The 72,089-nt window shown below is 46.7% G+C and overlaps 2 protein-coding genes across 3 annotated transcripts in view; one reads left to right on the forward strand and one right to left on the reverse strand.

Annotated features, from left to right (window-relative positions):
* Window positions 1-1,597: 1,597 nt before the first annotated feature.
* Window positions 1,598-40,366, forward strand: LOC144104181 (uncharacterized). 2 transcript variants are annotated; one of them, XM_077637043.1, is made up of 5 exons: window positions 1,598-2,011; window positions 11,363-11,527; window positions 13,201-13,303; window positions 23,268-23,394; window positions 40,238-40,366. In XM_077637043.1, exons 1-5 carry the CDS (start codon window positions 1,876-1,878, stop codon window positions 40,328-40,330), a joined length of 624 nt encoding a protein of 207 aa, XP_077493169.1. In that variant the 5' UTR covers window positions 1,598-1,875; the 3' UTR covers window positions 40,331-40,366. The 2 variants fall into 2 exon arrangements, with proteins under 2 accessions (XP_077493169.1, XP_077493171.1); XM_077637045.1 differs by having other exon boundaries at window positions 1,606-2,011; window positions 40,241-40,365.
* Window positions 40,367-52,053: 11,687 nt separating this feature from the next.
* The window catches only part of LOC144103803 (uncharacterized), a 75,921-nt gene continuing 55,885 nt past the window's right edge, over window positions 52,054-72,089 (reverse strand). Inside the window, exons 4-5 of the mRNA XM_077636505.1 lie at window positions 53,915-54,022; window positions 52,054-52,359 (exon numbers count right to left, since the gene is read on the reverse strand). Coding sequence (XP_077492631.1) covers window positions 52,195-52,359; window positions 53,915-54,022 — 273 coding nt within the window. The 3' untranslated portion in view covers window positions 52,054-52,194. The remainder of the gene's footprint in view (window positions 52,360-53,914; window positions 54,023-72,089) is intronic.

Genomic DNA, 72,089 nt, shown 5'->3' on the forward strand with positions numbered 1-72,089 from the left:
TGCTCTGGTGAGAGAGTGCGTTGTCGGTTCTTGTTACCGAGATCAGGCCGCACTCCAGGCCTGGTTATGCAATTCCATCGACACGCGTTTTTTTTTTGAAACCCGGTGGAGAATTGCGCGGCACCAGGATTCGAACCCCGGTCCGCTTACACGCGAGACGGATGCTCCACCTCTACGCCATCGCTGCATCAGGTGTACGCTGAATAAAAAGAGGGTATTGTAGAACCAACCACTATGGGTGTAGCCCGTGCGTTCAAACGATTTGAAAAGGAATGCGAACAAATGCTGTAGTATGTGCGATTTCAATTTACTCTGAAGGCCAATTTTCTAGTAAAATGGAACAAAGAGCTCTGAAAATCTTTGGCAGCGTAGGTAACGTTACAACAGCGCGAGCACTACATCGTCGTAGTCAGCTATGCGGCTCCTGGCAATACTAGGTGGCAATATGATAGTCCTTCTCTCCTTAAGTCAAGTGCAAGTGAAATGCTTGCAGGAATTCCAGTAACAGCGGTAGTTACAACACAGCCGTTTTCCAAAGTTTTCGCTGTGATATCCGGTGGTATCTGTAAAAAGAAAGCATGGACTGCAAAATTTTTTACCGAAAATGTTTTAAATGAAGCCACGAACAATCAGTATACGCATCACGACGTCGCGCCATCAAATGATAACACACAGACTAGTGACGCGAAACCAGTGGGCATATAGGAAAGAAAAAGGCAAACGTTCAATCAGGAAAAAGTCCGTATCTACCGCACTCTAAGTGTACACTCGGACTATGCCGGTTGGAAATCGATGAGAGAGGGAGTGAAAGCAGAAGAAAGGAAAAGGTGCCATAGCGAAGGTTCCTCAATTAATTTCGTCCACGCGGAGTTCGTTGACGTGCGCTGTCATTGTACAGCCCAAAGTCTAGCATTTTGCCTCCATCTAAATTTAGCCGCCAAGCAGGGATTCGGTCCCATGTCCTCGTAATTGCCAACCGAAAGGCATTACCACCGATGCACAGCAGTGGGCCGGACAGGAGCGTTTACAGCACAGCTAAATTACGGGCTGTCTTTTTTTTCTGCATAAAATAAGATTGAACCCCGCTCTAAAATTCTGTAACTATACGTCAGCAAAATTCAGCCAGTTTAGTAAAAATATGTAGCTGAAAATTTGATAAATGTTGGGGCAAGGCTGGCGATCCTTCCTCATAAAAATACCTTGGTTCTAATGTCATGGCGGCTGCATTCGTTTATAATCGTAGAAATCAACGACAGCGGTCCCGACCCCCTGTTCGCGAGAACGCTGGCATGTCCCTTTGCTTAGCTATATGCTGCTTTAAACACGGCGTCTATTTGTTCACAAGAAGTAGTGTATCTTGTTATTATCTTTCACGCTTGGTAAGACCCGCGCCGAGCAACGGCAACCTCGTAGACGACGTAGGCCCTCGTCGGGGCGCGCGAGGGCCCAACTGCAGGCACAAATAAAGTTTGCTCCAATCCAATCCAATCCGAATAAAGGCTTCCCAGTGATCCCTCACTGCCACTTTCTATCGAGACCCGCGATCGTCTTACCTCAGCAAACCTGCTGTTCAACTCGTTTCACCTGACCCGTTCCCATTCTCGATTGCGTTTCTCGGTTTCAGTGCCACGAATTGTCAGCGTTTCCGAACGAACGAAACGACAAAATCGCGAGGGCGGAGAACTCTGAGCGAGGAGCTCTACCTGTTTGGCACGCACCGACGTTGACGTCCTCTTTGTAATCAAGATTAACGGGCATTGTGCTCCTCGCGCTATCGGCGGACAGCGGCCGGGATAAGAAAGACAGCAGGGCCAACACACTTCAGCAGACAACGCCCGCCGTGTACACTGCCGCCTCCAGCGAGCGTTTCCCTACATGCCGCTCACGTGCGAAGCCAGGTGCCTCGTCTTCATCTTGCCGGCGGTGCTCGCAGCCACCACTTGTGCCACTCCGGTGCCGCAAGCAGCGCAGAACATCACCCCCCTTCCGCCGACTTCGTATCCCGACAAAGGCAAGATGCATAGCGTGCTTTTTTACAGCGCCGCTTGTCCATATGCAAGAAATGCATAGAGCCCTACTCGAAACTCCCTTTCCGCCTTCAATATTCTTTGCAATTTAAAACATGATTATGGAGAAAATATAATTACAAATCGTAATAGCTTTTTTCTGAGCACCAGCATATTTCCAATGCAAATGCAGGCAGAGATTTGCATGCCAAATATAGAAAGACATTGCAGTGACTATAGAGTTTTTCATTCATTATATGCGCATGGGAAAACCCCTGCGTTAGGTTCTACTGACAGGTACTGTGCTTGCTCCAGGTAGACACATCAGTCCAGTTAACAATGTCAGGGCTCCCAGCGAACGTTCCTCCTATTGAGGTTGCATTGATCGCTCCGCTTCAACGCACGGAGGCACTATGTCCAACGACACAAGACAGACGTTGGAGTAATGGACCTTCGATACACCGATTCCTTAAAGACAATTGACCAACGGCTATACCACCATATCACTTGCTATACGTTATAAAGCTAAAAATGACCGCAGCGGTGGCCAAGTGGTTTAGCATCTGCCTCGAATGGTGAAGATGCGGGGCTCGATCCCCAGTGCCGACGGGTACCCACCGGTGATACAATGGGTACAATATTTCCGGTGGTCTGGCGCTTGGCTTATTTAGGGTGAAATGCTTGGGAAATGAGTCTCTGACCCCACCTTGAGAAGTTTAAAATGACCCCGTGCCATGGCGCTCTATGGCCATAGCTGCCCTTGCACCATAAAAATCCAAAATCGTCATCATCATAAAGCTCAAAATGGTCTTAGCCAGTATATGGTGTCGGTGCGCTCAACACACAAATCAGGTGCCATGTCCACTGCTTTCAATAAACGAAACATTCTTTTCAGGTCGCCATTCTACTTGAAGAGTGTGCGGTTTCAAACGCACTGTAATTTTCGTTGTGTTCGAAGTAGTGACACTGAGACTATGTTCATTGTTTCATTTCGAGGAAACTAGTTCTAATATTAATTGATGCATTTCATTTCACGAGCCAATTCCACCGTCATTCCCGAAATTCGAGGTCAATTCGTTTGGTTTTAGTTTTATGGGGTTTAACGTCCCTAAGCGACTCAGGCCATGAAGGATGCAGTAGTCAAGGGCTCAGAGAATTTCGACCACTTGTAGTTCATTAACGTGCACTGACACCACACAGTACACGGGCTTCTAGAATTTCGCCTCCGTCGAAATGCCAGCGCCACTGAACATTGCGGCCTGTCACTTTAGTAAGAACCGCCGCGAATTTTGCAATAACTAGTCGTGCAGCTAACTAAACCACTTGACTTGTTCACACATATGTTTTCTAGGTGATCTCCCGTACACAACAAACGCATCGGTGTTTCGATGCCTTACCTCTTCAGATGCAACAAATTGCGCGCATATAGCACCATCATAACTATTAATGAGAGAATTATCGTCATGATCGCTGGCCACTTTACTCGTTTCATCTTTGTGTATCCGACTTCCTTCAGTGGCTACGTGTTTGAGGCTCCAACAACTTAACGGAACAGATTGAATTGAAGTGACAAGTTTTGAAGATCACGGGCAGAAAGGCGCAAATACTAAAGACGGCATTTTGAAAACAGGATAGAAGTTTACATCAAATATTCGCGCTAAAGTTAGCAATAAAGTTTACCTCATTTAATTTTGGTATGTAAAAATCAGGCACATTAAGAAAATCTGTCACGTGGCCTTGACAACAGCCTAAATTCCAAGAATAGTGGAACCGCTGTAGACCCCGCTGTTTTATTTTTGACAGCGTCATTTCATTAAGCAAAAGCTCCCTCAAACATGAAAAGAACATCAATAATAATCGAGGTAACATCGTTGAGATGATCATCAAAGCTATCAAAGGTAATCAATTAGCACCAAATTGTGTGACGTAAGATAGTTTAATATCGATAAAATCGAGCATGCTCTAATGAACGGAGGTAGCTTCAAAGTAGTGACGACGAAACTAGGCATAGTCAAAAATAAGGTGTATGCATTTTGAGACAAATAGAGCAATGTCATTAGCAACATGTATAAGATAGGTAAACTAGCAGAAGAGTTGTAGACAAATCTATACAGTAGCCAATGTATTCAGGACATTAATGGTAGAGGCAGTATCACACAGCATTAGGATATCCTGCTAGTAACGAAAGAGAAAGTAAAGAAAGTTTTAGGCGCAATGAAAACGGGAAAGCAGGTGGTAAAGATCTGGTGAAAGCAGATCTGTTGAAAGACAAAGGGGAGATTTTGCTAGAAAGACTAACCACCCTGTATGCACTGTGCCTTATCACCTCGAGCGAACCTGAAGCTTGGAAGAATGCTTACATAATCTTAATCTATAATAAAGAGCCGTCAAGGGCTTGAAAAATTGCATGCCGATCAGTTTACTGTCCGCTTCCTATAATGTGTTCAATAAGATAACTGCTAATATTGTCAGGAGAACTTCACTCAACCAAACAATCAGGCAGGCTTTCGTAAAGGATACTCGGCAATAGACCATATTCACACTATCAATAAGGTAATAGAGGAGTGCGCAAAATAAAAGCAAACCCTATATATAGCCTTCACAGAGTACGAGAAAGCATTTCACTCAGTCAAAAGCTCTGCAGTCATGCAGGCATTGTTGAATCAGGATGAAAAAGAGCCTTATCTAAAAATACTAGAAGAATACCCTAATAACATCCGATTATTTGATGACATTTCCTTGCGAAGTCAATCAGGATATGACCCGCAAAGCATGATCAGTGAGTTAGGCGGGCAGAGCAGAACGGTGGGTCTAGAAATTGATATGCAAAAAAAACAAATTAATCTTCAACTCTCTAGCAAGGGGACAGTAGTTCAGAATTGGTAGGTAGGTGCAGGAAGGGGTTAGGCAATACGTCTACTTAGGGCAGGTGGTGACCGCTGATCCGGATCATCAGAGGGAAATAACTATAGAAGAATAAGAATGGCGGCGGAGCGCATATGGCAGCTTCTCTGAGATCATGAATGGCAGTTTACGAATATCTCTCAACAGAAAATTGTACAAAAGCTGTATTTTACCGGTACACACGTACGGGTCAGAAACGTGGAGGATAACGAAAAGGGAGACTAACGAAAACACTTCACAATTGCTAGCGAAGTGTTGAGGGCTGGTGGAAGTGGTAAGGGAACTCGCCTACTTAGGACAGGTTTTGACCGTACACGAACGTGTTGTTGCGGGCTAGTTGGTTTAACATTGCTTAAAAGGACACAGCTCAAACACAGGATGAAGAGAGGAACGTACAACGCAGGCGCTGACTTACAATTGATGTTTATTTGAAAAGCGCACACGCATATTAAGTAGTCTCGAGGCAAGCTGTCAGCTAGGACAACGTCACGGGAGGGGTAAAGGGCCGGGAAAAAGAAAGGGATTAACTCTTTTGCGTAGGCCTCCTAGTTTGTTGGGCACCGAAAATCCACGGAGAAATGAATTCGCGTGGCTTTTTCGGCACCCAACAAACTAAGAGGCATATGCAAAATAGTCAATCAAAAAGATCTGCCAAAAACCGCGTGCAAGATTAAGCACAGGACGCCATAGTTAAACCCATGTGTGACCTCGGCTGTATATGAGATACCGTTATCTTGCGGTGCGTCCTACTTGGGACTAAAAGAAGATGTATCAACTAGCGTCTGATGGAACACTCCAATTCACTCAACACCGGCACAGGCAGCAGTTTGCCCATCCACTGCAAAAAATACGCTTGCGTGCCGCCCTGGACAAGACAAATATATTGAAAAGATACTACGGAAAGCGCACACGTGAGGTACATGAAGCTTATCTAATTATAAACCAGGGCGACACGTGTGTAAGCAGTTCATCCATCAACCTATTGTCAAAGGAGACTGCCTTTCTAGACAAGTGATCTTATCTCACTATTTAACTCCTTAGCTATTTTACAGAAAATGTAAGCCACGTTCCTTTTTTTACACAAACGCATGTCCATTATCCATCCTTTTCCTGCATCTTGTTGTTTTCATTCACTCATGTCACATTTCCCACAAGCATCGTTTCTTGTTAAAACTTTAATAGCTTTTAAGCATTTATCGCTTTTTTGCGGCCCTTTACACCGCCCCTGACCTTGACCCAGCTGACACCTTGCCTCGAGACCACTTAGTATGTGTGTGCCCCTTTCGAATGAATAAACTTCGATTGTAAGTCAGCACCTGTGTTGTACGTTCCTCTTTTTGTCCTGTGCTTGCGCTGTTCCCTTTGAGGTAAGTAGTGACCGTAGATCTGAATCACGAGAGCCAACTATCTAGAAGAATAAGAATGGGGCGGACCGAATTTGGCAGCTTCTCTGAGATCATGAATGGCAGTTTAACAACATCCCTCAAGAGGAAAGCATATACCAGCTGTATCTTCCGAATACTCACCTATGGGGCAAAAACGCGGAGGATAACGAGAAGGGTTCAAATTAATCTCGGGACCATGCAGCGAGCCATGGAAAGGAAAATGATAGGAGCAAAGTCTAGAGACTTGAGAGTGAGTGAGGGAACAAACGCAGGTTAATGACATGCGAGTCAAATTCAATTGGAGGAATGAGCGTGGTGAGGGCATGTAATTTGAAGGCAAGATAACCGATGGTCCTTAAGGTAATGGAGTGGATTCCAAGAAAACGCAAGCGTAGCGGCGGGCAGCAGAACGATACGTGTGCACGGATGCGAGTAAAACGTTTCCAGGAAAATGGTGGATGCAGCTAGCACAGCACAGTGTAAATTGAGACATATGGGAGAGGCCTTTGCCCTGCAGTGGGATTAGTCGTGCTGATGGTGATGATGATGGTGACATGACAGAGAGCAAACGCTTTCTAAACTGCCGTAAATATTCTTTTTTATTTCTGGCCACCGCGGAAGACTGGAAGGAGGTTTTAAACATATAATCCCTCCGAAATGGGCTTATTAATTATTTCTGCTTTTGAACTAGTGGAATCCTGCGGTGTTGTCACATTATTGCGAGTTTTGTTTTATACAAATGTGCATTGCGTTTGTCTAGTAGCTGTCGTGAACATAATAGGCGTTTTTTCAGGGCGTTTTATTGACTATACAGCTTTATCTTTTTGTTGTACTTAAATTTTATACGCCAAGCGGTGGCTCAGCGGTTATGCCGCTCGGCTGCTGACCCGAATGAGGCGAGTTCAACTCGCTTTTCGACGGAGGCGAAATGCTAGAGGGCCGTGTACTGTGGGACCTCAGTACACGTTAAAGAACCCCAGGTGGACGCAATTTCCGGAGGTCTCCCCTACGTTGTCCTTCATAGCCTGAGATGCTTTGGGACTTTAAACCCCATAGGTAAACTAAACTAAGTTAAGCTAAACAAAGCCAAACTAAACAAATCTAAATTCAACTACACTAAACTAAGCTAAACAGAACTACAAAAACTACACTCACTAAACCACTCTAAACTATACAACGCTAAACTAAACTACACTATACTAACTTAAATTTCATTGCTCACAGCGCTCCTATACTAGTCCTGAAAAGACCAACAGTTTGTGAAATGAATGCATCATTACTTCAACTTTAAACTAAACTTAAATTACATTCCTCACAGAACTCCCACCCTTCCTGACACATAGTTTGCGAAATAAATGCATCATGACTTCAAATGCTCAAATGAAAGAAAACATTTTGAACGCAGGCTCATAAACCCTTTATATTAAATCCGGTAGGATGTCGAAATGAACGGGCCTCCAGAGGACTTCATTGTGTCACTTTTGATATTGCACTACCGCCATTAACTCATTTCTGCGCAGCTGAGGTTCTTCCGTCCCCAGCAGCGCGATATCTGTGTGGACTTATGGAAGATTTCGGCTCTGAAATACCGGAATTTCGCCGTCACAAATGCCGCTACAGTCGATGTAAGATGATCGCAACCTGTATGGCCCTGCAGCACACTGCATTTCGCAATATGACATTAAGAGAATAGTAAACACTACCTTGCGAGGTGCCAACCATTGTGGTATACCGCCTCACGAGCTCAAAAGTATCACCAACTAATATTAATGTCATAAGTCGTTCAGTATTTCATCTTTCGTACTATCTGCGCTTTCGTTATTTGCTAAACGCGACATAAGACATCTGCCAGACTGCACAACTTCCACACAACGTGAGTGCTGGAAAACACGTGTCATGTGCACACCACATTGTCTAGTTGCACCAGACTATCTGCTTGAATCGTGCCACGCCACTTGCTATACTTCTTACGCCGTCAGCCATACATGTGCCACCGTGACAGCCGAGAAAACCATGCCACGGCAGCCCCTATCTTCCGCGAGGCATCGAGACACTACTATGCGTTGCATTCACTGCAGTCGGTGGCGTCTACACCATCCCTCACAGCCGATTGCAACCATGCCGTCCCTCACTCCTGTTTCGCCTCCACTGAATGCACTGTGGTTGGCACAGCATTCGCTCTCATCACTACGGCTGGCATTTAAAAGTCGCGTACCCTGGCTCTGTCTCCGCGCATTGCGATAGCTTAGTGCATCACAGCCAGTCGGAGTAGCGGCAAGGAGCAGGTCCAGCGACATGCGACGTTGTTTTTGCTTCGCCGGCACCGCAGCCAGCTCGTACAAACGTTCCTACCCCGCTGCCGGCCGCGTCGCACTCTACCTCGCCGCCGTATACAAAGCACGTCCCGCCGCTGGCTTACAGCCTCCTCCACCTATGCGGGACTACATCGAACCAATCGCCCGCCCATTCCGTATCCGCGATATCAGGCAGTGACCAGCCAACCGGCTTCCTTGGGCGACATTACCTACTTAGTTACTCCGTCTGCACCTACATTTCGCTATAACCCTCGTCCCCTGCGAAGTAGCCAGGCTCAGCCCCCGGAACTTGCTTCGCCAGCCCGATGTCCCTAACGGACTCTGTCACCTGAACTTGAGCGGTGTGTAGAGACTTGTACATACCGTTTCTTATCATTCCTCTGTTCACCTAAACCATACTTTAACGCATGCGCGGCGTTCGCGCTGGTAGGGAGCCCCTGCAGGGTCACCGCCTCTGCGCGCGCGATTAAGAAGCTAAGTGAGCGCGAGAACAAGAGAACAGGTCAGATACCCAGCTGGAACATTGGGCGGCTCCTTGGTGCACGGTTCGCCGCCTTCGTCCATGGCTTGGCATAAGCAACAATAAATGATGCGGCGCCACATTTCGTACCATTGCCGCTTACGCTGACGTATTGCCGCTGACGCTTTCAGACCGTGCCAGCGGGTGTTGTGAGAACTCCGTCAATCACCCTGTGACACGCCGCACACTCTCGCCACTCTACCCCACCCACTACCCGTCGCCTCCCATCCTTTCCTGATTTCCCCTCTCCCTCTCACTCTGTTCTCAGTGTGGAGAACGACATATTTCTCTCCGCTTTGCCACCTCGCAAATCAGGCTAATGTTCACGCATCAATAAATGACTCGTCGTGTAATGACGGTATCACTTCTTGCCAAAAACCGTTATCTCATGGGTGGCATGCCATTTGGTTTCCGAAAGCGTGAAAAAAAAAAGCAGCAATTCATCATCATCAGCCTGACTGCACCCACTGCAGAGCAAAAGATTCTCCAGCTGCGGCCCCACCGTATCTGCGCAAACTTCTTAATATCATACGCTCACCTAACTTTCTGCGGCCTCCTGATGCACTTGCCTTCTCTTAGAATCCACTCCGTTACCCTTATGGACAAGCGGTTACCTTGCCTTCGCATTAGGCTACATGCCCTCCCCGTGACAATTTCTTCCCCCCTATAGTGGTATCCTTTCCTTGATACCACTAAGCCGAGTTTGCTCCCTCACCCATCTGCGCGCTTCCGGTCTCTTAACGTTACACCTGTCATTTTTCTTTCCATAGCTCGCTGCGTTGCGCTAAACTTAAGCTTAACCCTTTTTTTAGCCTCCCTCTTTCTGCCCCGTAGGTGAGTACCGGCAAGATACAGCTGTTATATACTTATCTCTTGAGTGATATTGGTAAACTGCCATTCATGATCAGAGAAAACCTACTATATGCGCTCCATCCCATTATTATTCTTCTAGTTATTTGTCTCATTATCCGGAGAAGGGGCCACTACCTGCTTTAAGTAGACGTATTCCCTAACCCCTTTCAGCACATACCTACCAATTCTGAACTACTTTTCTCTTGCTAGACTGTTGAACATTACTTTGGTTTTCTACATGTTAATTTTTAACCCATCATTTTGTCTAACTCATTGATCTGATTCGCAGTTCACCTCCTGAGTGATTCAGCAAGGCAACGTCATCAGTGAATCGCAGATTATTTAGGTGTTCGCCATTTACTCTTATCCGCGACTGTTGGCAATTCAGGCCTCGGAATATCTCCTGTAAACAGGCGGGGAATAGCACTGGCGAGATCTTGTGTCCTTGCCTGACGTCCTTCCTTATTGAAATTTTATTGCTGACTTTATGGAAGACTATGGTAGCTGTGCAGTTGCTATATATATCTCCCAGTATTTTTACATAAAGCTCTTCTACATCCTGATTCCGCAATGTCTGTATGTCTGCTGAGGTTTCCACTCAGCCAAATGCTTTCTCGTAATCAATGAACGCAATATATAGAGGTAGGTTATCTTCTGCGCACTTCTTATCACCTGATTGATATCATGAATATGATATGTTGTGGAATATCCTTTAAGAAAGCCTGCCTGATCATTTTGTTGATTGAACTCTAAGGTCGTCCACAGTCTATAAGTGATTACCTCAGTAAAAACGTTGTAGGAAACAGACAGTAATCCTGTCGCTCTAAAGTTTTTCAAGTCATTGGCGTCTCCTTTCTTGTGAATTAAGAGAATGTTAGCATTCTTCCAAGCTTCTGGTACGCTCGAGGTTCGAAATACCTGAGAGCGAATATCAAACAGCCATGATGTTGCAGAGGATGAGCACGAGGAACATTCGCGCTTTGTCTTCCTATTTCAAATGTCCCGCCTGACATCGTTAATTTAGAAAAGTCTTAAAGCGCATGTACAAACCAACAGACAGACAAATAAGAGCATAACAAAGCTCTAACTCCCACCTACCGGTATGAGTTCTCATCAATTGCAGAAGGCGGTGTTTCTAGCATGGCTGTTCATGCATGCCCTCGTCGGTCTTCCATCTCTGTCTTGCTCTTGACAACGCATTTTGCGACTTTTTTAAATTACGAACCATCTGGAACATCCTCAAGTTCTGTTGGGCCTCCTTTATGCCCCATAGCTCCACCCCGTGCGCTTTTGAATCAAGAGCGTGATTCTCTAGGGTATTTCAGAAGCACCTGTGCCGGGAACACGGCTAACCTGTATTCCTCTCCTGAACAAAAGCAGAGTGCTGCTCCCCGCGCGGAGGGAGGCACGGAAAGCCGGTGGGGTTCGGCGGAGCCTGCAAATGGAGCGCCCAGTGTCCACCACACAGCGCCTGCATCCGGAACATCTGCAGGCGTTGCCGAATCGACGACGACCGCGCCAGAGGCGCATGTGCCTACTGGAAAGGTGAGTGAACACGGTGACCTGTTTCAGTGCGCTAGCACTCGAACTCCCAATCTCAGATTTCGCCGAGGTTTGTCTGCGTGAAGGCTCTCTTCGTAACCTTGACGTTGCTCAGGAAGATGAACATGGGATTCACAAGCCCCACCGATACCAGCACCTGCCATCGCACGGCAGTGGCAGAACTCTTAACCGCTGCACCACTGCGCCAGGAGTGGTACGAGAACTCCCAAGGGTCCACGAATGAAAAAGTAGAGAACGACCAATTCCGCATATATGGTCATTTACCCATTGAGGCTATCGCGTCATACCCTTAAACGCAGAGCTTAAGTCTGGTTTCGCCGATCTCAATCTGAAGCGTACTTGACCTTTAAATCGAATTACGAACCGAAACCGAAGTGCTAGCGCAACCGATTCACATTTGGCCTAACCACGATAAATAGCGCGCTATTTCTAATTGACCCTCTTGCTTTGTAGACACCACTAAACCTTTTCTGAGGAGCGACTCTAGGTCGCACAGCTGGAGAGTTGATATCATCATCATAAATATCATATCATCATCATAATGAAATGCGCAACGTCCGGGCATTATGTACACCGCGGAGCCGACTGTTAAAGGCCGGAGGTAAAGTTCCGTCTGAAATGCGTTCTCCGACACGAAGCTGTCCTCCGTGATTTGTATTCGTATTTCCACAAGCAATGAAACTGACAGAATGACGGATAAGTCATTCAGCTTTATATAACTGCAACAAAACTAAAGCATAGCGTTTAGGAAAGGTAAAGAAAGTATCAGAAAGATTGCAGCGTACCCTTAGGGTACGTCCTTCCGACACGAGGTCCTCGTTGTCTGGTCCCGACAGGCCTGTGGCCGACAGTGGCTTGGGAAGGACGTCCGCCACCCTGCACAATCAATCAGGCGGTGGTTGTGCAGCGAGGGTTGCCTTGCATTCTCTGGGACCCGCGCCGTTTGTCTCTGCGCCAAAGAGAGCGGGCCAGCCAGTGCCGTTCACCTGAACAAGTCTTCCGGTGTGGCGGGTAGGAACGGAGTTCCTCCTCACGCCAACCTTCCAGCGTGCACCGATGTCTTAACCATTAGACCACAGCGCTGGTGATTACACACGGAGTATATGAGCTATATGTATCTATGAGGTAACAATGTTTTAGCCCAGGTTGGCCGCAGATGAAGATTGCCATACTCCCACACCTCTCATGACCCCATGCACAGAAGTGACTGATGCAGGTGTATCAATTTCCCATCCACCCCAAGGACGTCACATACACGACAGGCCGGCCCATTAGAGGCCTGTCCAGAATATGTGACCATTGTTTTCCGTCCTCACAAGCGCCCAATTCCCCAAACTACATGCTCGCTGTAGCTCACGCCTGCTCGGATAGCGTCCTCTGAGTCCAGTGGGAGAACGCGGGTCTTCAGTGTTAAAACGTAGTACACAAAAAAATTACAGACACAGTGACGTCATTTTGGATGCGCGGGTAATCAAGAGCTCGCCAATATTTTATTCCACCTGCAGAAGTGATTCGCTGACTTATCAACGCCAGGCCACACAACATTAAAAACTGTCCTCTAAGAATGTCAAGAGGACAATTTTGTATCGCTCTCTCTCAAACTGTGGCAGCACTGAATAGTATCATGCTTCTCTCTCTCTCTCCATATCTTTCAGATAAGAAACAGCACTCTATCCAGATGTACAGGATGGCAATGATAATCGCTGCAAGTGTCATCGCCGCGCTACTGGGATGTTTCCTGGCATGCGTCATCGCCAAGTGAGTGCATCATTTTCTAGGTTGATCCACTTCCATGGCCGAACCATGAAGCAAGTTATGGTATTAAAAAACTGCTTGGCAAGGTTTCCACATCATTTTGCGCGTGAAAGAGCCCAAGAACATGGCAGCTCCTTTCGCTGCCTGAACTTGCTCGTCAGTTTGCAAGGGTCCGTATAGCAGAAGCCAACCACTGATTTAAAAATAAAATGCATGCAGACGGCTTCTGATGAACAATAATGCCACCGTCGGCACACATCACAAGACCGGTGAATAAGGTTAACTAGTTAAACAGTAACCTAGTATCTCATAAATAATTTTCAACTATCACAGTTCGGCAACTGGTTGCAATAAGAGATTTGCACCCGGTTGTTAGCCGGTAATAGCCATATCAGTTTTTTGTAATTTGGGAAGCTTGATTACCCTCGGCGATACAAAACAAAATTTTGGTGACGGCATGCCAAAATATATGCCCCTTCGAAAAGCAACCCATCCGGTGCACGTGACTAGGTCAAATAGCCAAATATTATCGGGCCACAGCGCCGAGAGTAATAGCGTTTTTAAAATTTTAAAACCTTCTATGTCTATCGCTAATGAATGCCTCCAAATATCTCATTGCAACCAAGTCAGAACCCTTTGAGAAACCATGTAGAAGCAAATGATGCCCCTGTGACGCGCAACACAAAAGCACCGCTGTCAAAAAGTGACCTCCTGAAGGCTCACCCCTCTTCCAGTCCAAGCTGTCATGCGTCTTCCTTCGCACTCATGTAGAAAGATGCCCCCCATCCAGGCTCACAAGACAAAGACATGGATTGTGTGACCAGAGTCCTGCATCATGCGATCAAACATGGCAGATTCTCATTGGACAGTAAGTGGCCACGTGATTGCAGAGTGGTGACGACACCAAGTTCTCTGTTACGAGGACATAGTGCCACTCCTGCAACTAGTCCGACCAAGAAATAAAATTCCAACATTACCTTTAGAGCTATCACTCTGAAAGCACTTTAAAGTGAGGAGAAATTCGCAGAATAACGGTAGCTGAATATAAGTGTTACGGTGTGCAGGTATCCTTATTAGCAAGATGGAAAATGTATGCAGCGTCTCCCAGGTACGTTTTGCAGCGTAGCTTTTGTGTGACGTTGACAAAACCCGACATCTATAGTGTGCCGCGAAAATAAAAGAAAAACTAGCAAATTTCTTTGTCTAAACTAACATTCTCAGCAACTGTTTCTTTTGCTCAATTTTATCAGTCTTTACTGCTGGCCTAACTGGTTGGTCTATGGAATGTTCAGCACTGGCAGACGACGGACATAGATTAGAAGGACACATAACTGCGCAGTTGTGTGTCCTCATAAGTGTCCATCGGCTGCCAGCGTTAAACGTTCCACTGTTCAGTTTTGTACTTCAAATGTTGAGGTAACTAAGTCCCATCGCTTGCTTTGATTTGACCGCAATTTCTATGAGATAATGTACGAAGTAACTACATATTTATACACTTAAAAATTTATTCAAAAGCTCAGTTTTGACGCCAATCTATCATGCATACTGTGCTCGCACCAACTGCATCAGTGAGTCTAGACAGATTAATACACGACTGAGCATCAGGTAAGATCGCTTGATAAAGTGAATAAAACCGAGGCGAGACAGGAGGCAGAGGCTTCAAACGGAACGTTCACTGCCTTCAGAAAAAGCATTCTACTTCCAGAAAAAACTTTGAACGCTTCGTCTCAGAATGCAGTGTTCCGAAAGAAAGCTTCTGGACTGATTTGATTGTCCCCTTCACTTCTGCTAACTTGTGATTGCAACATGTGAACATCAGTTTTCTATGCAGGAAAGAAGGTCGACCACGGGCATAATGAAACTGGCTTTTGCAGTTTAAATTGTCGAGTCGCAGCGAAATCGGAAAAATTATCGGCAATCCGTCTTTTTATGTCCGCAGAGATGTGAGACATATACTGCGCCATTTCCTTTCCCCAACAACCAATCAATTGTTAAGAAGTCATGGTATGAGCGTGGATAGAGGTGAAGTGTGTGTCGCCTGTCTTAGGTCGCAGAAATTACCGGCGATGGATGCGTGGTCCATGCTTAGCACGTGGAGGGTAGTCCCCGGGACGGCAAACGATTGATATTAGTTAAGAATAAAGACAGTATGCTGCTTGGGTGCTGAAATTGGCTGAAACCAATATAGAATGCCATAGCAGGGCATCTCACCTCACCTTGAAGTCGAGATCGGCGAAATTGAACGCACACACCCTATAGGAAAACGACGCGCGGACGCTCACCGGCCAATCGTCATCAAATTTTTAAATTTTAAGGCAAAAATGAAGTCCTCCGCAACGCCCATAAGTTGAAAGATGTGTCACTCAAGGTATGGCTAGAATAATATTATCCCCACAAGTTCAATTAGAACGTAAAAAGCTGCGGGACTTCGCCAAAATCAGCAAAACTGAAAATGAGCGCTATGCGGTCCACATTAATAAACTCAAATTTCGTGATAATTTGTACGATTACGACGCTGCAACTGACCAAATTATACAGGTTTCTACGCTGGTACCTACGCATGATGACAGCCCGTCGGCGTGAGAAGCTGGCCGAAATGAAGTCAAACAAAACTCCGCATACTATGTATCCATCCTCATGGCCAACTTCGGCAGCTTACTTTCTAAACTTGATGTGACGAAAGCAATTATGCACACATATGAAGCTGATATTGTTCTTGGCACTGAAACCTGGCTGACCGGAGACGTACCAAATACTGAACTATTGTTCCCAAGCCTTTTATAAATATTCCGTAAAGTTCGACTAAATTCGAGAGGAGGAAGCATCATGACCGCGGTAAAAAGCGACCATCAGCCGTCTCTGTTTCCTGTTGACACAACACTTGAACTACTGTTTGTGGCGGTACGGTTGAGTGGTATCACTCACGTAAATGGTGTTTGTTATCGGCCACCTGACTGTTGGTCAAATTTTGTTGATTCTTTTCCCTGGGCCATTGAGTGCATCTTTAACAAATTCCCGTATTTCATCCTTATTTTAGGAGGAGATTTTAATCGCCCTGCTATTGACTGGCGTGCATCATTTGGAGGTTCCCAGGATAGCCTGTCTCACTGCCCCAACTTTCGCAGTACTCTTGACTTGTTCAATCTAACTCAGCTGGTGCATGCGCCAGCACGTGGGAAACATATCTTGGATTTGATCTTCACTAATCAGCCTCACAACACAGAAGTGCACGTGTTAGAATGTGTAAGTGACCTTAGCTTTGTACACTGTTTACACCCAATACAGGCTCACAAAAAAACAGCCCCTAAAAATATATCTTTACCTACGCCAGAGCGGACCACGACAAAATGAGCCGAATGCTGGCTGACTTCGAAACAGCATTCTATCATAACTTCGAGGAACGCAACACAAATTAAAACAGGACAACGTTTCGCGACAGGTTGAAAGAAATTGAAGAAGTTTGCAAGCAAAAACTTCAGATTAAGACAAGAACTGATGCTCCCTGGTTCACGAAGGAAGTTAGGAAGCATCTGAGCAGAAAAAAGAGGGCATACAGAAAAGCTACTGAGGCTAATGCACACTGTGATTGGCAAAGGTATAAGGAACTATCATCTGCTGCAGAAAAAAGCATAACAGAAGCGAAAGATTGCTTTTTTAATCATACGCTTCCGAACCTGTTAAAAACAAACCCCAAAAAATTCTGGCGTGTTGTCAATCCCTAAGATTCAAGCGAGTTAATAACACTAAAGGATGTAAATAGAATTTCGGTCCCCATAGAAGCAAGTGCGGAAAATCTAAATAGTCATTTCAGCAAAGTATTTACAGACGAAGCACCTATATCCGAGCACATTCAGCTTCCAGTACCATTCATTGCTTATCATTCTAATCCTATCACTATCACAACAGATGGCGTTCTTCGTGCGATTGATAGGCTTTCATTTCTAGCCCTGTTCCTGATGGCATAAGTACAAAACTTCTAAAGCTAACTTCTCACGTGTCGGCATTATTGTTATCACTTTTATTCCAGCAGTCTCTGAACAGTATGGTGTAGGAACAGCGCTAAGAACAGGAAAGAAGTCAAACATGGAAGCACAGGGACGGGCGCTGACTATCAACTGAATCTTTATTTTGGGAGCACAAACATATATAAGGTGGCAGCAAGGGAGCACAATCAGGTATGCGCGGTCACGTGGAAACAGTGAATAGTCACGTCAAATAATGAATTTAGACATCTGAGGCTGAGAAGGACGGAAGGGAAGAGGCGATATAACAGACTAAAACCGATAAAAAACTGCACAGTGTAGAGGGCCGTCGCGCGAACTAAGAAAAAATAGATGAAGGATTAAACAGGATGCGAAAGTATGGCGGAAAAAAAATGGGTTTATAAAAGTTTAAAACTCGTGGAAACGATAGTGAAAGAATAAAAACATTAAGAACAATAAAAATTGCTGTGTGCGGCTAAAAACATGTAAAGAGGGCGTTCAACATTTCTCAAGTTTAACAGGGGCCAAAAGTTAAAAAGACTAAAAAGTTTTTTGAAGGCAGTCAACAAAAACGCCAAAAACCAAAGCACCATGAACCCCAAAGAACAAGAGAGAGGGGAAAAAAGTCTGCTAGAACACAAATACCCTGAGTTAAGTCACGTACCTCTCAAAAGCTATGCCCAGCGGCCTTTAAGAACATCAATTATTTATCAGAAAGGCAGATGGACGGAGTGCTCACACAGCAGCCCTTGGCACGCCGGATTTCGATGGCTTCGATTATTTCTCTAGATAAGCGATCCCGTCCTTTGCCAATGATCGCGCACCCGTCGTATACAGGGGTGCAGGTGTCGTTATTACACTTTTTGCAATGTTTTGCAAGGTTCCCGGTGATAGCTACCCTGCTCATATTATTGTGGTGTTCTTGTAGCCTGGTGTTTATACATCTCCCCGTTTGGCCTATGTATTTCTTTCCGCAGGACAGGGGAACTGAATATACACCTGTGGCGCATGAAACGTGCGGATTGCCATGCGTCTGCCCACAGCCACGAGGAACTCTACTACTGTTAACTCTCTTGCAGAGTGAGGAGAGCTTATGGGGTGCCGAAAACACCATAGCTTTTGAGAGGTGACTTAACTCAGGGTATTTGTGTTCTAGCAGACTTTTTTCCCCTCTCTCTTGTTCTTTGGGGTTCATGGTGCTTTGGTTTTTGGCGTTTTTGTTGACTGCCTTCAAAAAACTTTTTAGTCTTTTTAACTTTTGGCCCCTGTTAAACTTGAGAAATGTTGAACGCCCTCTTTACATGTTTTTAGCCGCACACATCAATTTTTATTGTTCTTAATGTTTTTATTCTTTCACTATTGTTTCCACGAGTTTTAAACTTTTATAAACCCATTTTTTTTCGCCATACTTTCGCATCCTGTTTAATCCTTCATCTATTTTTTCTTAGTTCGCGTGACGGCCCTCTACACTATGCAGTTTTTTATCGCTTTTAGTCTGTTATATCGCCTCTTCCCTTCCATCCTTCTCAGCCTCAGATGTCTAAATTCATTATTTGACGTGACTATTCACTGTTTCCATGTGACCGCGCATACCTGATTGTACCCCCTTGCTGCCACCTTATATATGTTTGTGCTCCGAAATAAAGATTCAGATGATAGTCAGTGCCCGTCCCTGTGCTTCCATGTTTGACTTCTGTCCTGTTCTTAGCGCTGTTCCTACACCATGCAATACCAACTAGCCCGTCAACTCGCTCTTCTGGACAGTAGCTGTGTTCCAGACGATTGGCGAACTGCACTCATTATACCAATATTTAAGTCTGGAGATATTACAAATCCCAACAACTACCGACCAATTTCTCTTACTTCAATGCGCTGCAAGCTACTGGAACACATAATATTTACCCACATCATGAAACACCTTAATGCAAATGACCTACTACTTGAAAATCAGCATGGTTTTCGGTACCGGCATTCATGTCAAACCCAATTGTTTGTATTGGTAACAGATCTCCATTGCACAATTCACAGCGCTTTGTACACTGACGCAATTTTTATCGATTTCTCAAAAGCCTTCGATCGGATAGCCCACAGGCGCCACAACGTGTATAACTTGCAGCTTGATCATGGTACTACAAAGTGTATTGAAGAATTTTTAGCTAACAGGCAGCAATCCGCATCTGCTAATAACTCATTTCTGAAACTAAACATGTTAAATCAGGTGTACCTCAAGGATCCATCTTAGGCTCACTTCGCTTTTTAATTTATATTAACGACATCGCTTCAGACATTAGCTCCTGCATACTTCTTTTCGCCGACGATTGTATCATTTATACAGAAATAGCTAATCCTAACGACGCTGTTGCCTTTCAAACAGATCTTGATAGGTTAAGTACTGGGTGCAGTGTTTGGCAGATGGAAATAAACACCAATAAAACCAAACAGATGACTTTCTCTTCCCTCTCTAAAACTCCAGTAAACAACTACATTATAAATAATAGTGTCATTTAGTGCTCATCAACTTTCAAATATTTAGGCGTTGTTCTTTCCTATACCTAAGTTGGCAAAGCCACATAGAGTATATCACTAGCAAATCTTTGAAAAAATTAGGCCTTCCTAAACGTCGTCTATCTCTAGCTAACCTTGACACCAAACTGCTGGCCTACACTACTCTAGTTCGGGCATCATTGGAATATAGTTTGGTAGTATGGCATCCCCACCAAGAGAACTTATCCACCTCAAAAGAATCAGTACGAAATAAGGCAACACGCTTTATTCTACGGTCATACTCTCCATATCAGACCGCTACTGCAATAAAACAATCTCTAAAACTTCTGGACCTCAACATACGACGGAAATTCTTTCGCCTATCATTGTTCCACTCCCTCTACTACAACCAGTCATCTTTCGCACGCAGGCACATCACAGCAGCACATCACATATCATCTTGTACCGACCATGCGCATACAATTCAAACAACTTTCGCTCGCACGAAGAAGTATCAGAATTCCCCGTTAGTCTTGCCTATAAGGGCGTGGAATGCTTTACCTGCTAGTATTGGGGCTATTAACGAATCATCGTCTTTCCGTTCATCGTTACTAACAATTTTTTTAATCAGGCGCCGCATTGTCTCCTGTTTGAACTTGCTACCGTGTACCTTTGCTTTGCCTTGTACGTGCACATATTATTTTTGTTTATTGCACACTGCACCATGCCCACGATGTACAAGACCGACCCAATTTCATAATTAACACTTTGTTCTTTAATTCTTTTTATTGCGTATGAAGTGAACCCTTGAGTATTTTTGTTATTTGCTGTCCCCCTATGCAATGCCCAGCCGGGCTCTTAGGGTACATAAATAAATAAATAAATCTGCTTTCTGCCTATCGCTACAGGCTGACTGCGCACAGTTGGAAGCCATGAAAAGTCTCCTGTTTCATACAGAGGCGATTCAACAGAACATTATATTGCTGCCGATCTCCTACCAACCACATTCGCTCACAGACGTCGCACGCAAAGCCAAAGCGATTGTTCATGAGCCCCTCTGCAAGCTCTCAGTCAGCAGCCGCTCAAGATGGCGGTATACCTTCGTACTTAGCTCTCGGATCGATGCTTTGCAGCATGCTTGGTCTCACTTCGTCGCCTTTCGGCATTCTGGCAGTTCAGCAGCTACGTTAGTTGTTCGCGTCGAGGCCCCTAACGCCGCGCAGATATTGAAGCTAGGCGACGAAAGAATGCGCACTTATAGTGGGCTGTAACAGCACTTATTTTCCTCAAATCACTATTACACAATGTTCAGCAGCAGTCATCCGTACGAAAGAAACGCTCAACAAGCTGACAAAGCGAAGCCTCGTCGCACAACATCGCAGGCAAAAAATTGCGGAGGTCACTTATGACTATGCTTACGTGCTGTGAACGCGAAAGCCTTGTTACTTTATATATTCTCTTTTAGTTGTATTCTTATTTTTCTACCTTTCTAATAGCACACCTGCTCATTAGCATACAGTCGTAAAGCAATGATTATTCAAGGTTCATTCTTGTTCGACAAAACGTAACGCGGTTTTGTGGCCGGTGGGTTGCGTGCTTGCCTCGCGAGCTGAGAACCCTGGGTTACATACCCTGCATCTGCGGAAGAAATTTTTTTTTTATTTGCCGGCTCGTCGGGTTTCGGGACACCACTTTTTCCGGACATCGCGTTTCGTTGCCGATAGCGCATAGAATCCTTTCGCACTAATAAGATGCCTGCGCTCAGCTCACGAAGCTTGAAGTCTTTCGCTCACCTTTACTGTCCGAACAATAAGTGGCATTGTTGTTTTTTAAGTGATAGCCTCAGTCCGATAGGTAAAGCCGATTTTGCCGTTCGTTGCCTGTTGACTTTCGAGTGAGCCAGAAATCAAGTGTGGCTATAGGCCTTATCATATGTGGTCCACCATGGTGTCGCACCACTTGAGCTTTGACCTTTCGATTCGCCGGTATAGGGTGGTAGAACAGGCCGCAGAGTTCATTGAGTGGCCTGTCTCGCGATCAACCATTAATTTACATGTCACTGCCAGGGTGGCAGGGTGGGCGCGCTGCCTATCCAGTGTGCGGAATTCTCTCACCGTTACAGACACCCAGCCGTTTCTAGTCGCTCGACACACCACAACTTTCCCTTTATAACCAGATTCGAGAGTAGCTGAACCGCAGTGATTTCTTCTTCTTTCTTTTCGTAGCGTTGTGCAACTGACTATATGTGTTTGCTGCTTGCTCGCGCAGCGCTTTCTTGTGGTTAAGGTTTCGTAGGTTTAACAGAGTCTTTCAATAGCTTTCTGGCTAAGCGGAAGCTTCATAACAAATAAACAGATATCGAAAGACTCATGGTGTATCTTCAGTTCCTGCTCGCGCCGAATAGTTTCGCAGTTCTTTTGCGCAGGTCTAAGGTTGTCGTGACGTGCAGAACAGTCCGGGGAAATAAAGCCTATAGAACACATTCTGAGTTAAAATAGCTGCCGTGTTATCTATAACTTTTGCACCTCACGCGCAAAACATTCAGTGCAGCAACCACCTAATGGAATTGTTGCGCCCTGCCGCGCTCATACAAAGAACAAATTTCTACAGCTCCATAGTTTTAGTTATTTTTTATTTGAAAATACTGTCAGCTCTAGGCGGGTTTTTTACAGGCAGGACTGAAAGCATACAAAATTCACACACTGTTTGAAAGAATGTTTACCAGCAAGAATAGTAATTCGTAAACGAAAGAAAAATGTTGCAAACATAAACGAAAAACGGAAATGTTCACTGTACATCATTAACTATAATGAAGCGCTGTTAGATAGGAAAATTTCTTAATAAGGACTCAAAAAAAAAAACTCCTGATAGATATCAATAACAGGTTACAGCGAAAACATAGCTGAATAAGAATACATAAATTGTGCATAACAGAGAAAGAAGGATTTAGTACAATTTCTATGTCATTATTGTATGCTGATGACGCCACGCTTGGCGACAGCCATCTCTTGCCTAGATTTCCTGTCCGTGTCGGAATCAGCAGAGTAGCGCAAAGAACGCAGATGGCGGAAATACTGAATCTCCTTACATACTGCGGTATTTTTTTCTCTCACATGCTTATGAAACGCCGTCAGAGATGCGGTAACTGTAAGATTCTTAATTAAAAATAACAGAAAAGAAATTTACGGTTGCTAGTGATCAAAAAGGGGATTTATCTCTAGCACTCACGTTAAACTGCATTGTTTTATTTCACGAGTTAGGACGCCCCCGTTAACCTAGCAGTCCTTTCATTCAGCATGTTTGTTTATTTATTATCTTTACCAAATTTATATCCTGTTAAAGAAAATGCTAAAAACCGAAATAATCATTCGTAACAGTGGCACATCAATGAAGTGATGCAAGCGCGTAATTTGTTACTTAAGAAAAAGAGCCCGTTAAGAGATTATAACTGATATAGAAGCAGAAAACGCTCACCCCGACACTGCTGACCACACTCGCAGGACATTCCTGAGCCGTGCCGAGCCGGAGGACACGGCCTCATTAGTCTCCACGTCGTCCACGGTCGAGCGGACCCCAGGGATCCAGGCGGAAAGGCCGCCCGCCTACAGTGAAGTACTCAGCCAGCAGGTGCTGTGTCTCTCCGCCCAAGTGACTCCCACATCAAGCATGTAATGCCTCTCTGAAGAAATAGTTCAGTGCTGAGAAGAATGTGCCTGCGTCTGTAAAGAACAACGCGCTTTTGCATTCAAGGGGTTAATGTAAGAGGGAAAGCGTTAAATGTTTTGAAGCGAAAAGCTTCACTACGCTAGTCAACACCGCGCTTTGCGCGAGTCGGCGTATATCGGAGCACGAGTGACGTCACGCACGGCGCAGTTTCTCTCTCTCTCTCGCTCCCTAGTCACTACTGCGCATGCGCCACTAGTAGCACCGGGCCACAAGTGCTCCGCCGCTGCGCAGCGCCGCGCCTTTCCTCAAAATCCAACTTTCGATTTTCAGTTTTCTCTTTCCGCTTTCTCTCCCTCCTTTATCCCTTCCTTTACGGCGCGGTTCGGTTGCCCACCGAGATATGTGAGACGGTTACTGTTTCATTTCCTTTCCTCAAAAACCAAACAAAACAAGTGAGCCAACGGCGTACAGAGAGTTCATTAGCGTTGACAACTTTGCAAAGACCGTTCATTTTCAGGAAAGAAAAGGCGCACAACCGGCTCCGTGAGCCACTGGAGACCTCAATCTCGCTGCTTTCGCTTGGTATATAAAGGATTAGCTGGGCTAATCCAAATTAATTTTTTTACAAGGAGAGATGCGACAGCACAATTTATACAATATACATGTATATGCATACAGCAACAAATGAGGAAATTTCAGCAAGTCTGTGCGCTTTCACACTGGCGATTAAGCGCTAGTCCGGTCCCGCGTCTTTCCTGTCACATTGTACTATTAGCCTGATATAAGTGTTCGCACGGGCAGCACACAGACATAGACTAACCCTTGTATGTGCTTGTACGAAAAGTGCACAGCCGCTTCAGGGTATGCTGTATCAACTGGTCCAGGGGAAGTTTAAATGCATTTAAAGTACCTTGTGACAGTTTCTTCTTTTGTTTTGCGCATGAATACCCACTGGTGGCACAAAAAAAATCTAGGACCACGTTTCATATCTCCTTCGGGTTGTGACCGTAATGTTCATGAATTATTCGAAGGGCAACAGCGAAACACCATGTTCTAAAAAAAACATGAAATTTTTTTTTATCTAGTGATTCCACTGGCAGTCAGCGATGCACTCATTGTTATAGATTAAATATCGACCTCTACGCCTGTATTTGGCCCAAATTTTGCGCTCAGTATTGAAGCCGGTTTGTAGAATATTCTGTAACTCCTTTTTCCGCACCTATTTCAGCCTTGTTTTCTGCGCCTCGTGTATAAGGCGCCCTGCCCCTTAGTTTCCAACACAACTTGGCTAGAAAATTTCATCTACTCAGAGTGCGAAATAGCAGCCCATTATCACTAAAGCAGAGGTTCACATATAATGGCGATGCGCGTTCCCGCCGAACATTTAGGTGAGTCTTTTCCACTGCGCCCTGTCGCCGAGCAACAACTGAGAGAAGAAGGCTCGTCATAAAGTGTGAGCCTCTTTTTCCGTACTGCCGAAAAGTACGCAGCATTGATCTTAGCTGCTGCAATGAATTGGTCTTTAACATTGGTTCCTTTCCCGGCACATTGAGGCAAGTACCACGCACCAAACGCTTTCTTTGCTTGTCTTAAAGGCGTTCGCATCACGTTCGAAAAAAGTTTAGAATCGGTTTCTATGCCCGCTTACAAAGCTTCCATCCCTATATAATAACTGCACATTTCTTATCGATTTTTTCTTTATTTTTTTGCTCTGGTTCCCGTGCCGACTTTAATTGTTTTAGCCCCTCCTACTTGCGACGGTGTCTCAGCTGCGCTCTACTCATGTCCAACATTTCCGGAAAAAAAATTTTGAAAATTGTAGCAAACTTTGAAGAAAATTGTAGCTTTTCATGTGTAGCAAAATCTTTTAAAATGTTTCCATCGATCGCATCTAACAGTTAATAATGCCACAGAAAATGAATGGGGTATGCTTCTGACGACAGCAAAAACGTTAATAGAAAAAAATGAGACCTATTGTTATAGCGAAATTTTATACTACATGAAAAACTTGCGTTCATAAAGGCCTCAAAATTGCTTTTATCCAGAATTGTGGTATATGGCTGAGCATTCGGGTTCGAATACGGTTTCGAGAGCCTCGTTATTCACCTCTTTTCTTTCACTTCTTCAAACTGCCTGCTATCCTATATTTCCGCTACCCCAGCTCAGGTGCCGCCGTTTAGTGATGGCAGATGCCGGGGTGAGCAAACATCTTTTACCTTCCTTTTTGTTATTTTAAATAAATAATCACTATATATATATAGCCTCGTTACAGTGGAGGCTAAACGGAAAGGCACCCTCGTGCTGTGCGATTCAGTGCCAGTTAAAAAAACACCATATGGTCGAAATTATTCCGCAGCCCTTCACTACGGCACCTCTTTCTCTTTTACTTCTTTCACTCTGCTCTTCTTCCCTTCCTTCACGGCACGGCTAATGTAACACTGAGAAGCGGGGCTGTTACTGCGCCTTCCATTTCCTCAAAACCGATTTCTTTAGCTCCTTCTGTAAGCACAAAAACTTGTCAACAGGCGTTAGCGCACTGGAAATAATAATAATAATTGGTTTTTGGGGAAACGAAATGGCGCAGTATCTGTCTCATATATCGTTGGACACCTGAATCGCGCCGTAAGGAAAGGGATAAAGGAGGGAGTGAAAGAAGAAAGGAAGAAGAGGTGCCGTAGTGGAGGGCTCCGGAATAATTTCGACCACCTGGGGATCGCACCTCTTCTTCCTTTCTTCTTTCACTCTCTCCTTTATCCCTTTCCTTACGGCGCGGTTCAGGTGTCCAACGATATATGAGACAAGAAAAAATTATTTCCTTTTGCATAAATCAGTTTACCTGTTCCACGCTCTGTTCTCCTTTAGCGAAAATAAATTGTGCGCAGCAGTATTTCGGCTTCAATAAATCTACAACAACAGTTCCTTAACATTGTAGTTTAGGGATATTGGTAATATGCAGATTCTAGAACGAAAGCGACAGCCGGGCTGCACTACTTTTGCTTATCACGTTGGCAGCCATTATCGTATGGCTCTTGTAGAAAATACTAATATCCAATATCACAGTAACTGATGCACTCTAAGCTAACCTCGTTTATCTTAACACTTTATCCTTGTGTGCAGTAAGCCACCTTCCTTGTACCGTCATGTTTGATCTCACCACGAAAAGTTCGGAAACCAACAGGCATCGTCCCAGTGCCCTTTTGAGGTCAATGCGCTCCAAAGAAAAATTTTCCTTTTAACTTTTTCACGCTTTCCCAACTGTGTACATTGCGATTTGACAGCTTTCAGCTGTCAGTATGCTACAACCCGCCGTGGCTTCTTATACTCTGACGACTTTATCACTCTTCGTATGACACCTGCGGTCCTTTTTAAAGGTTACTAGCGAACGCAGTAAAATATGTTTCTCAAATCAAAGGTAGTGGCAGCACGTCAATATAATTTGCATACACATCTAGACAATTTTTTGTTCGTAACACATTAAAGGGACACTGAGAACAACGCTCTCAAGTTTGTTTGTTTTAGTAACATCCGATAGTTCGGCACTTTGTGGCTTTGCTGCCGCTTGCCCGGCAGCGAAAGGTGCATTTATTGCTAAGAGATTAGGATTCAAATTTTAAAAGATTTTCCCGCCGCTACGATTCAAACTCTGGACTGTCTACAGATGAAATAGGACAACAGTGACGTAAAGCGTCGAGAACGGAAACGAGGACTCCGCGATTGCTGGCTGCTAGCCTAGCAGCAGCCGAAATGAAAACTACTGCCCGCCGGACGTTGGAGGCCTCTATCAGCCGTCGTCGCTTCGCTTATGTTTTCACCAACGTTACGGCGGATCCCGTTCCCGGTTCTGACAACGAAGTTCTCGCAATGAACTGCGGCCTGCATTCAGAGACCTCAACACCACACAGCGTGCGAGGTCTGGCAAGAAAGTCCTGAGGCGGCGGGTCAGGCAAGGAAGTCCTGAGGCGGCGGGTTTGGAGAGGAAGTCCTAGCGCCGAGCAGTCGGCAGCGTCGCCGTCAACGCCTGACCGCCATCACGACTGATGCGTGGTGATTGTTACATGTGGGCATATTTAAGTTCTGTAATAATAGTCCTCGAAGGGCTCGTTGTGAAACCCAGCGTCTTGGTACGTTGACGATGCGAATACGCCGAGCGGTGAGTTTGCTAACGCGGAGGTGCGTTCAACTTCGGCTATACACAGCTCTTTCTCATTGTCACTGCTGCGTGTCGTTGCACGAACTTCGCCCCAGGAGCACTTAGAGAGGCAATTGGAGGCCCTCCGTTGCTCCGTCCTTGCAAATCGAGGCGCATAACGAAGCGATGCGGGCACGCAGAACGCATAGCCGTGAATCACCCCAAAACATACCAAAACTCAGCTGTTCTGACTTCCAACATTCAGGTTGTCTTTTTCCCCCTTCCTTGTGTTATAAAAGTGCACTAGTTGTTTCAAAACAAAACTTATATACTTCAATATCGATCAAACACTTAACATTCATGTACTTTTGTCATCCTGAGAAATCTGTGGTGTCTTTTCTTCATCATCACGCTTGTAGTTGTGAGATTGGCCTGTGGCGGCCATACCTGTAGTTTAGTTCTTGCTCTTTTCTACCTTACAAGAGCTTTTTTTTTTCAGAAATATGGTTTTGTAGTGATAGCTACATTACAGTAGCATTTCGGGCCTTCAGCGTGGCGGCGCTGGCACGCTGTCACGTAATTGGTCACGTGGTGCGGAGCAGCTACCGTTGGCGCGGCACCGGGGCTCATCACGCGGTTCATCACGTGGTTGGTCATGTGACCAAGTTCTACTCGGCCAGCTGTAGTTATCGCTTCACTCCAGGTTTAACCAGAGCTAAACCACCGCCATTTTTTTGTGTTTAGGAGCTGGTATTCTATCGATACACGCCAACTTCAATTTCTCCTCAATGTCCCTCTGAAGACCAAAGTGATCATATGGTCAGCACAATTTGTATGTTTTGAAAAAAACATCACATGCCCAGATTTCTCGAGTGCTCACCTCACGCAGCCTTCTGATTAGATATTACAATCTGAAAATGATTTGGCACTTTGCACTGATATTTGTAACCGCTTGCATAAAAAATAACCGATGACATTCTGCGTTCTTGCGTCCACTGTTAAGACCTACAATGAATGTTCCGACAGAGACACACCGCGGCAATCAATCAGCGAGACTGGCTAGGGCGGAGACGGTTTCCCCCTCTAGACCACTAGTCGCGGAAGAGGCCGCCATCACTACTCTACTACCATAGTAGGCGACTCGTAGTTGGCGATCAGCAACTTCGCTAGAGGTAGGGTCTCCGGTCCCGCCACGCAAATGCTCACAGAAATAAGAGACTCTCATCTCTTGAGAGATATTGAACTCATATGGACACCAGCTCACGTGGGGAATCCGAGAAATGAGGCTGCCCCCCCCCCCCAACACGCTCGTTAATTAGCCGGTAGAGCGGTGGCGCGAATTCAGGAACCGGAATCTTTCGGTGAGCCACTGATATCATACTACGCACTCACTGCACATTACAAAGCATTAAGAAGAACACTCCCACGACCACACAAAACACTGACCAGACAACAACCGGTCATGCGGAGACAACTCCAGACGGGGACCCTCCCCCAAGCCAAACAACATATCTAAATTCATAAATAAGGATACCAATCCCTCCTGCCGCTTTTGTGGGGAGAAAGATAACTTCGACCATATGATCTGGGCGTGCCAAGTCCGTAAGCCTCCCCCAAAACTCTTGCCTGATCGCTCCAGGGAAGCATGGGATAAGCTAATGTCCAGCGATGACACGGACATTCAGCCCAAGGCCGTCGAATGGGCCAGCGTCGCCAAAGGTCTCCACGGCCAGCGGCACACTAGCTAACTTGCCTTAATGCCCTACGCTTATGCGCAATAAAGTTTTGCCAGCCTCAGCCAATTAACCCTATCCTTTGCCAGCTGCTCTCTCCGTATACCTTGTGAGAGGGCTTATATAGCCAGGCGAGAATCGGCTGTCACATGGGGCCGACTTCGGCGTGCCCAGAGAAAGCGGAAAGAGAGTGGATTCAAGAGCACCCGGTTTGCTGAAGTAGGTTGCATGACATAACGCTACCTGCTTAGTTTCTTGTGTCTTCCTCCAAACCTTCTGGTTAGGAAGTGTTAGGAACAATTCTGAGCTAAGTATAGCTCTCGGTAATACCCTAAAAAGGGAAAAAAGAGGGGTAAAAATTCAAAACTTATTTATGAATTTTTTTCTAATTAGATCAAGAAGGACACTTTCGCACCAAATGCATTTCTGAGGACGTGACATGTAAAGTGCTTGGGCAGGCTAGTTTGTCTTACCTTTTGTCCTGTCTAATCGCGTGTTGCGTTTGTGTCTGACAATCTGCTAGTAATAATAAATTTACGGTGTGACCCAGGAGACCCGCAGCCAAGGACTCCGGAAGAGAAGGGGCAGTGGGTGCCCACCCAGAAGTCCCCCAGAGAGGGCAGCGCACGCCCAACCTCGAACCTTCGAAATGTTCGCAATATTATCAGATTTGTGAACGAGGCACTCCTAATGTACGACGCCAACAAAAGAAAAATGGCTGATCTTACTTTCTATTTAAAATATAACTTAAATCTTCTGCATGGAACAATCCTTTAGTGATTGCTTCAAACAATATGTATGTATGTATGTATGTATGTATGTATGTATATATATATATATATATATATATATATATATATATATATATATATATATATATATATATATATATATATATATATATATATATATATATATTCATAGATGCCATTGAATTCGCAAATGAAATGAGCAAAACTGAAGCGAACAATGAGATTTTTTCTTTATTCGTTAAATATACAATAGCCACAGCCTCACTAGGGCACAGCAGAAGGGGGCTCAAAACGCCATAAAACAAATCGAACACGGGCCCGACGGACCCGTTAAATGGAGGCGAAACGCAGAAGGCGCCCGTGTGCTGTGCGATGTCAGTGCACGTTAAAGATCCCCAGGTGGTAGAAATTATTCCGAAGTCCTCCACTGCGGCACCTCTTTCTTCCTATCTTTTTTCACTACCCCCTTTAACTATCCCCTATCCCTACCCCCTATCCTTTACGGTACGGTTCAGGTGTCCGCCGAGATGTCAGACCCTTACCGCGCCATTTCCTGTCCTCAAAAACAAAGTTTTATTTATTTCACTTGGCAGTGTTCCAAAACCGCGTGTCGTACCCGAAGGGCAAAGAGGTCGGCAGCAGGAGCGAAGCACAACTGATGGCGGCAAAGAGCTACGCGTGATCGGCGGAGGCCATGCGTGATTCGCGGCTCAATACGTCTAACAAGCCGGTCATGTTTTAAAACCAATTCTGGAGAGCCTTCGATACCGGCAAGAACGTTAAGACCAACGCTCTGGGCACAGTGCCCGCAAAGGAAAACCAAGGTGGTGTTGATGGTGAAATGAAATGAAAATTGGTTTTTGAGGAACAGTAATGAGGAACATATCTCAGCGGACACCTGAACCGCGCCGTAAGGGAAGGGATAAAGGAGGGAGTGAAAGAAGAAAGGAAGAAAGAGGTGCCGTAGTGGAGCGCTCTGGGATAATTTCGACCACATGGGGATCTTTAACGTGCACTGACGTCGAACCGTACACGGGCGCCTATTGCGTTTTGCCTGCATCGAAACGCTGCCGCCGCGGTCTAGTTGGAACGCGGGTACTCTGGATCAGTAGCCGAGGGCAAATCTGGTTTTCTTCCGTATGCGTTGACTATTTCCTTGAGGCGAACCGTGTACTCCATGTCGAAGATGAGTGAGCGTCGCATCTCTCCTCACGTGTGGCGATGGCAAAACGGGAGCCATTCGGCTCCCGCTTACTTGAATCCGCGAGGGCTTAAGCTCCATGTACGCGATCTTTTGCTATAAGACAAAGCTGCGTGCTGTAGTCGCTGGCCTAGTTTTCCTCAAACAACTTCGCTGTTTACTCGCAAGCAGATCGTTCACGCTTCCGGCTTTCCTGCTGCTCGATCATGCATTGCAGTGGAGCACCTCTGCACTTCGGCAGGCTCGCCGGCTTTGCTAGCGCAGCTGTGCCAGCGTAGTCCCCAAATAGATTCGACATGCTGTCCTTTTACCATGGCTGTGAGGTAGAATAAAAAAAAGTGATGAACATCTTTTTTTTTTGCCGGTAAATATTAGCTAGCATAATTTTTTAGGGATTCCGCCTCCTGCACGTATTTTCTTCCTGTGTGGTGTTTATTTGTCGGCTGTATTCATGGTCATGTTCCCCCAACTAGCTCAGAAAATATCTCTTACCACGTATTAAGGACGCGTGTTATACACGTGAGAAGCTTGTTGGGCCCAATACGGCGGTGCAGTATCGCAACGGCCTCCGTCGAATGATCCAGGCTTTCGTCCTTAGCCGTGTAGTATACTCCCTGCCCTATCTCTTCCTCTCCCGAGTAGAGGAGAACAAAGTCAACTGCCTCATCCGTCAGGCGTACAAGACGGCCCTCAACCTCCCCCAGCACACGTCGAATGAACGCCTTCTTAAGATGGGCGTACACAACACCCTCGCCGAGCTCACTAGGCCCATCGATCTGCCCAACTTGATCGGCTCTCCTCCACCCTAGCCGGCCGCCACATTCTTGACGCCATTGGCCTACACCCCCCTGGCTATTATACCCACACCTTCTCCCCCCCACACCGCACACGGGACCTCATCACCATTCACCCCTCCCCAAGAACATGCATCCTGAGCATCACGCGGCTCGTCGTGCTGCTCGGGCTGCAGCCCTACACAAACACTATGGCGCACAGCCGGAGAGCGTCTACGTCGACGCAGCCTCTTACACCTCCTCTTCCGCCTTTGCCCTGGCGGTAGTGTCCAATTCGTACATCCCTATTACGGCAGGCACTGTCATTGCCTCCACTCCTGCGGAAGCGGAGGAGGCAGCCGTAGCCTTAGCCATCGCTACTACATCGACGACCCACATTTTCAGCGACTCAAAGACCGCGGTCCGTAACTTTGCGAAAGGCCGCATCTCCGAACCCGCTTTCCGGCTTCTAAGCCGGTCTCCCGCCCCTACCCGACCAGTTCAGCTTCACTGGGTCCCGGCCCACACCGGCCACCCAGGTAACGAGGTGGCTCATTCTTTAGCTCGAGGTTTCGTCAGCCGAGCAGGAGCCGCCGACATCTGGGGAGACGCTCGAGATCGAATGGTCGCGTATCACGAGATCACTCTACACTACCGTGAGCAACGGCTAACGTATCCCCCTCCGCACAAGTCTCTCACTAAATTGCAGCAAGTGACGTGGCGACAGCTACAATCCCGCACCTTCCTCTCCCCTGCCCACTTAGCCCTAGTTCACCCGGGACTGTTCACGCCAGTATGCACCCTCTGCGGCGCTCCGAAAGCGGATTTTGCACACATTCTTTATTCTTGCTCTGAGCTCCTTCCACCAGCCGATTGGCAACTCACAGACCTCGAGCGATGGGAAGCTGTGGCGTCCAGTTCTGACCCGGCTGCCCAACGGCAGCTAGTGGACTGGGCTTTGGAAGTCGCTGAGAAGCATCACCTTCCGGCCACGACACGCATCCGAGAGCAATCCCATCACTAGGATGTAACAATTAAGGCTTGCTCTACTTTATAAAGTTTTTCACCACCACCATCGCAACGGCGCAAATCCTAGTTATAGCATGCTTAAATTACGAGTAGATAGAGGTGACAGATTACGACTGCTCACTAAGAAAGAAGCGAAGCGCTCAAGAGAACGAGTATGCCTCTACTTGCGTACACGTCGCGTCATCTCAGGTCGTCACTTGTATGAATCCGGTGCTTGTGAGTGGGATAGCAGTGCTCGCCGCTCGCGAAAGGGTGTGAAGACACCAGTCTGCGTCATTTGTGGGAATGAGATCTAAGAATGGGCCAACGTCACTTTGCAGCTTCTCTAAAGTCGCGAATGTAGCATGTGACTTTCAAACAGAAAAGCGCGTACTTAGCATACAGCACGACGAACGTACGCGGGTGTTACTTTAGCCATCAGCCTGCAGCGACGCCCTGCGTACCTTGATTGAGAATCGATTAGGTACGTCGGACGTGTATTCAGACAGTCCAATCAAGAATGCAGTGACTCAAAACAAAGCAAGAAATAAATTAATTTGTTTCCTTTTTATTTCAAAAGTAACGACGAGCTGCGACAGTTACTGTCAGCAATAGTCGGTTCTTAAGTGAATAGGTGTAAAAGTTGAAAGGCTAATCTAGGCTTTACGAAGTGCGATGCAATGGTGCCCTCGAATACAATTTACGATATAGTTTTGCGTGAAGTAGTATTGGGGAGCCCATTACGGGTAAAAATAATTGAGTGGGCAAAGAAAGGCCGCATTAGGTACGCTAGCGCAAGTTATACCTCTCTGATACGTTTTATGAAGGTGACTAACACAAATATAAAGTGCTCAAAAACGTGGAGGGAATATTAGCACACCCGAATTCAGCAGCTTAAGTGAGCTCGTTTAATGAGAGCGAGCATCATCCAGGTGAATAAACTTTGTATGCGTCTGTTGCTCAGCTCCCACTGCAATGGAATTGCATTCAGGAGTACAGTTCATTGCAGTTTATTTACTTTGATGTCTACGACAGCAAGCTGCGATGTCTATAAAAAGCAAGCAGGTTTCTAGCAAGAACCAGTACGGATATATTCCTACCGGAGTGCCGTAATGCAAACATTCAACTTATTTTTAACGAGGCACAAACTTGAGGATTAGTATTTATGCCGCGGGGACTAATTACTGCCAGCTATTACGAAATCGCAGTTAGCGCTGACCCGTAGCGTTATAAGCCTCGCGCGCTCCCGGCTGGCCGACTTCCCGGCGTCCTTCAAATCCAGCACGCAGGCTGCCAGGTCACGTGACAGGACGAGCACGAACCCCCCCCCCCCCCCCATGTCCCCGTGTAATTTTGTGCGTGAACTTAAAGCCATCCGCTTATGCAGAACATTCTCAGTGCGTAGCGGGGAGCCAAGTGGGGATAGTAGCAAGAAACCTTTAAGCGTTGCGTGGTGAAGGTTGCGTCCTCCATCGGCGTCGTAAGGAACGCAACAAACAGCTCGCCAGCGGGTAGGTCGCTAGATGACGCCACATGTACAATGTCTCAAACTTCGCGGAGACTTGGTATTTAAGTTGGCGGAATGGGTGGCCAATATAGCATCCCATAGCTCTCAACTTGGGTACGAAACTAGCTCCCTCCCCGGCCTGGGCCTGACATCCGCTTCCACTTCCCCTATCATTAACAAAGCTGTTTTCCACTTGCGGAAGCGAGAATTCCGAGGGAGGTAGCATGCTGCTACCACGTGTGTATGCCAAACCATGAAACGACCCTCAACAGTACGTTACTATGGTGAGCTTTAAAGTTACCTTGGCTCGCGATATGAAGTCATCGTGCGCCCCCTCTACTTTCGCTGAAGTAGTGCCATCTCGAGGAACCGGGCCATATCCGGCTACCTCACTCTCCAATTCGATGTGAGCGGCCACTAATAGAGTACGCTCATTGTTATACAACATTTATTTTTTCCCTCTAGGCTGTAATGAAATCTCCCACGACTAGCCCCGTACAAATCGTGAGGCCCCTAGTCCTACTACTGAAACCGGCGTACTCATGGTTCTGAGTACAGCTGTAACAGAAGGGTACAAATATGTTTAAAAGCTGCTTTATTCGTGAACTCGGTCGGCGCTGAAGTTTCAGGATCCTCGATACCTTGGCTTCCTATGCCGTGTATTCTTACCGAGCTCAGTCATGGTTGTCATACCTCATGCCGGTTGCGGCGGCTGAGCTCCTAAAACAACCCAGCACAAGGCGTAACGCTAACTTCAGGCTGAACGTTTGTGCCAGCTTCCACCCAACCCACTTATTGCGCAGCCCCTGCCGCACGATACCTCGCAAGAGACCAGCGTAAGAAAACATGCACTATAAAAGACAGCTATCAATGCACCCAAGGCTGGTGGCAATTAAATCAACGAGAAAGCGCTTATGGTAAGCCTACTGCGCAACCAAACACCAAACTATGCGTACTACATAAGTAAGGACGCAATAATTCATTCGCTTCCGGGCTATTTAATTACTGAACATTAAATCTATTAAGACAGGTATACCCACACGCACAAATGCACATGCATATCAAGATCATTCTGCTCAATTTGATCCGGCTGCAAGATGTCTTTTTCAGCGGGCCATTCCATCTATTATATGCTGCAATGGCTCCACACCATCAGTCAGGCGGAATAAAATGCCCAGGATAGTACCAACACCTATAAATAGCTTCCATAGATTAGGATAAAGCTTTTGATTCAGTCAAAACCTCAGGCTTCATGCAGCATATTCATTAACCAGGATGTGGAAAAGACATATGTAAAACTGCTCGAAAACATCTATATTGGCTGCAAGCCGACCGTACTCCTTCAGAGAGGAAGTGATAATTTCTGAATATGGAAGGGTGTCCGGCAGGGAGACACGATATCTCCAGTACTACTCACCACGTGTCTACAGGATGTATTCAGAGTAGTGTATTACAACATACGAAGACAAGCCCTCTTGTCGCTATGTTTGTATGCGCCCACAGCCAACACCCCTCCCCCACACCCTCCTTCACTTTGTGTTGTATTGAGAAGGGTTGTAGATATAAGCTAACGGAGAATGCCTTAACAACTTCCGATCTGCTAATGACAATACCTTGCTAAGTCACTCAAGGGTCAAATTGCAAAGTGCGATCGAGAACCTAGGCAGGCAAAGCAGAACAATGGGTCTAAAAATTAGTATGACGAAATCGGTTCAACAATTTCGGAAGGGAACAATTTACGACAGGCAGCGAAGCATAGGAGGTGGTAAGGGAGCACGTCTACTTAGGGTAGCTAGCGACCGCAAATCCAGGCCACGAGACAGAAATAACTAGAATAAGAATGGGAAGGAGTGCATTTGGCAGGCACTGTTATGAAAAGATTAGCAGTTTATTAATCTCCTTAAAGACAAAAGTACACAGCAGCTGTATCTTACCGGATCTCACCTGTCGAGCAGGAATATGGGGTATAACGAATAATAATAATAATAATAATAATAATAATAATAATTGTTTTTTGGGGGAAAGGAAATGGCACAGTATCTGTGTCATAAATCGGCGGAGACCTGAACCGCGCCGTAATAGAAGAGATAAAGGAGGGAGTGAAAGAAGAAAGGAAGATAACGAATACGGCTGTACTTAAATTGGGGGTGGCGCAGCGAGCTATCGACCAGAAAAAATTGGAAGGGACAATTAAGCTTCGCCTTAAGTGCATCACGCGACAGCGTTAATGGTTTAACGTTCATATGTGCAGAATTGGTCATTCTCTACTTTGCATTCGTAGATCCCTGGGAGTCCTCATACCCCTCCTGGCGCAGTGGTGCAGTGGTTAAGCGATGCGCTACTGCCCTGCGATGGCAGGTGCTGCCGTCAGTGGAGCTTATCAGTCTAGGTTGCTATTGCCGAGCTAACTGTCGCATCCAACAAATATTTCAACTGCCACCTGCCTCGGCGGTCAGTGTGCTCCCAATCCGATGGGCAGATTGTGATGACGCCGCGAAGCCGCGAAGTCTCGGGACCTAGGTGACCCACTGCCACCAAGGTTGCTTCTCTGAGGATTTTTCGTGGAATTTTCGCTCATGGGCAGTGACGTCTACTGCGACGACAAACGACGACTTCGGCTTTTCTGTGACACGGGCTCCTTAACACTAACTCTTAAAAAATGATAGGGGAGACCGTAATAAACACAAGAAGCGAGCAGTGTGGCTCACAGAACAGATCCGAGTTAAGGATATCCAGGTCAAAATAAAGAAGAACAATTCGGCATGGGCAGGACGTGTCATGCGAAGGGAAGGTAATCGATTGTCTCTTGAGGTAAAGGAGTGAACTTCAAGAGAGGGATATTGTAGCAGGGGGGCGGTAGACAGTCCGGTCAGCACAGTAAATTCGAAAGCTCGCGGGGATAAGCCTCTTGGCCTCAGCTGGCACATCACTGGGTTAATTACACAGATATAGGAGAGGCCTTTGTCCTGCAGTGGACGCAGTTTGTCTTGATTACGAGTCTTGGAATGATTAATCGTATTTTGTGAGTGTGCATTGGGACCCACACATGCCAGCGAGTGACAGCTGCAATTCCTATAAATTTCATTCAATAACATAGTCAGGCACACAGCCTCGCTTTCAGCGGCCACACCTAAGCCAGAGTTCAAAAAAGCCGCTGTTTATTACTGCAAGAGCGAATTAGAATCAATTTCCGTTGGTGTCTGCGAGTTTGAGGGCGGGGCGAAAGCCCGTATAGCAGCATTTCGTGTTGTGAAATCTTAAATCGAATTGTAATGAGCCTGAACGAGGTATATTTATCTGTGCCTAGTTCTTCGTGCCGCAAAAATTGAAAATGAGTCGTACTCTCCAATTGCGTACCTTACCTCTTTATTATATTAGACGCTCTGGATTTAGTTCTGGCAATGAACGTTTCAAGAAACCAGCCCAAAAAATCCCCTGGCCTCCACCGCGAGCATTGTTTGCTGCTTAGCTGTTAACTCTGTGCAGATTTTTATGCTACTAGGATCCAGTAGACAGGTTCGCAGTATTATGACGGCTATTTGTCGTCTGTCCCCATTATGTAGCCAAGATTTCGTACTCACATCACTGAAGACGCAGCCATTGTACCGGAAGACAAAATAAAATCCTCTACATGGCACTGTCCAATGAAGCCAATGGCGTCCCGTGCTGTGAAGCAGATAGATGACGAGATGTGAAGATGTTGCAGGGCTCTTGTTCTAAACAGCGGCAATAACGTTTCAGTGCAGATGAATAACTACGTGTCGATGCTAAATCTGCCAAACAACCTCGAAATCTATGCGATGACACATAAAAAAAGGCCGGAAGTGCAGAAGTGAATCTCCCAAAGTCCTGCTCATTGCCAAGAACGTCGTCGAATTCTTGTGACTGTATCAATACTGGAGCAATGCCAGCTTGTTTACTGGCCTTTTTCGTCCGAGGTTTAATGTTCGCAAGGCATTTTACTGCTCTGTTGTACTTGTTGGATGTATGTACGCGCCTTTGATACTGGTGAGTTTTTGCGTGCAGTGATGGGTGAGCTTCGGTTACTGAATGTTTCCTATTGTAGCTAAAAACATTATCGGGATGTAACTCTGTTATTATGCATAACCTTTAGTCACTTTAATTTCACATATTTTTGTACACAAGATACATATTAGCAACATTCCTTTCATTATATTCGCGTTTCTTGCTACGTTTCGCTGTCGTCTACTCAATAGTTTTCCGTTTTGCATTTTTCCCTGTTGATTACAATTCCGCCTTTACCCTTTGAATATCTATCATTGAGAAAAACGTTGATGTCAGTAGATGTGCGTCTACTTTCCAGCACTTTCAATCGAAGCATTTAGAGAAATAATACCTGCTTTCTTTTATGCAAGAAAACATTTTTTTAGATCAAGGTATTTGTTAGACAAAACATTCAAACTTTGAGGTGCATTATGTAATCAAAAAAGCAACAATCTTGTATTTCAGAATATCTGGAGTACTATTCCTTTTTGCATTATAAGCCTAACATTATAATATTTACGAATATTTTCACCAAAATTTATATCACGCAAATAAATTTTCTCTTTACTTTGTATTTGATATTCATACTGTAAACTGTTATATTTATGTAACTTCAGTTTGATATGCTGCATGTCAGAGTAACTACAATAATTTCTTCACTCACAGATAACAAGAAGAACCTAGAAAAGTACCCATTTCTGCCACGGTACAGAAAGCGCCAGGGCCACAAAACCCAAAGACAAGAATTTTGTTAGCGGGAGTCGAGTTCGGTACAACATTGTCAAAAAATTTAAGAAATTACATCTGTGTAATGACAAAACTTTGCCATTCTATTCCAAATCTATTTGAATTCCACTCCAATTCTATTCCAACTCTATTCTGTTTGTTCGTAGTTACTGCAGTTGTAAGTAATAGTCCTGAGGATTACTGATAAACAATTCGTATTTTCCCGCCTTTCAAGACGCCACACCGTTTCCAACAATCGCGAGTTCTGTAACGCTGCCGCCTTTTGGGCGACACCAGGTTTTCGTGTCGATAAGCCACCTAATGCTTGCGCATTATTAATGCCTCTTTCCACTACCCATCATTTAGAATCTAACTTCCAAAACCTACTGTTTGAACTTATACTCAATTGAAACCTCGCCACGAATAATAAGCATTAAAACAATTTGAAAATAAACAGTCAACTGAAAGCACCTGACTGGAGAAAGGGTCAAATAACCGCCAATTTTTGTGCAGTCTTTTCACCTTTCTGCACTGGACGAATGCGCTGTCTAGAAGGCACATTTTCGGTTAGAAATGGTTTTCTAATGAACGTAATGGTTGTCATACATTTTCAAATATATATGCAGCTCGTGAGGCGCTTGTAAGGTTTTAGCATTTTAATTCCTTTCGGAGTATGTGCCAGTTTATAGCTGCCAAATTTCCTCAGTGCACAGGAAACTACATGAGTGAGGAGGCGGTTTTCTTTTTCCCTCTAGTGTATTTTCACGAGCCGTACACTTAACTATTTTTTTCCTAGATTAATATAATTCGTTAATTGCCTCGCCCTGAGTTAAACGAGAGACCTCTGAATGGGTGGCTGGTGTGTCTGCTCTTTCAATAGCCCGTCTTCCTATTATATTGTTGGCGTAAGGGAAATAATGCGCTTTCTTTTCCTGTTTAATTGTAGCAAATTTTGCTCTGTTCGATCCAGCAGGAGGAACTGCCCTCGTACGTGGAGGCCATGAGGCGCCCGCTCAACTCACCGCCCAGAGCCAATCCGGCCTACGTCACAGAAGTCACCTGACCATTCCGTCCAATAAATCCAATACTTGTGAAATCGTTGCCGTTATTCTGATGAAACGCTCAATACGCCACATGGTCACGAACATAGGACTTTGTTTTTCTCAACGAGAGTTGTGTACACCATTTTCCCCGCTTTCGTGGCGTCATCGGCGTCGGCCGCATGCACTGCTTCACCTCCCATGACTACCTTTCGTCATCATCATCATCATCAGCCTGACTACTCCCGCTGCAGGGCAAGGTCTCTCGCATATCTCTACAATCAATCCTGTCCTTTGCCAGAGCTGCGGCCGCGCCATCCCCGCAAACTTCTTAATCTCATCCGCCCACCTAACTTCCTAACTTCTTACACCTCCCTACAATTACTGCGACGAGGGAAACGTTGTGAAATGACAGGAGGGCAGCGGAACCGACATGCCAAGCCCTATGCCCTGAGTTACTCAACTGTCCGACTGGAACCACAATATCTCACCACCCTAGTTATCTCTGAAATTCGCATTCCACAAGGGAAGGGATAGGCAGGTAGTATGTCTAAAATGGACTTCGACCGGAGAGTAAACGATCGGTAAATGTTTAAGCCTCTTTTTAACGCGACAACGTTAAAGACCCGCTCGTCATAAAATCTGGTGTATACGTTGTCGGCGTCGGCGTTGTGATCGAAAATCCCGGGCATGGCTCCGGCAGATGGTCCCCAGAGAGCAACCCAGGTGGACTATCTAGGTCACGCCACCTTGCGGCGTCATCGCAACACGCCCACCTGATGGTGAGCGAACTCCCCACGGCGGCAGGGGGCAGTTAAATTAACGATTGGTCGCACGGGAAGAGCAACCTGGGTCGCTCAAGGCCCACCTCTAGGAGCACCGGCCATCCAGGGCAGTGACGCATGGCTGAACTGGTGCGCCAGGAGGGGTATGAGGACTGCCAGCAATATATGAATGTGAAGTCGAGAATGACCTTCTGCATATATGGGAACACCTAAGTAATCTGCGATTCGATGATGTGATTGCCTGGCTAAGTCACTCGGGAGATGAAATTCACTGCATGATCAGGACGAGCAGAACGGTTGGTCTAAAAATTAACATGCAGAAAACCAAAGTAATGTTCGACAGTCTTGCTAGGGAACAGCAGTGCACATTTGGTCGAGATGTGCTGGAAGTTCTTAGGGCAGGTAGTGATCGCTGATCTAAATCATGAGGGGAAATTACTAGAAAATAAGAATGGGGTGGAGGGCATATGGCAGGTTCTCTAAAATCATGAATGGGAGTTTACCAAAATCCCTCAAGGGAAAAGTGTACAGCAGCTGTATCATACCGGTACTCATCTACAGGGCAGAAACGTGGAGGCTAACGAATAGGGTTTATTCTAAGTTAAGGACAACGCAGCGAGCCATGGAAAGAAAAATGATAGGTGTAACGTTAAGAGACCGGAAGCAGGCAGAGTGGATATGGTAAATGACATCGGTGGGTTAATGACATCCTAGTCGAAATCAAGAGCAAGAAATGGGCCTGGGCAGGGCATGTAATGCGAAGGCAAGATAACCACTGGTCCATAAGGGTAACGGAACGGATTCCAAGAGATGGCAAGCGTAGCAGGGGGCGGCAGAAGGTTAGGTGGGCGGATGAGATTAAGGAGTTTGCAGGCATAGGGTGGGTGCAGCTTCCAAAGGAGTGTATTAATTGGAGAGATATGGGAGAGGTCTTTGCCCTGCAATGGGCGTAGTCAGGCTGATGATGATTATAATCATGATGATGATGATGATGATGATGATGATGATGATGATGATGATATATGGGAATTAAGCCGTTACGCTATCGCTTCGTAGCCTTAAGGCGCAGCTGAATCGTGCCCTCCAATTTCTTGTTGTTTCCTGTTCGGCATTGTAAATGAATTTGTTTGCCAATGCGGTACGTCGACACTGCTTGTAAAGAAAAAATTGAAATCCGTTTCACAAATAGGACCTGGTGGGCTGAGGAGCTAATTAATGCATTCATCAACTTTATTACTACTTGAAAATGTTGCGGCGAAGGGAGGGTCCTCAGATTTACAGCAGCACTACCATATCAGATTTTCAGTGTATCGCCAAATGAACAACAGTTGAAGTACCAAAGGACGCAGCTTACTGTGGCATTGTCTCATGCCAATTTTTTTTTTTAAGTAATGCCGATATGAGGCAGTCATCGGTTCTATGACCGCATGCTACCCACCTTTTTCCGCTGGTTGCATAAATAACTAGACTCATTGGGCATGAATTCCCCTCAAGGAATATCTTTTAACAGCTCATCGTACTGGTTTATAAGAACAGGCGCTATTTTGTTTGTGTGCTTGGTTCGAGGAGAAAAGTTACCCACCACCAGCAATTCAGAACAAGTACTCGAAGTTCTCTTGGGTCCCGCCACGCGATGCAAAGCTTGGACCATTCAACTATAGCGAGCTGAGGTCATCCGTGACGTAAGAAAATAAAGAATGGCCGGAAGGAAGACAATGATAGGCCACGGAGCTTAGCGGCACTGGCTGGGCGCTGTCGTGAATTCCTGGAAATGATACAACTAAGCGATCCATTAGGGATCATTAGCCATACGTTTATTTTAGCGACCTACAGCTTCAACAGTGAGGATTTGGGTTAGTGAATATCCAATGTGATGTGTGGTTTGAAATTTTGCTCGCAGACAACAGCCAGAGTCGGTGCAATTAGAGGGTGGTTAGTTATCACCCACGTCCAGTATTATTGGGCAAAAATTTTAATTGTTAGACAACTATTCAGTATTGTAATGTGGCAGCTGCTATGCAAATATTGAACGTAATGGTCCATTCTTACGATGCGTAGCAAAATCTTTCCTTTGAAGTCTATCACGTCCATCGCTCGCATCGAACAGTTAAGACTGCCATAGAAAACCAATAGGGAATGTTTTTGACAATAGAAAAGACGTTAGTAGCAAAACAATGCCAGCCTGCCGAATGGAGGCGGATATATTGATTGTTATAGTGGGGTATTGTGATATACGCAAAAATATGTTCACTAAACTATTTCCCGTTGAAAAATGCACTTTTCCACAATATCTGCGTATGGTTCCCCTCAACGTGAAGTCCAGTGTGCTTAGGAACCACAAGGTAGAAATAACGGCCACAAGAAATCTCACATCTGCGAACTCAGTGTTTAAACAAGCCATGTAGGCGGTTGCCGTGACATTTCACAAAGTATACTGCAGAGCCGATTACGATGCCGCGGCCGTCATTAATGGTATCAATGACACCTCCCGGCCACAAGGTGCACCCGCGACTCCTGTTGTCACGCATGCACACAGACACATAGCTATACTATATGTGTTGATTAGTTCAAACGACTTTTAGCGGTGCGGGCACTATGTTATGTTATCGTACGCAACTGTAACTGACACGAGATACACCGGGAATTTTTTTTTTCCTGGCTTGCATAAAGTGTCACCACATTTCCATTTCACCAACTGACAGTTCACGCTGTATGCCAGTTTCACATGCTACGAATGTAAACGAACTAAAGCGCATAGTGCTACCGTGTTAGCCTGGTCCTTGCACAGGCTTTTCAAAGAGAGAGAGAGAACGTCACAATGCAATTTATGAGTGAAAATCAATTTTATTATTCTCACTCGCCATGTTAATATTTGTTTCGGCCGCCAAACAGGCATTCCTTCCTAATAAAACAAAATTAAACATTATGCCGCAAATCCCTTCAAACTAGTGAGTTCCAGACCGAAAAAGACTCCGTGGTCACCGTTCTGTAATTATTGGCGGTGTAGCCTAGCCTCTGGGATCCCGACCAAAAATCTATATCGACGCATCGCACATTGCACGCGATATCCTCGTGTAGAGTATTTGTCATTAGAGTAGTAACAATATGACAGAAACGGCCGCAGCGGTGGCCTAGTCGTTTCCGCATCCGCCTCGCATGCAGGAGGTGCTGGGCTCGAACCCCAGTGCCGCCGGGAACCCACCGGCCATACAATGGGTACAAGCTTTCCCCTGCCTGGTGAGCGGCTTCTGTAGGGTGAAATGCTTGGGAAATAGGCCTTTGACCCAACCTTTAGAAGAAGAAAAAAACCTTGTGCCATGACGCCCGTTCGCCATAGATGCCCTTGCGGCATCTAAAATCTTCATCAGCATATGATGCACACCAACTTCTTCTCAGCGTATGTTTACCGTCAAAGGCCTATATGACATTAACCACTCTACATTTTCTCACAGTGCTTCCTTATAATCGCACATGTGTTTCAACCTGCAAAAGCACATTCATGTATTTTTAGAGGCCGTGTTTAAGAAGCATCATTTCTTGTACGATTTAAAAGCAGAAATTTGGAATACGCATGAACAAGCATAATTATCGCTTTCTTGCACCGCAGGTAATGATTAAATTGGTCATGTAATTTGGATAGCGTGGAGAACTCCCCGCTACAATATTCGCGGCCTGTCGTCCACCTCGTATGTACCGCGATGCTAGCAGATATGATAGGGTTGCTTGGTAACTCCTGCCAAGAAGGGAAATTTGAGGTGGCCTTTTTTCTTTAATTCTCTAGTTGCACTGCTAGTCACTGCGCCATTATTTATTTTCTGCGGAAGCTGAGGAAGCAGTACCAGGAAATGTGGTGGCAGGTGAAGGAGATTACGGTGTGTCAGTGTGCCGAGTTAGTGCGGTTGCAAACATCAGTAGATTTTTAAAATACCATCTTTGCGTCTAAGTAGGACCCAATGTGATATATCGGACGCTTTCCAATTGGGACCTAAATTTTAATCTATTTTCACAATCTTATTGAGAAAATACATTCCATCAAGGCTGCGGTGCATTTCCTCCCAGTACTAATGTGAAGCCTATAATGCTGCTAAGCAACGCCTTATAATAATAATAATTGGTTTTGGGGGGGAAAGGAAATGGCGCAGTATCTGTCTCATATATCGTTGGACACCTGAACCGCGCCGTAAGGAAAGGGTAAATGAGGGAGTGAAAGAAGAAAGGAAGAGAGAGATGCCGTAGTGGAGGGCTCCGGAATAATTTCGACCACCTGGGGATCTTTAACGTGCCCTGACATCGCACAGCACACGGGCGCCTTAGCGTTTTTCCTCCATAAAAACGCAGCCGCCGCGGTCGGGTTCGAACCCGCGAACTCCGGATCAGTAGTCGAGCGCCCTAACCACTGAGCCACCGCGGCGGGGCAACGCCTTACGTTGTCTTCCTTTTCAGTGGGTGCCTCATACAGTAGTAGTTGCACGTATAATTTCCTCCGAGGCTTATGGAATGGTTGCAGGTGTGGTATGTTCTGTAGACTGTCACAAAATTCGGCGCATCTTCGAAAAAAACAGCGCTGCGCGTAAGCAATCACGCCCGCGCGCTGTAAAATTAAAGAAGAAAAAAACAGCGGAGAAGGATCCCCGGAGAGCGCATAACTTGCGTGTGCGGCTGCCCTTTCCACTCAGCTCGCCGGCGCGGCGCCAAAGTAAACGTAGCCACTCGCGGCGTCGATTTCTCTAGAATGTCTGAGGAATTTCTACTCATCGTCGACGGAGAGAGCGTAACCTTGTCCGCGCCAAAGTGACGCCCTCTCCCCTTCGCTCCTGCGCCGATGACTCCGCGAGGCGAGAATGACCTAGATTTTTCTGGAAGGCTGTTTCCGCGCTCGACCAATGGGGTCGCGCGCCCGGCGCGAGGAGGAGAAGGAGCTTGTGCAGTTGAAACTACGTGCATGTGCGCGCCTGCCTTGGCGCGAAGAACAAACAGACGCGGGCTGCGCCTATAAATGAGGGGCTGCAACCGCTGTCTGTTAGCCCGAGCCGCCGTTTAAGCTTCCGAGAAGCGCGCCCGCTCGACTTCCGGGAGAACACCACTCGCCCAGCCACGGACCAGCGAGGCAACGTGCGCCAGTCTGCGGATCGGCCCCGTCGTGCTCCTCTGGTCGTCGGGCTGTCGCAGTGCCCAGTGAACAAATAGTGTTTTCATTATTTGTCTCTCTCTGTGTTAGTGCACATTAGGTTCATAGTTCTTCAGCGCAACGGCACGTTTTAAGCCAAGGAAAGGAAGACAGAAGACAGAAAAGAAGAAGGACGAACAGGGACGAACACAGCGCTGTGTTCGTCCCTGTTCGTCCTTCTTCTTTTCTGTCTTCTGTCTTCCTTTCCTTGGCTTAAAACGTGCCGTTGCGCTGAAGAACTATGAACTTCAATCAACAATACCAACTAGCCCAAGAACTAACTCTACTGAAGTACATTTCTTATACATCGGGCTCGCCTTTCCTCTGTGTTCCTGGTCTTCAGGATGTGAATGTGCTCCAGACCAGCATTGCAAGAGCGACGTACCAGCGCTGTGTTCGTCCCTGTTCGTCCTTCTTCTTTTCTGTCTTCTGTCTTCCTTTCCTTGGCTTAAAACGTGCCGTTGCGCTGAAGAACTATGAACTTCAATCAACAATACCAACTAGCCCAAGAACTAACTCTACTGAAGTACATTTCTTATACATCGGGCTCGCCTTTCCTCTGTGTTCCTGGTCTTCAGGATGTGAATGTGCTCCAGACCAGCATTGCAAGAGCGACGTACCGCAGCGCTGTGTTCGTCCCTGTTCGTCCTTCTTCTTTTCTGTCTTCTGTCTTCCTTTCCTTGGCTTAAAACGTGCCGTTGCGCTGAAGAACTATGAACTTCAATCAACAATACCAACTAGCCCAAGAACTAACTCTACTGAAGCACATTAGGTGCAAAGGTTCTGTTGAATTGTAATCTCTCTCTATTGTTACTTTGCACGAGTTGCATTGTATTTGTAAATCACTTTGTATGTGCTCGTACGAGTTATTGTGAAATCCTCTGTATCTTCTCTTTGCTGTATAAACTTTGTTTTGTTTTGTGAACATTTGGCTCCGACCCATTCTCGGGCTTGCGACCGGCGAAAGCTGGCCACAAAACAACCAACCCCCTTGTCACTTGGTAGCTGGTCTCCGGATGAGCTTGCCACGCTGAGTCGAGGGCATCTCCTTTGTGACCGAGACCGCTACCCCCACACGCTGTAAGGGTGTCTGGGAGCGCACGCAAAAGTGAGCGAAGTGGTGATATAGAAAAAATTCATCACTCCACCACTGGCAAATGAAGATTCAGCTTTGCTCCAAGTGCACCAAATTGTGCACCTTGATCATAAAGCGCCACCTGTCACCTTGGGATGAAATCACACTCGCGAGAGGACACTTGGGCCAGGAGAATAGGGGACAAGGTGTACTGTTTTGCTCCGACACCACCAGGAGGAGGGCAGTCCTAGCAGGAATCCTTGCGTTGACGGCAGGCCCAACCGCTGGATATTCTTGATAGGCCTGTGGATGATGATGGTCATAATCCTGACTAAGCCCACTGCAGGGCAAAGTCCTCTGCCATGCCTCTCCAATTAACCCTGCCCATTGTCAGCTGCGCTCACGGTATGCCCGCAAACTTCTTGATCTCATCCACCCACCAAATTTTCTGCCGCCCCTTGCCACGCTTGCCTTCTCAGTGAAAGATGAAGTTATATAATAGAAAATGAGATGACAGAGGAGATACATCAAAATTTTGTCGCATGTCCAAAAATGCTTCATTCTATTCCTGGTAATTCATATATTTCTTTAATTCATTTCAATTTTCCATTTGTTATCTGGATTCAGTCTTCTCACGTCTATTTTTCCCCGCGCAAATACTTCACTGGCATTCTCTACTGTACCTTGGCCAATACCCACGCGTGGGTATGTGCCGTGTTTTCTGAGGTGAAGAAGAAGATATAGACATCACTCAGACGGAGAGTGAGAAACAGTATTCAAACCTTTATTCCAAACAACGTTTTGAAGGTCTTGCGGCGGAACGCCCATAACAGTGGATGGTACAACGTGCAAAAAAGAGCAATAACAATGCAGCAAGTATGACATCGGTTTCATCATCATCAATATTCACCTGGATATGGCAGAGTCGCAGGGAGATAGATCAGAGGTAGAAAGCTCTGGTGCCATCGCATTCTATCAGGAAGTGCAAGCTGCGGAAAGAACACGTTCTATAAAAAATAACCATATCACTCAGTTCTTGCACTCCTGGGTATAGTGGGAGTCAATCTGATTGTTGTAAGCTTGATTTCACAGCAAATATTCCCTGGACTTCCTAAAAAGAAAGCAAATAGCGCACATGCTTTATGATGTGCCGCATACAGCATGGAGGAATAAACTTCTCGCAAGGCATCGGTTATAAACTCAATTTCGTTTTATTTTTGCACAAAACTGTTCGTACGTTTCAACAAGGAACTGTCTGAATGGAAGACATTTTTGTTGTTGTTCACAGCAATTCAGCCGCGCATGGGAATTTCTGAAGCCTTCATATGGCTTCGATAGTATGCTCAGAGCATAAAGGGAAATTAACTATAACGAGAGAATTTCACGAGTCGCGTAGATCACAGGAAATTTCTTTTGAACTACGCAATCCAAGCAGTTATTTAGTAGCACCTACTATGTGACAATAGATGGTAGTACTAAGGTCTCCCCACGCGTGCCTTAGAACGCGTGTACTCTCTGCCTGTATATTACCTTTTGTTCCCATTTCCTTTCTACCACAATCACCCTTCCATCCATTTAAGACCAGAAACTCCTTAAGCTGGTAAATTTTCGCTTCACACAGGTGACCTTTAGAGCGCTCTTTTTGCATAAAGAGAGAATTCATGTTTTCAAATGTCGTACATTTCCAACTGCTAGTATACCATTCAATATAAATACTTATTGAAATTGAGGTTATACTGGTAAGATACACTTCATGATAAACAAGGCAAAGGAATATTGAGGCTATGCGACACACAAGGAACAACAATACAGCCTTCCGTGTAAATGTAGCATGTAGAGCAAATATATACGCTTCCCGTTCTATACAAAAGCTTCTGCGGCAACGTGTAAGCGTCGTCCTTCCACCTCAGGAACTTACCTTGGCACCAGTTTACCTACTAAGACAATCACAGTAAGAAAAGGATGTGCATGTGCATTCCACTCTTGAGACCACTTCCTCAATTATACCAACGTTACGTATGTAACAAAAACTAACAGTCACACGCGTACAGAATGATCATCCACACAACCACACGCAATAGCGCTGTTATAAAAATAAACAGCCTACTGACACCACTCAGACAAAAACTCGTCTCCTCACATATGCCAGCCACATTACACCGTGTTGTAACGAAAACTCCTCCACTCAGCATAAAAGGCCACAAACGACAACGAGACCGAATATACAAGAAGCATATGTATAATGGCAGCATTCGTCAATATCAGCTGAAATTCACATGTAAAAATCAAGCAATAGCGCCCACCGGGCATTTATCTCAGACTTACACAAATGAGTCAAAAGCGCATGATTGAACATTTAAAACACAAAATTTGAGCAGAGATTCGCTTAATGTTATCGCAAGCGTGATATCACGGTTTAAGTTAGAAATAGGCCAGCTCTCTACGTACCCTCAGCCATGAGCCCAGATCCCTTCAACTTATGATCACAGTGCTTCAGACGCGGTAAAATCACACACGTTATGATCGTGAGCACAAAACGTGCCCATTTAAACCCATCTTCAACGGCCTGAGCATCGACTTCAAAGCAAGCCGCTCTCAACGTGAGTGGTATTCGCCTGCCACTGGGGGAAGAATGAAATAGAATCGAACAAAAATAACCTTTAGGTTACATCCGCTGTCTATTTCCGGGCGAATAATTTTACTACGTACATCATTTCTCACAGGCGGGAGTATCACTTCATGCGAAACGCATGTCGAATGGCCTTATCTTTCCATAGGAAACAAGAACAGATCTCATTTAAGAAGGAAAAACAGCGCAGAAACACGACGCTACGAAGAATACGACAGCACAACGCACTGACCAAAAGACTTGTACACGAAGAAAGGTTCTGGAGAGAAGAATAAAGGAAAGGGCCCAAAAAACTAGAAATTGACTCTGTTCAGGCGGAGACAGTTGGTGCATCTTACTTACTGCTTCTGCGCTGTTTTTTCTTCTTCAGTAGTATCTACCCACTTGCCCAAGTCTCCGCCTGAACAGCTCTCACTTCTGGACAACAGAGATTGTTCTGACAGGGCCAGTGTAAAATCGGCACTGCAATCTGGTCTTCAGGTGCATAGCAGGTGATGTCCGGTAGAGGAACGGGTAGGTACGCGGGAAAGGCATACCGAAACATTGCGCAGACTAAACCCATAGCGTATCTGTCACTGTACCAGAATAATGCCACTTCTTGAGACTTCAGCTAAAGTAGTCGTGTGGTGAAAACGTGGACCCTAATTTGTCTAGGAACCAGCTTGGAACACTTGAGTATAAAATCGCGCGAGCCGAAGGAGGCATGTCCGGAAGTTAAATGCCCTGCCATTTTGTTCGCCAGTACGTGTTTGCAAAGACTGGAAGTAATAAAAAAACTGGTTTTGCTTTAGTGCCGTCTGGCAATGTATTTCAAAAGCTTCTGTAAGCTAAACTAAGTTTCTTGTTAAGCGCGTGTCGAAATAGGCGAGTTGCGCATGGCTGTTAGCAGAATACAGCGATGGCCAAGAAATACTCCTGCCATCTCCGAAGAAACATGGTTGTTGTGCCCGTGTAACACGCTTCACGTAGTGAAACGCCATCTGATAAGTTTCTTGGAAACTACGACTGCCACCCGGCGCTTCCCGTTGCATCGTAACACCAGTATCGTGCTCACAAACACCGGCTGACACTGGTGTGCATCTTAAGTAGCGTACGCTGCAGCGGAACATACTGCGAAAAGTTTGCTGTGTTTAGTTTCATTCGTCTTCCAGCACTTTTTTTGCATCAGTGTTCACTTTCAGCAGCTCTTTTTCTCTTATGTAGAAATATATCTTAGGGCGCACAGATGCCTGAGTCGTCAAATGGTTATGTTCCCACTACACTTCCTCTAGACACAAAACACGTAATGGTAACATTCTGCTTCACTCACATAGGAAGCCCCCATAAATACTGTTCGCTGCTGGCACGATTCACAATTTCGCCACAGATAAAACTCCTAAGTGAGATTTTTACACCCTGCCGCTGGTAGTTCATATCTCTCGTTGAGCAAGACACACTTCTGCAGCTGCCCCATGTCAATGGACACAACAATAAAATAGCTGGATGCTCTGTAGCCGCCATGGCTTGGGTTCTGCAAACAATGCCACGCACATAACCCTAACGCGCAAGTCCCCAACTGAGGTCACTCGTCGCGTCAGGTGTATCCGGATGCATAGGATGGATGGAACGAATCGCAGTTAAGAGCCATGGACCATGCGTGTGGAGATTTTATGGCACCGAATCATACTCCATCGTCCTTCACAAGCCTCCTGGCGACACGATTAGGTGCTCCTGCGTCACGTGACGCTTGATGTGACTGCAAGAGTAGGCTGCATACTTTAGTGTTTGCTGCACGTGATCTAATACATAGTGCGGACATACATCTACTTGCACAGCCATTCCAATAGGCACCGCTGCGACTAACGTGGCAACGTGAGCCGGGTATCGAAGTGTTCGCGTCATGGAACCTAGTTCCCACAGTCCAAGATGTGCTTCTCTTGTCCTCTGAACGCAAGCCTTGAACACGGTCTTGCGATCACTTTGCAGTTGCTCCTCGGAAGATTAGGCAATGCTTTCGCAGTTATTCACAGTTCAGCACCTTCCTGAACGCACGCACGTGGACACCCACTATTGATGCGCGCTGGTGGCGGGAGCCGTTGACTTTACAGGAAACGGCGCAGGCGCTAAGGTGGCTCGCTCCAGTCTCAAGCCGCAAGTCCTGGACAGGCAATGAATGTCCCTGTCTTTAAGCTTGGTACCGATGCTGCTGCCGGTTTCAGTGCAGCAACAAAGTGACGGCACTGTGGGTCCCATTATAGGCACCCCGCACTGGGGCCGTAGAAGTTCATCGTCGCTCCTGGGGGAGTGCCTACGCAGGCGTGTTGGCGTAGCAGTGACGTCAGGTGCTGCACCTCGAGACGCAGCATCTGCATCTCCCGGCGAAGTTCGGCGTTTCCCCTCTGGAGCCCTTCCGACTCCTGCAAACCACGAACACGGGCACCGTTGGGGACATTGGAGTGACGTGACATAAGGAAGTAGTTCAACAAACGGCGGAAGCGCGCAGGTACTGCTCCGTGAGTGTTTTTTGAAGGCCCTAAAACTCGCAAGCAATACACAACCCCTGCTCGTTTGAAACTTTCTCGAGTAGTGTATACCTTCCTTACCGTTGCATGCCGCTGGTAGAAGACAATTCAAAACCAGTGCTGCGAGCCCTAGCTATCGCTGTCAAACGTTAGAGAATTGCCATGCTGCCACCATGCATACCGATTCTTGATTCAGTTCTTCGTGCACGCGTAGACGCTTTGTTCTAAGTAAAAAAGTTTATTAAGACCTTAGACATTTCTGAGATACCTATAGGCTCTACTCTCGTCCGCTGCAGTCGCGAACACGAACGGCACTTATCAAAGCCAGAAATGTACACCTCACGTAATTACCTCAGAAGATACTTCTTCAGTACTTGGTAAGATAATTGCACTGGAAACTGATACTGTTCACCAACACTTGAATTATCATTATAATTGTGCCAAGCTGATCGTTAAGTGTAACGTTACTCATCATTTCGGGGCACCGGAATTAAGATATGCAGACGGACAATATGAAAGATTCAATATATCTCAATAGCTCGAGTGACAATTTCAACTCACTTCCAACAGGATACAAGCATGTCAACGGAACGATGTGGACAAAAATACGCTGTAAGCCGCGTACCCCAGTTACGTGTACAAGAGCATTATGCATGCATATTTTTTCCGCGACAAATAACTTTACTCTTCAGGGGCATAGGTGGTTGCGTCACCTCCACCGGTCTTTTTGTCATCAAGTATAAAAGTTCAGTTTCACCACAAGCCACAGGGCAAGTAATACTGGAGCGGTAGCCCCAAGCAAAAGCCTTCTCCACGTGAGAAGATACACATTTAAAGGTAAGCTGGCACGCAGCGCTAGCAGCCATGCAGTGCTGAGCTTCAGGACATTAAGATGGCTCCTGGATACAAGATTAAAGCAAGAAGATAAGGAATGGATGAGACGCCCACCACACAAGTGAAAACGATTGCGCGTTATTACGAATTTCGGTCGATTGCCTCCGTGTACGAAACTGTTCAGCCGGCGATTTTTTCAATATATTGTAGAAACTGATCATTTTGAAAAGCGGAACATCCCACAAGGCACAGGACTTGGAAAACGTTATCAGGACAGTTCACCTGTGATGACATCTGTACGTTTAGCAAACAGCGCTCAGAGCTCTTTAATTTATCTGATGCTCAAGGAGATGTATTTCACGGCGATAAAGATAGTTCTGCAACCTGCACTAAAAAGCCAAGTGGTTAGATCGGAATAATTTACCAGCCACTCATCCGCACGATTTAGCTGGTCTCGCGTGAAGTAGAATAAGAAGTTTTGAACAGCACTGTGCATTGAGAGCGTGGAACAATATTTTCGTCCGCCAGGGTTGTTTTTCTATGGCCAGCGCAGAGGTCGGCGTGCCGCGTGTTTGCTGCGAGGAGAGCAGAGTCATGACGCCAGCTGAAGCCGCACCTCGCATAGCCGCACGGTGCGCTCCTTCTTCCGGTTCCGGCACTTGGAGGCGGCGATCTTGTTCCGCTCCCGACGCCTCCTCCGCTTCTCCTCGTCCTCCTTGGTCAGCTGCACACCAGATGGCAGGCCTTAATTAACACAAAGACGTTTACTGCTGCTATGGGATGCTAGATGGCTCTGCCGGACCCTTAATTCGAACTTCACTGTAGTCGGATACAACTCAAGAACGAAGCGGAAAATTCCGCTTATAGGAGTGAATCCAGCCAGTAGCGTCAACTCATTCTCCCTCCCGACCGATTCTCCCCATTGACCCTATAGTCGGATGCAAATCTAAAACGAAGAAGCAAACGTTTTTTTAAAGAAGCCCCTCCAGCCAATGGCGTCGACCGAGTCTTCCCCTCTCCCCTTTGACCGATCCCTTTTGGCCGGCTAGCGTGAAATCGTAGGGGGTGGTAGATGAATGCGAGAATAACCACAGCTTAATCGAATTAACCGCAGCACAATCAAAATCAGTCGACGCCATTGGCTGGGAGGCCTCATTTGAGGGGCAGTTACCGCTTCGTTCTTGAGTTGTATGCGACTATAGCCCGATGTTATCCAAGAGCACGCGTCTCATGCACTTGCCCGGGGTTGCTGCAGTAGTCTTAAATTGTTTCGCTCATAATTGCTTGAGCTTTTCCTCTATGCTGTTAGGAGTCAAAAATACATCAAACTGTCAAGACAAGTGTTTACTGCTCCGGAAGCTACTCTTATCCAACTAATTATAAGCCGTTCCTGAAGAAATGCAGCGCCGCCAGAAGCGCAAAGCTCAAAAATAATGTCAGGAAAGAAAACAACTGTACACAACCGCAGCTTATGGGTTCAGCGTCACCATTCTGCCAGCGTTTTCTTATGCACGTGTCTTCAACGAATGATGAGCGCTGCGAACCCTACGACATGAGGCTACTGCCGGAAACTACTGCAACCGATTCAGCTCGACGTCGTACAGCAAGCACATGCACGCTGTACTTTTCTGCTTAAGCTTCTTTCAGCTGCTGCCAAATACTGTAGTAAGTTTAAAGAGTCACAAGACCTGCGAAAACTGAGCTGAAAACGCAAACGCTTTCCTTCACGTTAAGCTCTGCTGGTACAGAAGCAGAGTCAACCTAAAATGAATACACTGCGTTTTACCGCTGTGCGACTGCTTGAAAACACTTTCGGGACTTATTGGAATCAGGAAATGCGTTCTATACGAACGCAGCAAAAACTACAAGAGCGACACAACGCGATCATCATTGATGCAACACGGAACATTATGAAAGTATCAATGCAACATCCGGCCGCGGCGGCCGAATTTCGATGGAGGCGAAATTCTTGAGGCCAGTGTTTGTACTGTGCTATGTCAGTGCACGTTAAAGAACCCCAGGTGGCCGAAATTTCCTGAGCCCTTCACTGAGGCGTCTCTCATAGCCTGAGTTGCTTTGGGACGTTAAACCCCTGTAAACTAAACCAAACCAATGCAACATGATACAAGCAGCAATCGCCAATTTATTAGACGCAGACAAATCGAAGGTCCCGTTTGCAAACATTAGACACTTCTAGTTGGGCGTACGCAGTGAGCTTACGCACGCAATGACTCTGCGGGTAACGAATACGCACGCACAGAACGCTACGTATCTCGTTGCGTATTGCGGGCGCACGCAAGTTACAGCATAGCGTGCGCGGGCTACGGGCGCGTTAGTGCGTTGCCTAAGCATTCACATGATAGCTCCCTCTAAGTGATGGTGTTAGCTTTTATTTCGCACAGTATCGCCCACACGTATAACTAGGAGCGACAAATAGCTATTGTTTTTCAGATAATTTGGTGGGGAGGGGAGAAACTTTATTAAAAAGAAGTGGAGTTGTGCGAGCTTATGGGTGGGGTCCTCATTTTTGGCTATACAATGCTGAATACGCAAGTTTTCGTCAGATAATTTGGTGCTTTTCAACGTCTAACTATGTGCAACGATGCACTGCATGTTTTTCTCACAGCAACGACACCTGGCGAAGCAGTTCTCCAGCTTTTTGCCAGTTTTTACGTCTTTGATTCTATTTGCAGAGTTTTTCTTCTTGGAACAAAAAATGGTCGCAGTGCACCCACCGTTGTCATCAATCATTACGGATGAAAGTTTCTTCAACCCAGCGTTGGTGTACTTTGACTTTTCGTCACTAGATGGCGCCGCTGTGTACACGTGCTCGTGAGGGACGTGTTTGCGACGTTTACAGCGCGCGCAGAGATGTGAGCGAAGAAGTGTACGCGAGCTCACTGCGTACGCTCAACTTGAAAGTGTCTATTGAGCTACTAGATGTGGTAAGATCATGCAGAGTCATCCGAAATTCGCAGCAGTGCCAGTATAAAACAACCATTCTTTTTCAGATTTAATTTCTTTTTTATTTTTTCGTCTTTCACTGAATGAAGCGGCGTCGTACCTTTCCTTTTGATCACAGTAACCCGCAGAAACAGGTAAGCCGTTAAATTATCCTTTACTAACCTACAGGTAAGAACAAATAAACGCGTTTGACATCTTATGAGTAATAGTTTTCACGCGGTAGGAAAAATTTAAACGAATGTTTAATTTTTCCGCATGGATAATCTACGTGTAGGACATAAACGCAAAACCTTTCAATGTTCAAATATACTTTACCAATTGTTCTCAATGCTGAAATTAGAGGTCAGACTCTTAGGAAGCGCCCATATAGCGCCAGTGAAAACGACAAGAATGTTGCGTTTCAGCTCCCAAGGATAAATCGCCCATGAACGGAGTTTGGTTTCAAGACTAAACGACACTCCAAAACCTAAAGTGTGGTTATTCGAGCAAAGGCTTAGCATATTGCATAGAAATAATTTAAATCGCGAATTGCACATTGTTTACAGGAACATATACTTATGCCCTGCATGCACGCGTCGCCTTTCTGCGACCATTCAATCTTTCTACGTGTGCAAACGAAGCCTGTAGAATAGAATAAAATAGGAGGAGGAAGAAAAAAACCTTTATTGCTTTATTAAGCAGAGGTGTTAGCGGCTTCCTGATGTCTTCATCCGGAAGCCGATAACATCTCTGCTTAATAGAGCACAAATATTTCACCCATGGCCATATTACAAGGAGTTCCACGAATATTTTCACCACTGTGCAGCTATTAAGGAAGAAATAACCGCTTTCCCTCAGCAGAGAGCCTTGCACAGACGAAATACAAAATATGCATAAAATTATGCGAAATTTATTCCTACTTCACCTACGTGTGAAGGTTATTACACGCGCATTTTCCCTGTAAGTTCAAGTGTATGTCTATAATTACTACTACTTTCCATGCCCAAATATTTCCACTATAGCTAACCAAGCATACACATACTGCTATGCAGCAAATAGAAAGAACTGCGGCCATTTCGTTGTACTGATCATTTCTTTTACGCGGCTTTGCCACGAGGACCTCGTTTATTGTATTTGTATACTTTTCTTCCCCACAGCGGACACCGTGACAGGCCGGGAGGAGCAGCGTAGCGCCCACGCGGGGCCCCATCGAGCGTCAAGGCTGGCTCAGCGCGAGTCCCCGTAGAAGAAGGCGGGAGGGCGATACACCGGCCGCGTTTGAAGCAAAACACACATGCCTTAAAAACTTTCGCTTTTGAAAGAATTGCGCAACCGAGTACAGTCATTCGGCAGCCCACTGCGCCGATCATTCACGACCCCCCCCCCTCCCCCCCGCTCCTCCCCTTGCCTAGGCGGCTGACGGCGGTAACGCCGTCGAGCGAGCGCAATAGCGAGAAGAGATTTCCATACCTCGCTGCGACCGCCAGTCACTCCCGCTACCCTTGACGGCGCGACGGGCGGTACCGTGTTAACGCGAATTCAAGCCTATGATGTTTTAGGGGCTTCGCCATATTACTGGTGTTTCCTACAGCGAGAGCCGTTATAAGGAGCCGATCCTAGACCTTCGTGAAGCCGTGGTCCCTGGCAGACGTCAAGGGGTGCACCCACTATAAAGTGAGCTGCACTGGGTGCACACTCTCTCGGCTGGCACACTCTAGTCACGGAAAGTGTCTCTGCGGGAGCATCCTTTGTTGAGAGCACCTAAGGCATCCTTCTGGACACGGGAGGTGCCCGAAATTGTACAGATCCGCGGCAACCCCTAAGGGGCGCTGAGTGTGGGGCATACCACCCATCGCCATTCTGGAAAAGTTCACCCGCCACCAGCTCGGGCTGCTTGGATCAGTGCCAAATTCTACACACACACACGCGCACGCACGCACGCACACGCACAAAATATTGAAGGTAATCGTTCATTATTCTGATATATAGCGAAATCTTTCTGTTACAGTATTCCCATCGATCGCACCGAACAGTTAAGACTGCCATAAAAAACCAATGGGGAACGCCTTTGACGATAGCGAAAACGTGAATAGAAAAAAAATGGCTTAAAGTGATGCATCGTTTTCCAACCTTCCTTCGTGTTTCGCCCCCACTTTGGCGTTTTTGAACCAAGACTGACCACCGTGGCACGTGGCAGTTACATTAATGAACGGTCGATAGAGGTTGCTCGAGAAGAGCAACCTGGGTTGCACGAGCGCCACCGCTGGCAGTGCCTGCCATCGCAGGGCAGTGGCGAATCGCTGAAATGCTGCACCACGGCGCCAGGAGTGGTACGAGGACGCCCGGGGATCTAGAATATAAGGTGCAGAATTACCAATTCCGCATATATGGGCATAAACCCATTAACGCTATGGCGTTATACATTTAAAGCGGACCTTAAGTGTTGGCTCTAATTTCTTATAAGCTTGTTCGTTGCTTCGCAAAATCAAATACCACATACCTACCAAGCTTACTTTAAAATGCAAATGTATGCTCTCTTTTGCAGCTACAGCTGTGTCACCGGAGTTCTCCGAGCTATAGGAGACCTCCAAAGGCGGTAAACGAGAATTCCCTTCGTCTGTTGCACACAGCTGTCCTCTGGACATTCTCCCCACATGTCCGGTTGAAAAAGCTATAATGTACCAACGACCAGCAAACAATCGTCCATACCGGTTTAACGATTTCACTGGAATAAGGATAAGAGAACGTCTTAGTATTAAGTAAATCGACTTTGACAAAAAGACTGCGGCGCACCCTAAGGGTACGTCCTTCCGACGCAAGGTCCTCGTCGTATGGTCCCGACGAGCCTGAGGCCGACAGTAGAAGGGAAGGACGTCCGCCACCCTGCACAATCATTCAAGCGGTCGTTGTGCAGCGAGGGGTGCCTTGCATTCACTGGGACCCGCGCCGTTCGTCTCTGCGGCAAAGGGAGCGGGCCAGCCAGTGCCGTTCACCTGAACAGTCTTCCGGTGTGGCGGGTAGGAACAGAGTTCCTCCTCACGCCAACCTGCCAGCGTGTGCCGATTTCTTATCCATTAGGCCACAGCGCTGGTGATTACACATGGAGTATATGAGCTATATGTATCTATGAGGTAAGAATGTTGTAGCCCAGGTTGGACGCAGATGAGGGTTGCAATATTCCCACACTTGTCGTGACCCCATGAACACAATTGATGGCGACAGGTGTATCATTGTCCCATCCACCCCAAGGTCGTCGCACACACGAAAGGCCTACCCATTAGAGGCCTGCCCAGAATATGTGAGCCTTCTTTTCCGTCCTCACAAGCGCCCAGTTCCCCAAACTACATGTTCTGTGTAGCCCACACCTGCTCGGATAGCGTCCTCTGAGTCCAGTGGGAGAACGCGGGTCTTCACTGTTACGACGTGCTACACGAAAATTTACAGATATAGTGATATACAATTTATAGGCTGCTTAGTACACATAGTGTATACGAAATATATTCATCTTCAGGTTAAGAATGAAGCAAGCCCAGGTTGGCCACTATAGACAAGTGTCAGGCCGTGATGACAAAGAGATGCGGCGGCGCTGGCGTCAGGAGTGACTTTAGTTGTGAGACCTTCCGCATTGGGGGCGCCACACTTGCGTGTTTTTGGGCAGAATTCACTGGCGTGCCGACAAATTGTGGTGCGGTTGGTTGAGCCGCAATACGGAAGAAAGAGAGCGGCATAAGTTTCCACAAGTTTATTGCAGTCTTATAGGCGCGAAAGCGAAGGACAGGGGCCGAGGAACCAGACAAGTTCGGCGACAGATCGGCTCCACGGCTAATTATTACCGACGAGCTCGTGGGTTATTACGCCGAGCTCGTTTCACCCCTTGGGTTATTATATTGCGTTTCTGCTTCAAATCAAATAAGCTAGTTCGTGCCTCTGACTTCGCATCGTTGCTGTTCGGTCGCGGGGTGAGCAGTGCAAAAATCAAGAAACACCTGAAACTCGTTCTCATTCTGTCGTGCTCTCAGCATAAGTTTAGGCGTGGTATTCCGTGTGCTTGGAATCGTAAGTTGAAAGCAGGGGCCATTTTCAGATGCTTATCACCCGGACAACGTCCCCCGAACATCACTTCGCGCAAAAGTGGACAGAAAGCTGCCGCCTGTCATCTTCAGCGTTCACACCGTGCCGCGCTGGAAGAAGCATCGGACTCGTGTAGTAGCACGCACGAGGGATTTTGTGTTCTTTCATTTTCGCGAATTTCCACAAGTGGCTCGTTTCAACGGTGGTCCAACGACGCAATAAGATCTCGACAAAGTCGCGCTGCGTTATTTCCAAAATTATTTGAATTTTCACATTATAGGTCGATCAGAACCTGGCAAACACAGCAAATTTCACGCCAAAGGCCACTCAAACCAAGCAGAATGCGCACGCATGAATAAATTCTGAAATAATAAGCAAAATTTTATAGCTTAGCAGAGTGACCGTAAATTTCGTTTGGAGCTCGAGCAAAACGTCTATGCATGCGCTCGTGGAGCTCTCGGATTCCATTTGCCTTATTCAGAGAAGCTATAATGTTCACTAATTTCCAATGTCTCCGGAGTGAACCGGCTAGGTAAAAATAGGAAGCACATTAGAAGGTTCGTCGTGTGAGAAAGCTGATTCGCGTCGTGCATCACGTCGTCATATCTTGCACTAGCAATCGGATATGCTTTATTGGCCCATAAGTTGAGAACTGTGGACGATTAGTTCCTCCCCATACCTCACGCTTTCACCTACCGTAGCCCTGCGGTGTTACTTGTCACCGACTAGGAGCGGAGAAGCGCCCGATGCAGCGCTTCGCCTACTAATTCCGTCTGGCGAACAGGCTGAAAAAGAGCAGAACTACTCTCCGAGCATCAACAAAAACATATGTAACCACAAGCGACGCGCACGCTTTGAAATATTCGCATACACCAGTTGGTTTCGAAGGCAGCGTTGCTTGGCGCAGTGTAGGCGCGCTGCGTTTTGCCTACACCCCGCTTCGGTGCGGACCACAGCGACACCTTTGTTTACAAACATGACGTTTGTCTATAGGCTCATTGAGCAGAGAGTCACAATAGCTGGAAATTGTGGAATCAAAACCCCAGGATTTTTAAAATTTGCACTCGTGAGATCGTGGAGTGATTTTTTTTTTTTTGTCAATAGTATGCTACTGCCAAGCCGTCAGCTCACTATTTAAAAAAAATATTATTCAATGCGTTGGATAACCAGCATAAAGAAAGCAGCACGCTGGCCGCGCGAAGAGGAATGAAGCCGCCTGAAATCAAGGAATCACTGCTAATCTCCCTAGACTCTGAGAAAAAGCTTTCAAAATAGAAGCCGGGGGCTAAATTCACGTCAACACGGTACACGTCTCTGCAACCGACTCCCCCCATCGCGCCCGAGTCCTCTCCCTCGTGCTACGCTGTCCCTTCTTCGTCGAGCTCTGCTAAGTCCACGCTTCACGGTCGGCCGAGGACGCGCGCACGCACACTTGCGTCTCCCCGCCATGAAGCAAAGGCGGTACGCAAACGCTCGAGTGACACGCTGCGCGCGCCATTCTTGCCGAGTGAGGCAAAAATTGCAAAACGCGATGCGCTTCCCCGCGGCGCGGTCGCTCGGTCTTCGCTGCGGGCGCGGTGACGCGCGTCGATTCCTCAGGTATCTCTCGGCGTGTCATTACGGCTGGCACGAGTGGCGAGATTCGGCAGGGTCGCCGCCTCTCCTTGTTTGTTTTTTTATTATTATTATTCTCCGTGACTCCGCGGCATCTCGAAGAGCCCGCGTAGAAGAAGCCCCATGGTCAGGTGCGGAGGGGGAGAGGCATTGACACGCGACAACACAATGGCGGTCCTCTGCTTACGACACCCTTTTTCCGTCCGTGCATGCTTCTCTCTCTACGATACGCGTATGCGTGGCGATGTTAATCGCGTTGGGTGGAAAAAGCAAAGGATAAAAAGGAGGAATGTTAATCGTGTTGAGAGACAGGAAAGTAAAAAAGAAACAGGCGATATTACGCGCGTCCTTAATCACACTGCCACATAGATTCTCCGCGTTAGGTGGAGATGTCCGCTGTTCTCTAGCGAGTTCCTCCTCAGACATCTTGTTTGATCTTCCAGTAGCACTTGTACGGATGCCAACAACGTAAAAAGCCTATAAACGTTGGCAACGCAAGGATAAATGTGAAGCTTTCCCTTGAGAGAGTATTAACCGCTTCAGCGAAAACCGACGCATCACTGAAGGCGTTGTCTGAACGAACGTCGAGAGCAAAAATGCCGCTTGTAACTACAAGCACCTTTGACTGAGTCAAGGTAGGCATACAGCTTGCCGTGTCTTCTGCACGAATGCAAGCTAACTAGTTACAACCTCAGCAGCACTCTTCGCCTATGAAATAAACATAACCGCTCGACGCTGTTATCGCTGGCGTAAAATTTCGTTGGTGCAAGTTGCGACAAGCAATTCTCTGCTGAGATCTCAGGCCGATTCGAGCTCAGTCAGTCCAGCACTAGCGTGACAGTTTGGCGGCACATAATCTCTGCCCAAGAAAGCACAGCCTCACCAAGAGTGACAGCAATACAACAACTGCGGGAAAACTGCTCAACGAGCTGATTATGATATCGCATAAAAAAATGGTTCATTGAAAACAAATGCGGAGAATGAGCATTATATACGAAAAGTTCACCAAGAGGCGGAAGTTCATCTCCCCCGATAGCCAGCGAATGAGCCGCAATGGGAGCTGGTTTTTTGGCTCAGTATGAAGATGGCAGTAAGCAGACTGTCGGCGTAAAATAATCGAGCACTAAATATCAGTTTCTCCCGATCACGAAGACGCTCGGCTTTCACATGACTGCTTTCTACACTTCACGTCGGTGCGCTGCGCCAAAAACGTTGGAGGCTGAAAGGGTCATTGCGAAGGTAGGCGCTGCTACCCCCCGCATATTTAGGAAGCATAAAGCAGACTTAGGACTTAAGCAGACTTAGAGCAGACTTAGGAAGCATAAAGCAGAGCGTAGGCTGTTAACGTCGACGGTCACCGAAATTTCCGTCCTGATAATAAATATGCTTCGGAGCTGTGTGCTTTGTTAGGTCTATAGGTTTCATCGTAGGTGAGTGTTTCACATGCACGATCTGTATTCTTGCACAAGTGGACATAAAGGATGCCTTCCCTGCAAGTTAGTTCATATGCACACGCATTCCCATTATTATGTTTCCATGTGTTTTTGTGGTGGTGTGCTCACATCGTGAATTTATAACGCATTCAATAATATACTTTCTTGGTACCCAATCACTTACTTTCCTAGGTGTATATAATCTAGTTGTGAAATTATCTAACGATAATTTATTTAATGCCTTATTTATTTATTTATTTATTTTTATTTCCTCATTTATCGGTTCATTTATTCTGTTAATATATGCCAAGACAGTAGTTCCCGTTTGGTCTGCTCTCGTTGTATACCAAGTATCTTATATCAAGTAGGATTTCTAGGCGATTTATCAGCTGATACCGCAGCCTGAGAAACTTCAAGTGAGCTTCAAAGTGCTACTACTGCCCCAAAATTAATGCTGAACAGCCGGCCACCGCGGTAGCGAGGGATGATGCAACCTATGTGACAGGACTTCCACGCGTAAAGCAAGAAGAATGGATTAACGAAGCCAACGAGCGCTCCGGAAGTGTGCGCACGGAAGTTATACCCAACTCGCCCCTTTGGACGGCACCTATCGCTCCCGCGATATATTTCCGCGGAAAAATCAGAAAAACAAATTGAAGACATCACGGACACCGACAGGAGCTCTCAAGGCATCTTGGTCGTGCGGCCTCTTTACCGAAGGGGGGAATCCCAGCATGCTAGAAAATATAAACTCGATTAAGCAGCCGCTGCCTTGAAACAAATGCCAATGGGGTAACCGACGCCCATCATCCGCTGCCGACGTCGACGCACCCACGTGGAAGAGTCAAGGCAGGAGAGAAGAGAAATGCGTCCGGCACGGGGCGAATCCGAAGAAGAACAAGAAGAGCGCCCCTCACAGCGCGGACGTCGAGATCGAAAGATGGCCCCCCGCTTCGAGGCGTACGCCTTGGTGCTCCTCGCGTAAACGGGACCGGGCCACCGACAGAGCCGTCCGTCTTAACGACGTGGACTCGGCGAGTGCACTATCGGCCCCCGGGCCGCGCCCCGTTGGCTTCGCTTCCGGTACGCACCACCGACCTTGCCTCGTGCGAGACACCGCCCGCGGAAGTTGGATCAATCTGAACGAGTTTGACCTATTACGCTGCAGTGGTTTCAGAACAAATGCTGCAGTTTAAAATTCACGAGTGCTGCCTAGATTAGGAAACATGCTCGAGTAATCGATATTCCCGCGGAAGTCAAAATATGTGGAATGGGTCTTGAGCCGGACATGTGATGCGAGTTCATTGGCGGTGATCCCTCACAGAGAGAGAGAGATGAACGGAAAGTCAGGGAGGTTAACTAGGCGACGCCCAGTATGCTACCCTACACATGAAAAGGGGAACAGAGGGAGAAATAGAAAGGGGAGAGAAGGAAGGGAGACAACTTTTCCACGTGTCCACAGGCCTTTACTAACAGGGTGCACACGGCAGCGTAACAAAGTGAATACTAGGGGCACATACTAAGATTCTAGGCAATACTATAGGCTAGGACATGATGCTAGCATTTGATGCTAGCGGCGTAGGCGGGAACAGCAAGCAGTTTGGCCGGGTGATGAAACTAGAAAAAAATAATGAAACAGCTAGCAGCACCCAGAAAACCCTATCCTTGGCCAACATAATGGGAGACGCCTCTGTGATGCCGTGTCCGCAGCGTATCTGATGGTGACAGTGGGCTTCACGGTGATGATGACACAAGTGAACGCGGCGTGAGGTGCGGCAGTATTCCCCGAGTCAAATCTGCACGGCCAATCGCCTACCGTGCCTCTTTGTGTTATGTGCAAGCAGCAGAAATTGCCCTTCAAGACCATATTACATCCAAGCATTTCAAAACCAAAAATTTTACTGCTCACATTCACGATAAAAATGTACTCCCCTGAAAGGCAACTGAGGCAAGCAATCCCATAATAGGTACTGTGTAATTCCAGCGCTTTTTGTTTTCTGACTTCCGACCAGCTTTCGTTCAGTTCGTAAATTGTTCAACCTTGCTTCGCATATAAAAAACAATGCTTCTTTATAATATTTCTCGCTCAGACACTCGAAAATTCGCCCGGCTTATCAGCCATGAAATCCCACGAAATCGCAGCCTCATATGCACAGTCTTCCCTAAAGTGAGTTGACAGCATAGACAACGAAAGACAACAGCCGTACATTCGGTGCTACCCCGGGTTTACGAAAGACATCTAAACTAGTGCATCATATAGCACCCACAGACCACGCGTCGACCTGTTCGCGAACCCCACAGCTGCGTGACAGCAGCGACATTCAATAATTCTCATCCCTCCCCCCCCCCCCCCCCCAAAGAACTGCAACCACATCGCTGTCCATAATTACAAAAAAATTAGCACGATCCTAGACGATACCGCATACATAAGACAATATTATCCTATTGTTTTTGTTCTTCTAGGACTGCGTAATACTTTTAAATTGACGATAACGCTATTAGTGAAACCATAGAGAGAGGACGCCCTCTTTCCGTGGTCCTCCCAACAGCGCTATCTTCAAAGAATAAGTGACCAACTATGCCAGCACCAAGTTCTACTGAATTATGTAATCCTAGATGTAGTGTCGGTATTCCTTGCTTCCAAACAAAGTCTGCGGCTGACTTCATGATCCTTTCGACATCAAAAGGCTGGATCCATATTACCGCTGCCTTCGCTATCGAACAGCTTCAGATAGTCGCAATCAATCTGCAGCTCTCCACAACAGCGTGCCTCCCAGGTTACAGTTTTATGATGGGGCGTAAAAGAACCATAAGCAAGCGATACCTAAAGCAGAGCGCTAAGCAAAAGGTACTCGGATCTAAATAGTTATCCCTCGCCCTGGAAAATTTTTTTAAAATATTCAGGCGATGAAAACTTCTAAGTATTAATTTTCACATGATTCTTTCTTTCTGGAATGCATCTGATTGAGTCTTGAGATAAAACATCAGTGGGGATGTGAAGATACTCAAAAAACTGTGCTCACCCCGGGATTCAATGCTCCGAAATCATCTTTACTTAAACTGTTCCTGAATGAAAGCTAAGCAACTCCAGGTGTCATATCACGATCCAGAGTCATGTGTATTGTTATTCCGGCGTTAAATGCATCAAGTCTGTGGGCTGTCCTTAAGATGAGTCAGATTTTAAGACAAAAGCAAAATACTGCGCAAACCCAAATCTTTCACTAAATATGTCAGCAACAAAGCGTGCAAGGCAAAAGCGGAGTTCCCAGCAACTACTCAGTTGCGGCGGCAGTCCATCGCTGGTAACCTCGGCCCCATAATCAATATGAGTTTGCAAAGACAGGGTATCTTGGCGAAATGTGTGCACGAAGGTCAGCGTAAGTGATAATTATGCTCAGTTTATAGAAAAGAGAAACAACAACGTCCTCGTCATAGGGTTGTGTTAGGAATTGCTCAGTGATTGAACGTTGCGTTCTAAACTACCGCTGCAAATTCATGCTTCTCAGATGTTTCCAAGCAATGCATGTCGGAGCTATGAGTATTTTACTGCCTTATTAACACATCAGTGTCGCGCATTTTAACCTAAGCCTACTTGCAGCTGAGAATATCGCGTGGCTAGAATAGAACCATGGTTGAGGTAACGGTAGCTATGGTCGAGGTAACGGATCAGCTTCGCAAATGTCGGCAAAAGGTTGTACAACGACAAGCCTGCTCACAGCTACGGTGCCGTTAAGAAACTGTGCCAAAGAAACCGTGCCAAACCGCTAATTTATCTCCGCTTTTTTCTGTTCCTGTGACGTTCACAGCAAGCTCTTTTCAACATGCGATGGCTCGTGGCGAGGAATTTCTATGACGAAGAGCCCAGAAGTGAGAGTGATCGGCAAGGCACAGCGTCCTCCAGCCTGATATCGCCGAGTCAGTAAGTCAGAACACTGTGCCCTTTTTTTTTATTTGTCCCCGAGATTGCCCACGCCTCACGTCCTTCACTCTTTTTGAGTTCAGCACCGACAGTAAAAACCCCGGTCAATGTAAACAGAATATTTTTCTTAATGCTGATGGCTTTTGGGTCAGCCCTAAGACACCGCTGTGAGCGAGGGAATCCAGCACGAGAGGTGAAGCTGTATCCCGCTGCGGCCAGCGATCCTCCGGGGCTCTTGCCGGGTGGAGCGCAGGCGGACCATGACGTGGACGGCTCCCCCAGGGGCCCAGCGTGAGTCGGCGTTTGCGCAACAGGTCGACAGCCAAGCGCAGCTGGGGAACACGGGGTACCGACGGTCTCGCCTTGCGCATCGCCTTCGCGGTAAACAGTGGCGTGCACACAGGTGCGATGATTAGCGGGCGGCAGAGTGTAGAACAAGTCCACCCGCGTACTTGAACCCCGGGCAGCTCTGAGTAGGCAGGTTACATAAAGGCATATATTTCACCAAAGCGATGGAAAGTTCCGCCTCCAAGGAGGTGAGCCATTGAATTTTGTACAGTTCCAGGGCGCAAGAACATAGCGGGCGCCGGTGTTCTTCAGTTAAGGCACTGCCGTCTTGCAAGTCGCTGTTTAGAAATAGAAGCAAAAGTATTACAGTCACTGACCAAGTCAAAGTAACTCAGGTCAGTGACTGCGACACTTTTGCTTATACTAATGCCTGACCAGACGAACTTTCGTTGAACCCTTGACGATGTTCACAAATAGCTGCGCAAAATGTAGCCAAATGCCCCCTAAGGTTTATACAGAGGAGATAAAAATTGCCGCCGGTTTAGCAGTGCTAAGCATGGAATATTGTGCGAAAGCACAGTTTTTAGCAAGTGGACACCACCCCTGCGTACCTGAAAGCACGATTGAGCTATCCACTGACCCCAAGGTGCCAGTTATGCGCGTCTTTCACTTTTTCACAATTTTACCAGTGTACGCCGGCGGCCTATGCTCCAATGAGGCGTTTTTGCAGCAATGTTGTCAACGCCACCGCGTATTGCTTTAGAGCCGTGCTTGTGCCACAACGTTGTCCACGCCAACGCATGCAGCGCACATCTCTCTACCACCACATACCTCAATGCCTGAGTACAGGTTTCACAGTAGTATTAGTTGATGAAGACGACGATGTACAATGCACAGTGGAATAGTGTGCTGCAGTTTAACACCAGGCGTGTTCGGCTGTCATATTTTTTTGTGCACTACACAGCCTCTGGAAAACATGCATGATGGATCGACAGCGCCCATTTCAGCATAAAGATTGTACGCCTAAAAAATTGTATGTCCAGACCGACGTTCAACCAGAGTAGTACTCACTCTTAGTACTGTGGTGTTCATTGCGATTTTCTTTTCAAGTTATTTGTTGCTTAACTGTGTCATCTACTAGCTATGTGCTCCGAATGGACTCTTTTTTCGTGCTTCCTTGCTCGGGTGTGTTAATTTCCCACTGTTTTCTTAATGTTTGTAGATAGCTTATGCACATAAAACATCGCATCATTGTAATAAATACCATGTTGACAAAAGTTAGCCTAGTTATCGCGCGCAGGGGCCTGCGAAGCTAATATTGTCACGTAGTGGTGACGGCAGTCGAAGCAGCGATGAAGACGGACGAAAGGATCTTCTAAAAGAACTGTTTATTGGGCTGACTTGCACCCAAAATGGACTGAATCACTCGGCGGCGGCGGCGAAGCGACAAGCGTGCTCGGCGGTCGTCGAACAGAATGCCCGCCGCTGTCGGCCGTGCTCAATTTAAAGCTGATAGCGAACATTCGAGATAAAGGGCGCAAAGTTACTAGAACATTCCGGAACAACGTAGAATCAGCTTTGCCTGGCTGCGATCAATCGAGATAAATCTAGTCGCGTCTTGCGTCGCAAACAAAGCGATAAGGTGGTGTCGCGGCAGATTTGAAAAACGAACAAACACTGGAAATATTCGCGGCATTACTCCCCTCTCAAAGAAGCATCGACCCGATGCATTAAAACAAATAATGCGACTAGTAAGGGAAAAAAACGGATCTTGCGAAAATAGAGCATGGAAATGCAGCGGCCTTTAGCGCGCATAATACGGCTTCAGACGGACTACATGGACAACTTCTGGTCGTACGCGCCGTCGCTGGGATGCAGTCATTGCGTCAGGGATGACTTCATAATCCAGTTCACCCAGCCGACGAAGAACCTTGTACGGGCCGAAATAGCGGCGCAAAAGCTTTTCACTCAATCCACGGCGGCGAATGGGTGTCCACACCCAGACTTGGTCTCCTGGCTTGTATTCCGCGTTGCGTCTTCGTAGGTTGTAGCGTCTGGCGTCGGACCGCTGCTGATCTTTGATACGTAATCGGGCAAGCCTTCGAGCTTCTTCTGCGCGTTGAAGGTAGGCGGCAACGTCGACGTTCTCTTCTTCTGTAACGTTGGGCAGCATTGCGTCTAGCGTGGTCGTGGCATCCCTGCCATGGACGAGCCTAAAAGGCGTCATCTGGGTGGTCTCCTGCACTGCGGTGTTGTAGGCGAAGACGACGTAAGGCAGGATGACATCCCAGGTTTTATGTTCGGCATCGACATACATAGCGAGCATATCGGCGATGGTTTTGTTCAGGCGCTCGGTCAGTCCGTTGGTCTGCGGATGGTATGCAGTTGTCCTCCGGTGGCTGGTTTGGCTGTAGCGCAGGATGGCTTGCGTGAGTTCCGCCGTAAATGCTGTTCCTCTGTCCGTGATGAGCACATCGGGGGCGCCGTGTCGAAGAAGAATGCACTCCACGAAAAATTTGGCCACTTCTGCTGCTGTTCCGTTCGGTAGGGCTTTCGCCTCGGCGTAGCGGGTCAGGTAGTCGGTCGCTATGATGATCCACTTATTTCCAGATGTTGACGTTGGAAAAGGGCCAAGCAAGTCCATGCCAATCTGCTGAAAGGGTCTTGAGGGAGGTTCAATGGGGTTCAGAAATCCTGCTGGTCGTGTGGGAGGGGTCTTTCGTCGCTGACAATCTCGGCATGTTTTCACATAGTGTGCGACATCGGCAGACAGTCGGGGCCAGTAATACTTGTCTTGAATGCGGCGGAGGGTGCGGGTAAACCCGAGATGTCCAGCTGTCGGCTCGTCGTGTGAAGCCTGTAGAACTTCTTCGCGGAGACAAGTAGGTACAACAAGGAGGTAGGCTGTTTTGTTCGCTGTAAAGTTCTTCTTCACAAGGACCTCATTCTGCACACAGAAAGAAGACAGTCCTCGCTTGAATGAAGCGGGGGGTGAAGAAACCTTGCCTTCTAGGTACTCGATGAGGCCTTTTAGGTTGGGGTCCGAGCGTTGCTGCTGAGCAAAAGAGCTTGCGCTGATGGGTCCCAGGAAGGCGTCCTCATCGTCGTCCAGCGGCGGTGCATCTACAGGGGCTCGTGAGAGGCAATCGGCGTCAGTGTGCTTGCGTCCGGACTTGTAAACGACGGTGACGTCAAACTCCTGGAGACGCAGACTCCATCGAGCGAGTCGGCCAGAGGGATCCTTCAAATTGGCAAGCCAGCAGAGCGCGTGGTGGTCGCTGACCACCTTGAACGGCCGTCCGTAGAAGTAGGGGCGGAATTTCGACGTAGCCCAGATGATGGCAAGGCACTCCTTCTCAGTGGTCGAATAGTTAGCCTCGGCCTTGGAAAGGGAACGGCTAGCGTATGCGATGACCTTCTCCAGCCCGTCACTTTTTTGAACGAGTACGGCGCCTAGTCCCACGCTGCTTGCGTCGGTATGAACTTCAGTATCGGCGTTTTCATCAAAATGCGCGAGGATCGGTGGGGACTGTAAACGACGCTGAAGTTCCTTGAAGGCTTCTGCTTGCGGCGCTTCCCATTTAAACGGCACGTCTGCCTTCGTCAGTTGGGTCAGGGGCTCGGCGATGCGCGAAAAGTTTTTCACAAATCGTCGGTAATATGCGCATAGTCCGAGAAATCTGCGCACTGCTTTTTTATCGGCCGGCGGTTGAAACTGTTCAATAGCGGCTGTTTTCTGCGGGTCTGGGAGTACTCCTTCCTTGCTAACGATGTGGCCTAGAAACAGCAGCTCTTCGTAGGCAAAGTGGCATTTCTCTGCTTTCAAGGTTAGGCCAGACGACTTGATTGCGTCTAGTACTGTTCGAAGTCTTTTCAGGTGCTCTTCAAAGTTCGAGGCGAAGACAACGACGTCATCTAAATATACCAGACAAATCTGCCACTTCAGGCCTGCCAGCACTGTATCCATTACTCGCTGAAACGTCGCTGGTGCGGAACAGAGACCAAATGGCATCACCTTGAACTCAAACAGCCCATCCGGAGTTATGAATGCTGTCTTCTCACGATCTCTTTCGTCGACCTCAATTTGCCAGTAGCCGCTCTTGAGGTCCATCGATGAGAAATATTTGGCGTTGCAGAGGCGGTCCAGTGTGTCGTCGATGCGGGGGAGGGGGTAGACGTCCTTCTTTGTTATGTTGTTCAAGCGGCGGTAATCCACGCAGAATCGAAGTGCGCCGTCTTTCTTTCTCACTAGAACAACCGGTGCCGCCCATGGGCTGTTTGAAGGCTGGATGACGTCGTCGCGAAGCATTTCTTCGACTTGGTCCCGGATGGCTTGTCGTTCTCGCGGAGACACACGGTAGGGGCTTTGACGGAGAGGTCGGACGTGTTGATCCGTTATAATGCGATGCTTGGCAATTGGCGTCTGTCGCACCTTCGGCGATGTCGAAAAGCACTCACTGTAGTTTTGAAGCAGATTGCGGATTTGGTCTTGTCTGTTCCGGTGCAGGGCTGGGCTGATGTCG

The sequence above is a fragment of the Amblyomma americanum genome, chromosome 9, assembly GCF_052857255.1.
Source record: "Amblyomma americanum isolate KBUSLIRL-KWMA chromosome 9, ASM5285725v1, whole genome shotgun sequence".
Classification (NCBI taxonomy): Eukaryota; Metazoa; Arthropoda; class Arachnida; order Ixodida; family Ixodidae; genus Amblyomma; species Amblyomma americanum.

Bases quoted from the DNA above. Each gene is read 5' to 3' on its own strand.
- LOC144104181 (XM_077637043.1), top strand. From the start codon at position 1,876: ATGCCGCTCACGTGCGAAGCCAGGTGCCTCGTCTTCATCTTGCCGGCG. The intron at 2,012-11,362 runs GCAAGATGCATA...GAACAAAAGCAG, and splicing joins GACTTCGTATCCCGACAAAG to AGTGCTGCTCCCCGCGCGGA. The intron at 23,395-40,237 runs GTGCTGTGTCTC...TGTTCGATCCAG, and splicing joins GTGAAGTACTCAGCCAGCAG to CAGGAGGAACTGCCCTCGTA.